The sequence below is a fragment of the Brienomyrus brachyistius genome, unplaced genomic scaffold (assembly GCF_023856365.1).
Source record: "Brienomyrus brachyistius isolate T26 unplaced genomic scaffold, BBRACH_0.4 scaffold60, whole genome shotgun sequence".
In the NCBI taxonomy this organism is placed as follows: Eukaryota; Metazoa; Chordata; class Actinopteri; order Osteoglossiformes; family Mormyridae; genus Brienomyrus; species Brienomyrus brachyistius.
In genome coordinates, this window is record NW_026042335.1 from 426794 (window position 1) to 498882 (window position 72089).

At 42.0% G+C, this 72089-nt stretch overlaps 3 protein-coding genes and 3 long non-coding RNA genes across 15 annotated transcripts in view; 3 read left to right on the forward strand and 3 right to left on the reverse strand.

Annotated features, from left to right (window-relative positions):
- The first annotated feature begins 18120 nt into the window (after positions 1-18120).
- Positions 18121-19135, forward strand: LOC125725092 (uncharacterized). The gene is made up of 3 exons (XR_007387324.1): positions 18121-18249; positions 18542-18646; positions 18870-19135. It is a non-coding gene; the product is annotated as an uncharacterized LOC125725092 (long non-coding RNA).
- Positions 19136-22911: 3776 nt separating this feature from the next.
- On the reverse strand, positions 22912-28097 carry LOC125725069 (uncharacterized). 7 transcript variants are annotated; one of them, XM_049001683.1, is made up of 10 exons: positions 27984-28097; positions 26896-27008; positions 26632-26794; positions 26350-26537; positions 26100-26180; positions 25573-25689; positions 24467-24598; positions 24318-24386; positions 24069-24134; positions 22912-23774 (listed from the first exon to the last, which is right to left on the reverse strand). In XM_049001683.1, the coding sequence occupies exons 3-10, from the start codon at positions 26693-26695 to the stop codon at positions 23691-23693; spliced, it is 801 nt and encodes a 266-aa protein (XP_048857640.1). In that variant the 5' UTR covers positions 26696-26794; positions 26896-27008; positions 27984-28097; the 3' UTR covers positions 22912-23690. The 7 variants fall into 7 exon arrangements, 5 of the variants coding, with proteins under 5 accessions (XP_048857640.1, XP_048857637.1, XP_048857635.1 ...); XR_007387292.1 differs by having other exon boundaries at positions 23057-23774; positions 24060-24134; positions 25508-25689; positions 26350-26542; XR_007387293.1 differs by having other exon boundaries at positions 23057-23774; positions 24060-24134; positions 26100-26214; positions 26350-26542.
- A 3690-nt stretch (positions 28098-31787) lies between these two features.
- LOC125725086 (uncharacterized) lies at positions 31788-33551 on the forward strand. The gene is made up of 3 exons (XR_007387319.1): positions 31788-31824; positions 32217-32242; positions 32753-33551. It is a non-coding gene; the product is annotated as an uncharacterized LOC125725086 (long non-coding RNA).
- A 22081-nt stretch (positions 33552-55632) lies between these two features.
- Positions 55633-59790, reverse strand: LOC125725065 (serine/threonine-protein kinase PLK3-like). 2 transcript variants are annotated; one of them, XM_049001673.1, is made up of 10 exons: positions 59070-59790; positions 58852-58947; positions 58638-58754; positions 58426-58555; positions 58166-58244; positions 57968-58063; positions 57530-57728; positions 57241-57349; positions 57016-57148; positions 55633-56833 (listed from the first exon to the last, which is right to left on the reverse strand). In XM_049001673.1, the coding sequence occupies exons 1-10, from the start codon at positions 59175-59177 to the stop codon at positions 56824-56826; spliced, it is 1077 nt and encodes a 358-aa protein (XP_048857630.1). In that variant the 5' UTR covers positions 59178-59790; the 3' UTR covers positions 55633-56823. The 2 variants fall into 2 exon arrangements, with proteins under 2 accessions (XP_048857630.1, XP_048857629.1); XM_049001672.1 differs by having other exon boundaries at positions 57241-57364.
- Positions 59791-60472: 682 nt separating this feature from the next.
- On the forward strand, positions 60473-64726 carry LOC125725066 (serine/threonine-protein kinase PLK3-like). Of its 3 annotated transcripts, none has more exons than XM_049001676.1 (10): positions 60473-61937; positions 62532-62627; positions 62725-62841; positions 62924-63053; positions 63235-63313; positions 63416-63511; positions 63751-63949; positions 64115-64238; positions 64331-64463; positions 64646-64726. In XM_049001676.1, exons 2-10 carry the CDS (start codon positions 62556-62558, stop codon positions 64653-64655), a joined length of 960 nt encoding a protein of 319 aa, XP_048857633.1. In that variant the 5' UTR covers positions 60473-61937; positions 62532-62555; the 3' UTR covers positions 64656-64726. The 3 variants fall into 3 exon arrangements, with proteins under 3 accessions (XP_048857633.1, XP_048857632.1, XP_048857631.1); XM_049001675.1 differs by having other exon boundaries at positions 60473-60996; XM_049001674.1 differs by lacking the exon at positions 60473-61937 and adding an exon at positions 62004-62409.
- A 7252-nt stretch (positions 64727-71978) lies between these two features.
- LOC125725090 (uncharacterized) overlaps positions 71979-72089 on the reverse strand; it is a 2306-nt gene continuing 2195 nt past the window's right edge. Inside the window, exon 2 of the long non-coding RNA XR_007387322.1 lies at positions 71979-72089. This exon is cut by the window's right edge and continues 1677 nt beyond it. This is a non-coding gene — a long non-coding RNA (uncharacterized LOC125725090).

The window sequence follows — 72089 nt, forward strand, 5'->3', positions numbered from 1 at the left end:
TTACTGTCTAAAATATACAGGACACTTTCTAAAATGGATAACTCATTGCCACATGGGAGGAAGATCTATCAGTCAGCTGGGACCACAATTTCTGGTCTAAGATATGTTTAAAAACCTGATTAGAAATTCCAGTTTACAGTTAATACAATACAAAATCCTGCATAGAGTGTGTAATATTCGTGCAGAATATATTGCATAATTTGGTAGACACAGAATTGATTATTTAAATGATGTGTACGTGTTAAATAGAAGCTTTATGTTGATTGGTTAATGCACACGTGATCTGTTTATGCATACTCGCTGAGAGTCAGTCGGAGTAGTTCTACCTGCCTGTACGGAGTACGACATATACTCCGTGTCATTCAATAAAGATTCTGCACAGCTATCCTGCCGTAATTCTTTATAAACAAGACAAAATATGGTGTCAGAGTAAAAGTGAATCACACGGACACAATGGACGTCGCTGGTGTTCCGTCGCCCCGCATGGACAAAACAGACAAACAAGACAAAACAGCATAAACGTCAAATTCTCAAAACGAATACTGGAAGAAATAATCAAGCTAAAATTGAGTATTATATTTGTGACCTTGAGCGAGTACCCCCCTAATCAAGCGGTATCCAAAGCGAGCACACAGGAGAGATTAAGGCTGGATCATAAAAGTATTTATTGGTTTTATTAACAATCACAACAAAAAGTGGAGGGTTCAATAACTCCCGGTGACCTGGTTGATGTTTCCACTGGTGAAGTATATCCCCCAGTAGGTAGTTTAAAACCCCGGCCCGCGCCACTGGGCAGCCAGAGATATCCTCACAGCAGGCTGGGACCCTATTGCTCGATTAGCACCCCTGGTTTAAACAAATCAAAATACCATATACTCAAAACAACAAAATAGTCCTCACTACAAAACAAAATAAAAACCAATACCGACAGCGCACAGCAAATCCACTCCAATACGCACACTGGGGTCGTCAGAGCACTGGTCCCAGGCTCCAACTAATAAGCCCAGGGACAGCCTGCTAGAGGGTACGGACAGAGTCACCCGAGAAAGTCCACGGTCTCAGCGGAGTTATACATGTGTATCGTTCGCAGATAATTTTACAAAGGCAGTATATACGTTGCGCCCTAAAAGAGGGGAAGAGAAACAGTGGCTACAACTTTCCCCAAAGGTTGCGGTTTCCTGCAAATGCCAAAACAGAAATTATAAAACCCACACTCCATTCCTCATAATAAACATAAAACCAACATGTACCCCACACAGCAAAAGCGTTTATCTACCTCCAGAGAACCCGCACTCACACCAGCCGATCAGCTCTTTTATATATTACCATCGCGTCAGTCAATAATTAAAACTATGTCCGACTCAATAGCAATTAACTATGTTAGGAAAAAGATAAAACCCATACCTTGTCTTTGCAAACAATCTTGTTCTGGATACACGACTTCACCCCCTTGTGCCTTTGGGCAAATGCGTTCGTCCCTCACCATCAATGCCCCAAAACTTCACGAAGAGTGGTCCGCCTTATCCAGAGGAAGACTAGGCTACTTGCCGCACTCCCTCTTCCCAAGAAACCTCCAAGACCAAACAGTACTTCGATTCGAATCGCGAGATTATGCGGGTATAAATCTGATGGAATACCGCGCCCCCATATCAGCATAAAAGTCCCCTCGGGGTATCAAAATAAAGGTCCCCTTTTCAGCTATATGGTCGTTACTCGTACCGGTTACATATTAATTGTTGTTTGTATTATGGTATAAAATTTAATCAAGAAATTGACTAAAACAACACCTGATGCACTGACAAATATAACACATTTTCATACCCGTAGTATCATATTTGATACACACATTTTCAGCACGTTTTTCTATAAAATATTTAATGATATATTAAGTTATTATTAGTTAGTTCACACTAATAAAGACTCATTTTGAAATATAATTAATTTTCGCTACATTGCGCTTACTGTAACTGGTCCCAAAATAGGACTTCTTATCCCATGAAAATCCTGCCGGCTACAACGTGTTTGCAGCCGTCAGTGATTCTTGAAAAAAAAAAAAAGACGTTTTCCATCTGAACTACATAGGTCATCCACCAGAGGCCAGAATACAGGTATATCATTATATACAACGGGTTTTTGAGGAAAGGGATAATCGTATTACTGACGTAGAGGTCTTAAATATGATACATGTGGCGTTATAGGGAGTTAATGTAATTTTCTATTCACTCATGCAAATAAATAATTGTTTGATAACAAAAAAATACATTTGTTTTAATTCTTTTTTCCTGCAAACATATCACTTGTCCCCCTGTGCTCCCACATTCAAAAATGAAACTTTGTCTTGCATCGCACTTTATTGCCATCGGTTCCACGGGAATGCAGACCTCTATTCTTTTCTTCTGCCTGGCAAATCCACCATTATAATAGCAATCCACCAAGGTGCAAGCGCATGTAGCTCTTAAAGAAATTGTTTGAAAAAATGAGTTTATAGCATGTTTACACCCTAAATACACCAGTGACTGAGTACAACCCCTGTGGACCAGGCGCCTGGCTTTGACTATTTTTCTGCCATTAAACTAGCAAACGTGGGTTGGCCATGACGTAAAATAACTTGTGCCTTTAAATTGTTAAAAAAAAGTCCTGTGTGTTGTAAAGTGAGGTATGACACAGATACCAGGCCGCTTCAGTGAGGGTCAGCGTAAGTTTTATTCATGTGATTTTGCGGTTTCAACTGTTTCATTGGAATCAATCCAAGCAGCAGCATGAAGACTGTAAACCAAAGAAGTGGGATGATGCCTGAGAAGAACAACTCAGTCAATCCTCACGTCTCCTCTCTCCTCAGGCGATTGATGGACACTGAGCATGAGACATGTACAAAAGATGAGGACTCTTCTCCACTATTCAAATGGAAATTGTTCTTAATCTTTTATTTATACCTTTTGCTTATACCGTAAGATTTAGGAACACACTGAAAAAGATCAACTTTAATACATTTGAAGGTTGAAGTTATTGGAATTTGTTACGGCTGATTTGGTGGAATATGTTTTTGGATCGAACTGTCAAAAAATGTGGAATGAAAATGCAGTTTAATGGTTGAATCTGTAGCTTGCCTAACTTGTTATAAATTGCACACACATGCAGCATTAAAGTAACAGGGAGCTATTAGAACAGAGTTGTTGTATTACATTAACACAGACCAGCAAAAAATATCATAACATTATTCTAACATTAATGTCATGTTGTTCTTAATAGATTTCTGTCTCAGGTCCTGATTTCAGATTGAGCCTTTAATCTAGAATATGGTCAGTTTTAAAAACACTTGACTTTGTTGCAACTCATTTTCATGTTAATGTCATCATTCCTGTTAATGTGAGTTTGTTCTGTGTGGGTCTCTGTCTCAGGCTGTCATTTTATTCTCATTTAAACCACTTAACAATATGCATAGATTGCATAGTTGCTAATGTAAAAAATAAAAATGAACTTGTAAAGAATTATACAACAACATACAGTATTGTGAAGTATTAATAGTATTTATTGCCAATTCCAGTTGAAAAGGTAACTTCTGTAATTTGAGTAAAATGCAAGATAATATTTTAAACCAGATTACAGTTAATTTTTATTTTTCTGTTTAAAAAGATAGTTGCTGTAATTTACATAGGACAAAACCTGTAAAAGACATTTTGTAATTATTTTCTAAATGAAATGAAGATGCTTTGTTACTCCCCTTGGGGAAATTCTCTTTTCACCTACCCCATCTTGCTCTACTTGACACACGGGCACAGACAAAGGTAACAGCAAACCTGGTAGCAAAGGGCAGCCACCTGTAGGGACACCCATGGAGCTGGGGGTTTTACAGTGATTAACAGCAATTTTGCAATACTTTTCTGGCAGCTTTTTTTTTTGCTAGGAATTTACAGTAAATTCCACAGTCAGTTCTACACTAGAAGAGACATCATTCCTAAGCGCAGCATGGACTGCTTCCGGACACAGTATCTAATGCGACTTCCAGAGTCACTTGAGTAAGCTGGAGATGATTCATCCCCGGGAAAGAGAGCCTGCAGTAGGCAGTCTACCAAAAGAGGGCCTTTCCTGTTCCCTTGGTGAATTAGAACACCAGTGGAGAGAGCTCTCCTGTTGCAGTTTCACAGAGATGAACAACATGGAGAACTTTGGATTGAGGTTTTGCAGTAAGAGGGTGCTGAAGGAAAAAGGAGTTTCAAAGACATTGGACTGCCTGTACTGCCGATATTGTCTCTGCCCATTTCAGATGTCCAGATGTTTACTAATGTGACATTCCTTAAATACAACCACCGAAACAGAACGGTTCTCAATTTGTTGCCAAGTTTGGTAGATGTACAATTTGGACTGCAAAGAGATGGACTGATGCAGAGGCGGAGCTGAGGATAGGCCTGGGTGGGATTGACAGCTTAATTGACAGATTAATGAAATGACATTTTTTATATATAAATTACCGGCTTCTAACTCTGTTCCTATACATCACTGTTGTTACTGTGGCAAGTACGACAGAATGTGTGAGCTCCCTCTAGTGGTGCTCTAGGTAGAACACCACGGTCGTGGGTGTATTATTGTTGCAGTCACCATGTTGTAAATATATAAGCCAATTTAAGAAAATGTAGGGTAATGAGCTTCACTCAGGCCCACCCGAATTTAATACAGGTCCATCCATCAGCCACTTTTCCATATTTAAATGCTGCAGGAGGATGCTCACATGAAAAAATAAAGTAAGACTAATTCACTTCTTTATCCAAAACTATTTCTTTCCTCATTCATTACAAAGAAAAGAGCTTTAACTTGTGCGTGCATTGCTTAATTTTAAGCAGCATTATGGAGAATTTTTGGAGATAGGAAAGTTTATGAAGGGTCTGATTTTGGGTATCTTTTACTTGTGGTTTGGGCTATAAAATTGGAAGGAGTTGCCAACCTTGACTGTGCAGGGTCTGCACTGTTCTCATCCATGGACAGTGTGTGGGTTTGTGGGTCAGTCATAAATATGGGGGGGGGGCTGTATTTATTCAAAATAATACAGATAAAATTAATATATCTCATCAATTAATTTAAAGTTTTTTTTCACCCCAAGCACACCTACCCTTCCTGAAAATGGTTTAGTCTACAGTCCTGCTCTGGGGTACGTTTCCTGTACCATGATGCATGTTAGCAAAACACAAAAATATGTCAGGAAAATAGCAAGAGATCAAAGAAAAAGATACATTCTGTGGGGCATGGCTGCTGCCGCATGGCAGAGGGTGTGACGGGAAAGTGCAGGGACGATGTCAGCATCACCAAAAGGAGGGCTGCAGCTCTCTGGAGGGAGCAGGAGAGGAGGGCTGGGGGAGCACCAGTTTACCTCCTCTCACTCCTGGGGAGGACAGAGTATGGGCTATCCTAGATCTGAGAGGCACTTGAGGGAATTCCGGGGTGCATAAATCTCTGTAGTCTACCCACCTCCAAGACATCTATGCTTTCTACTCCCAAGCCACTTCCTCTTGGCCCACCAACAATTGGCCCCCTGTAGTGTGATCACCAGGGTTCCTCAATATGTGGAACCTCCACACCTGGCTCCTCTACATCAGCCATCCCTTGTCTGGGCCCCTCTACATCAGGCCCCCTCTGACGTGGCCCTCAGTCCCTCAGGGCGACACTGTCCCCCGAGTCCCCAGAATCCCTTTCAGTCTGGGAGATCACCTAACCCACCCATCCTGCTGCCTAATGCCGGTGTCGTGCTGTAAACTGTCCCCCTGCCACGGAATGTAATCTCTCATTTTAAAGGCAATGTCGCTTCACTTCTCCTGCGCGGCAGCAGCGTCCGCTCGCTGTAACATCGGTTGTCTTGTTTAAGCAGACTAAAAACTCATATTTCTTGTTTATTATGATATTTTACAGTCAAAGTTAAGATAAACATCCTCCTGTAAAATATCGCAAATGTGACACTTACTACTATTTCATTTAAACACGACAGTAATGCATTTCTTTTTGACGAGGCTCGTTTGTGCAAATACAGGCGCCTATAGTCTCAAGAGGTGATTCATTTTCTTGAATAATATTTTTGATACTTCGTTGAATTAATTCTGCCGTAATATTTTTGCTATTCTGTCTTCTTTTCATACCTATAATGCGGCGATTAGCTTCATACTGGGCACCGACACACCTGGAAATGACGTAACATCGAACCAAATGCCAAAAGTAATCAGAAGTCAGCACCCTGCCCAGAATGCACAGATAACAAGCTACACTGCAAGTCGTCCAGCCACGACGTCACCCAGCACCTCATCTACCATCTAAAATACAGATAAATTACAAGTGCTCCGTATTTCTGCAGATGACATTATTTTGAATTGGGCCATAAAGAAAAAAACATTCTTGGCCTGGAGGGAGGGGGGCTTGAACAGGCTATTCTTATTTAATAACCCAATTTTTAATTCAGAATAATAAGATTAATAGGATGTTTGTGGCTGTCAGTCAATTACAAGTTGTGGTCGAGACTAAGTAAAAGATAAAAATTAGTGATAATATAGCAAAGCAGTGGCAATACTACATTGCCAAAGCAGGTTATATGCACTAAAATACAACTGCAGCTTCACTAAGCACATCACAGTGCAGTCTGACCAGACACACAGTTCTCAGTCAATTATCTTCATTGTGGGAAGATATGAAAGGATTTACAAACTACCATTACTAGTTACCACACTGCAAAATGCTGCTTTACGTGGAGTTATATTACGAAAGGCCGTCAAGGCCACGATGTCTTAAACTCTTTGCTTAGAGGCGGCATTATTTCATGCCTACAGTTATATTTTTACCTCTATAGACAGCCGTGTAACTGCGTTTACAGGCAGCATTTTGCAACGTGTCTTGATGTCAACAAATTATCTTTCAGAATAAAAGCATCATTAATATTGAATCACAAACACCATAACAAAACCAAATTCTGCACAGTTTGCCTATTATTCTGGGTGCGGGCTGCTAACATCCTGCCTTACGGTTTGGTTTGCGGGCTGCTGGTGGCCTCCTACCGCTCTGCCATAGAGAGCATCCTAACATACGGCCTTACGGTGTGGTATGCGGGCTGCTGGTGGCCTCCTATCGCTCTGCCATAGAGAGCATCCTAACATATGGCCTTACGGTGCGGTATGCGGGCTGCTGGTGGCCTCTATGACTTTTTTGTAGACAGTCCATCTGTGTGGTGCTGTTTGCACGAATTGTTTTGGGAAATGCACTTACAGTTTTGCAGATGTTAAGGGTGATTCCAGAAATGCATCAAAGCAACTGAGGAACTGCAATGTCGCTGTACAGTTCCTTATAATGGGCGCCAATGTAATTTGTAGAGTGGCAAATAAACTGATTCACCATTTACTCTCATGTACATCGCCTATCAAAATGTTGCTCTAAATGCAAATGTGTGAATGTAAATGTAAGCAGTAAAGCTACAATTTACGTTCGGTTTGCATGGTGGAAAGAACATTTAATCTGCCTTTTAAGTGTGATTAGAAGATCTAATGCCTGTGTGCTTGTAATCAGATGGTCGCTGGTTCAAACCCAGCCACAGCACGTCTCTGGGTCCTTGAGCGAGGCCCTTAACCCCCAGCTCACTGGGCATCACTACAGGTGGACAATTTCTCCACAGGGACCAGTAAAGTATCAATTATTATTACTGTATGAGAGACTGTCTAATATCAGATTGATAACAGACTCATACTGTGCTGCGCTTGTCTGAGAGAGATGATTAGCAAATGCTCTCCCACAGTGTCTCAGCACTCTGTACAAAGAACTTTATATGCTCAGTATCTGCTCCTGATTATCTAATTGTTCTCATTTTAACTGGATGTTAAGGAGTAAATTAATAAACGTCATGCAAGTGCACATTAGGACGCTTTTTCACTGTTACTTAAATTCCCATGTGAACAGCCAATCAGATCAGCCTGATGTGTGTCTGTGTTTCCTCTCTGTTTCCTGCCCTTTCATCCCGACCACGACCATGATCTCTCACTTAGCAGCAGAGCAGTTTATTCTAAACAGTGGAACCGCAAAGATATTCAGACTCTTTGGTCTTCTCATTTTCATTAGTAAGGCCCTAAAATATAAATTATTTTTGGATTTTAATATTTTCATTTCTGGTATGATGTTATCATTGGAATTTGGCCATTTAATCATCATAGTTAATAGTTATTTAGATTACTATTATATGTCTTATTTGATTATGATTTTTTTGTTTTTCTGTTTTTGCAGACACTGCACGGACTACAGATGTTGTTCAGCCCAGTCACCTGATGAGGGTTCAGTTTGTGACCCTGACATGCTTCTATCCAGAAGAAACAACATCTGTTGCTTGGTTTAAGCAAGCTGCTGGTCAGAAGCCCCAGCCCATGGCGAAAGCACTTCTCTACGTACCTGGTGAATTTTACAAGGAATATAAAAACATAAAACGTTACTCCTTACTGAATGCCGAGGGGAGTTTTAACCTCACTATTTCTAACGTGGAGCCGTCAGATTCTGCAGTGTATTATTGTGCTGCTGTGTTTCTTCATGAGGTCACCTTTGGGAATGGAACCTTTGTCATAATCACAGGTAAATGAGATTCCAGCTATTTTCATATTTGATTTATTATAATGTCAGTAAGATTATTCCCTGTAAAATATTTTTGACAGTTAAGTTGTTTCTCAATATAAAATTAGCAAAGATACCTTATTGTCTGCTTTGTTCCATAAATGTTTTTCTAAACAACAAACAAAAATGATTTATTATTATTTTTATTATTATTATTATACAATTTGTTGCATTTTGCTTGCTGTCAGTAATCTTCAGCCAAAAGCCTAACCTTCTCTTTATAGAGATGTTAATGTTACACATTGCAGCCTCTTTAAAACAAATGACATAAAAAAATGCATAGGACTGTGCAAATATCTTAAGCAACAAAAGAAAATTATTTTTGACGTTATTTATCTGAGCAGTCAGTGTGTATTCACTCTGAACAAACATGCATTATTTAAAATAAGAACTAGGGATGTGCACCATTCAGAACTGATTTGAGAATGAAATTCTCAAATATGTATCTTAAAATTCAGGATTTTGAAATACGCATATGAACTTGAATTTCAGTTCATTTTGTTAATCTGAATTAAATTTGAATTGTGGTTGAAAACAGGTTGTGGCATTGAAATTCATATTTGAATTTAAAGAAGAACGAAAAAGGGTTTGGATTCAAATTCAAGTTCATATACGTACTGTAGGTGTAGCTTTTAACTATACAGTCTATTATTTAAATATGAATTATACATAAACACATTAACATTGTTGTCATTTTGTGCACCATGGTGGATCTGCTCATAGGAAGAACTGAGTGTCTCTCCTTAAACGTCAGTGTTGGCTGCAGTGACTGCAGTTTCTAACCTAAGAAACGTCCCAAACACTTTTCCTGCATCAAAAGTCAAACTAGTGCCTATTCCTGCCATGAAAGCTTCACATAATGTCACTGATACCTGAGCCAATGTTTATCAAAGGATGCCAAACCTTTGGCTGCAGCTTTCTCTGCACAGGCTGAGAGAGTCTTCAGTGTAGCAGGAAAATATTTCAGGCCAGAAGATTGCAAATTAAATCCTAAATAAGATATTATTCTGACTAAATGTAATAATGAAAAATTGGACGACACACAATGTCGACACAATGAGATTTCATTCCCATTACTGCAACGTATGAAGAGGATTATGACTTATTACTTTAGGTTATCGGACTGAGTGAGTTTTGGAAATTTGCTCTTCGATAACTGAAGCAGTGCTGTGAATGCAGAGGTTATATGCGTCGCATATCAACAGAACTGTATGTTTATGTCTTGTCTTAATTATTTTGATTAAATGTCAGACTATTCCCAATATGTGTGAACATACTTGGCCAAATAAAGCTGATTCTGATTCAGTCATTTTGAAAAACAAATGATTTCTTGCCGAAATTGCAATACCTACTTTTGGCCACGAGATGGAAGCAAGAAAATAGAAAAAATATTTTCCCACGGTCTACTAGCAGCTTTGTGTGGTAATTGTTTGTATTAAAAATACATTGGACCAAGTCAAATTATTTTAATGAAGAATTAACATCTAAAAGCTGCTAGTAGACCGTGGGAAAATAATTTTTCTATTTTCTTGCTCCAATCTCGTGGCCAAAAATAGGTATTGCAATTTCCATCATGTGTAAGAGGGCCTGCCCATCAGAGTAATATACATCCTGTGACATGTATTGACTATCAAGACAAATTGAAACACGGTGTATTAGGCTGTCGATGAGTACTGGACTAGGGCGAAAATCTGTCTGATAATCTACCTATTATTTAGAAGTGTACAAACCAAGACAGATCCCCTAATACAGAGGGATTAACGTCTGTGCCACATCCAGAACCATTCAGTGTAGGAGTCTGGTGGTTCTACTGGATACTGACAAGTACCCAGCCCCTTTGTTCCCTCTGATAATCATCAGTCCTCCTCTGAATGCCTTCACCACTCTATTCCTGAATAGGTACACATTTAAATATGTTAGCAAGATCAAGGTATTGGGATAACCGTTAGGTTCGCTGTTCAGAGAGTTGCAGTGAAAACCATCATACACAGTGGCCCTTTCTGGATAAGATTACCTCCCTCTGATCTAACGGGTCAAGATCAAAGCAAGGTGCATTGCAATGTCTGACACCCAGCACACTACAGCATATAAAATACAGGTATCCATCGCATTTGGAACCAGGACCACTTGTTGCAAGTCAATTTGGGCGTATCTCAAGTTATACGAGAGAGGCAAGACATTAAGGACAGTATACACAGTACTAAAATAATAATGCACATATTAAACCACAGCACTTAATAAACAGATACTGCAGTTACATTTCACGAAAAAAATAAAGCACAAATTGCACTGCGAAGAAATCAAAAAGAGGCATGTGCTAGCAAACAGTGGGAGCTGAGGAAGAAGCAGTGGTGAAATACTTTATTGTACAGTACAGTAAGTTTCTTTTTATACAATGAAATAGCATACAGGGGGCGGCATGGTGGGGGCGGCATGGTGGTGCAGTGGTTAGCACTGTCGCCTCACACCTCTGGGACCCGGGTTCGAGTCTCCGCCTGGGTCACATGTGTGCGGAGTTTGCATGTTCTCCCCATGTCGTCGTGGGGTTTCCTCCGGGTACTCCGGTTTCCCCCCACGGTCCAAAAACATGCTGAGGCTAATTGGAGTTGCTAGATTGCCCATAGGTGTGCATGTGTGAGTGAATGGTGTGTGAGTGTGCCCTGCGATGGGCTGGCCCCCCATCCTGGGTTGTTCCCTGCCTCGTGCCCATTGCTTCCGGGATAGGCTCCGGACCCCCCGCGACCCAATAGGATAAGCGGTTTGGAAAATGGATGGATGGATGGATGGGGCGGCATGGTGGTGCAGTGGTTAGCACTGTTGCCTCACACGTCTGGGACCCAGGTTCGAGTCTCTGCCTGGGTCACATGGGTGTGGAGTTTGCATGTTCTCCCCATGTAGTCGTGGGGTTTCCTCCCGCAGTCCAAGAATATGCTGAGAATATGCTGAGGCTAACTGGAGTTACTAAATTGCCCGTAGGTATGCATGTGTGAGTGAATTTACATTTACAGTATTTGGCAGATGCCCTTAGCCAGAGCGACTTACATAAGTGCTTTGAGACTCTGCGATGAATTTCCGATGCTAGCTCAATAAGGACCCAGGCTATGAATACCATCTGTCTGAAAACTCCGTTAAGAAAGTGCAGAATTTATTTATTTTATTTTTTTTTATTTAAACACACACACCAGAAAAAGAGCCGAGTGTGAATGGTGAATGGTGTGTGAGTGTGCCCTGTGATGGGCTGGCTCCCCATCCTGGGTTGTTCCCTGCCTCGTGCCCATTGCTTCCGGGATAGGCTCCAGACCCCCCGCAACCCAGTAGGATAAGCGGCTAGGACAATGGATGGATGGATGGATGGAAATAGCATACAGATTAAGCACCTGTACTGTGCTATCTGCTCATAGTAGCTGTCCATTGTATATACATCACTGTATGCATACTGTATTAAGAGCTAGACAAGGGTCATTATATGGCTTGCAGTCCTCATTTTCCTGCACGCGTTACACTAAGTGATACACCCACTAATGTCCTCTTTTATTCACTTTCGGGCATCTCTTGATCAGTGTATATTATTTACTATGGACCTTGGACATACATGTGATTGAACACATACACACACACTTACACTAATTACCTAATCATCCATCTGTGCAAGCAGGTAAACATTTACCATCTATGTAAGTATTGCACATTGCATAGCGAGTGTCCAATCTATATTAAAGGTGACTCGAAAGAAGTCAGACTTCAGTAAAGACTGTAAATTGGCAGCCATAACATAAGCCGTAAATAATTACCAAATGAATCAGCCCCTTTCGGAAACATTTATTGATATTCTTTCATAACACATAGACATGAGTTTTTTTTCAACTGTCAGCATCCGATCCAAATGGGATTCCCATTTCCTTTCTGTGGGATCCCACAGAACACGGGCTGACCATCAGTCAACATGCCTTCAACCGTACAGGACAGGACCCAGTCCAGGCCAAACCTCACGGTGCTGGTGTTAATAAAAAAATGTAAGGAACATGCAGCTTGCAGCATGAACATGCATGTAACGATGAATCACAAATCAGTTAAAAATCGGTGCAAATGTATGACAATTTAAACCGGCTGATGTGGAAAATGAATCACTATTGTAGGAGTACTTCACAGTACTTTAACAGAAAAACTGGTGTAATATTACATGTGATTTCACAACGTGAGTTTGACGTCAGATGTCACTGCGTATCATGGCCCCCCATCCTGGGTTGTTCCCTGCCTCGTGCCCATTGCTTCCGGGATAGGCTCTGGACCCCCCGCGACCCAGTAGGATAAGCGGTTTGGAAAATGGATGGATATGGCCAATAAAGTTAAGTGGCAAGCAGAATACAGGCTCGGTATACAATAGGGATGTGCACGAGTACTCGATTAATCGATTACTCGAACCCATCAGCGACGATAGAGCATGAAAATGACGATCGATTGGCTCTAAAAATGCATTTTTAAAATTAAACTACTTTCATTCTTTCTGATTGGTTATGCTGGTATTTGGGCGGTAGTCTGATATTTGATTGGTTACAGCTGTGAGAAGTTGCGGTCTAGAGACAAGACCGGAGAACAGAGCAAAAATGGCTTCTAAAGTGCGCAGCGATGTCTGGCAACACTTTGAAAAACTTGGTGAAAAAACAGTCAAGTGCAAGATGTGCAGCGCCACACTCGTCTACAACTCCACAACGAGTTCGATGCGTTATCATCTTGCACATAAACACAAAAAGGCAGATGATACCGATGGCACTAGCAGCAGTCAGACGAGCATAAGAGATTTCACCATCAGACAGAAATGCGACAAAGGCAGGGCAGAGAAGATGACGCAGTTAATAGCAGAAATGACAGCAGAAGACTTGCTGCCTATTACTTTTGTTGAAGGTTTTAAACGTTTAATGAATTACGTTGAGCCCCACTATACTGTCCCATCGCGCAAAACGGTCACTGCAAGGATTGATGCTCTATACGAAAAATGCGCTTGTTCACTAAAAGACAGTCTGTCGAAGCCAGCGCGGGTGGCAATAACTACGGACTCGTGGACTTCGCTAACCACCGAATCGTATATGACGCTAACCTGTCATTACATAAATAAATGGAAAATTCACAGCACAGTATTAGAGAGGCGAGGTTTCGAGGAAAGACACACAGCTGTGAACATTGGCAACTACCTGAAATATGTAACAGAAAAGTGGCTGTTAAGCTCTGAAAAAGTAATGGCATGTGTGCACGACAACGCTGCTAACATGGTTCTGGCAAATCAAAGTCTTTGGGAATCAGTGCCCTGTTTCGCACACACCCTGCAGCTTGCAATCAATGAGGGCTTCAGTGTTGCAACTGTAAAAAATGTAATAGCTGCAAGTAGCCACTTGGTATCACATTTTCACCACAGCACAGTAGCTACAGCCGCGCTAAGGCAGAAACAACAAGAACAAAATATACCCGACCATAAGCTTATTCAGCATTGTCGCACGCGATGTAATTCGGTGTGTGACATGTTCGAACGCCTTTTGGAACAGAGGTGGTATGTGTGGGCTGTTCTGTCCGATCGCAATGTTACAAAACTTGCAGATGCGAGGACACTTGACCTAAAAGATGAGCACTGGGAGACTGTGGAAGAACTGACACCTGTTCTCAAGTCTCTTAAGTGTGCCACAACTACAATGTGCAGTGAGACCCATGTTTCCAGTTCAATGGTCTATACAATCACACACAGTCTCATCACTAGACATTTAAACACACAGAGGAGTGAGTCTCCAAGAGTGTCTGAATTTAAAAATGCCGTAGCCGAATTTCTGAAACGGCGCATAGTCGCAGTTGGTGAGGATGCTGAGAAAGTGTATCTGCCTCTGATTGCAGCGGCTTTGGATCCAAGACACAAATATCTCAAGTTTCCTGAGACAGAGCTTCGGGAGAGAGTAAAAGAGAATCTGAAGCAGCTTTGCGAGACAATCCCAAATCCCGTCAGACCCATACAAAGTAAGCCCGACTCAGCAACGGCCCTCGACACTCTTTTCGGCGAGAACTACGGCATGAGTGATGTTTCTCCGCATGACACCGAAATCGAAAGCTACTTCGGGGAGCCATGCATCTCTGTAAACCAGGATCCTTTATTGTGGTGGAAAGTAAATGAGTCTCGATTTGCGAAGCTAAGCACCCTTGCCCAGTGGTACCTGGCTGTTCCTGCAACTTCTGTGCCTGCTGAGTGCGTTTTTTCCACCGCTGGTCTAATTGTGAATATGAGCATGTAGACCAACTGATCTTTTTGAATAAAAATATGTCGTCCTTATGTTAATTTTTCTTAGCCATGCATGGTAAACTATTCAGGCTGTTTTTGTTTTAAGTTTAAGCAGCATAGTTAAATTATGCCGGCTTTATGGCGCCTATAAATTTAACTTTACCGAATGATCATTTTGAAAGAAAAGTTATGTTACCTAATCTTTAAGTTTTATAGCTGTGGTAAAAATATTCAAGCTATTTTTATTTTAAGTTTACACAGCCAAATTATGCTGGCTTCTAATTTTTGTTAGGCTATTAACTTAACAGTTGTTTGAAGTTATATTATACTTTATTTTTGCGAACCTTTAACAGAAAACTTTTTTGATCCACAGCTGTTGTGATGCTGCTGAAATAAAAATTGTTTTGTTAAAAATAACACTTGAATAAAATAACTGAAAAGCAGAGTATCATGTGTGTTTTATTTGTTTTATAAACATAGAAAAAGGTAACTGATCAGAGAGAGTGGGTCTGGGGGGGGGGGGGTCCACTGTTTTATGATTGGCACGTAGTTCAAGCTCGTATGCATTGTGTAGATAAATACAATTTGTAATATAACATTTACATATTTAGGTATCTAGGCTATGTGATTAATTTTATACACAATGTGTCATGTAGAAAAGGTGCTTCAGCTTCACCTCATGCTGTTATTTCTTTTAAATGTTTACTGTATACTGTGACGCAAACACCCCGCCCCTTGCTTAAACTCCACCCCGATTAATCGAGTACTCGTTTCTCAAACCTGTTTATTACTCAAAATGAAATATGATCAAAAATGCCCATCCCTAGTATACAATGAGTATATACAGATCCTCCCAGACATCATGTGAAACGTTAGAAACCGTACTTGCAAATGTTTTTAAACTATAGTTGGGCATTGGTTTGTCAGGGCACAGCACACAGTGACAGCCTTACCCAGCATTGTGGCTTATAATCCATGCATGCGAATATACACATACTGTACATGCACTGATTAACGTCTCATTACAGTTCTGCTGTTTACTTCTGTCTTTTAAAAGCATTCACTCTGTAACCCTAGTTTCACACAAACAGATGAACCCATTTCTGCTACCCTCTGTAGTGAGGTTGGCTTGCTAGTGTAGGTTAACCAATGTGAAAACACCAACTTTAGAATGCATATTCAGTAATACTACTTAAGAAACATCTTACTCGCATTTGTGAAAATGCCGAGAGCAAACACGCATTACGGGAGATATCGTGTTGAAAGTGATCTCCTTCCGTCTAGTTGCTGCGACCCAGGCCACCCGACGCCTCTTCGTTACCTTCTCTACCTGCTGTCCATATCCTCTTTTCCAAGTGGTAAACCAAAAAAAATCTCATGTTGTGGTCCACCTTTCTGCCATTTCTACCATGTGATTTAGTATGACAGCCTTTCACACAGCACGAGTGTCCCATCTTACCAAAAATAATGCCACACGCAAATGCAGATTCAAATATACAAAATTCATATTTAGGTTTTAGTGGCACAAATATCAGGCCATAAGTCAACACCGCTTACTTAACATCAAGTACTTAACTGTACTTAAGTAAGTGAAGAGTAACGACTGCATTTCTTAAAAAAAAAAAAAAACTTAAAGACAGCAATGCTCAACTCAAACCTGTGTAGCACATTCTACAAAGGCAGTATGGTGTCAACACAGAAACTATGGAGCGTTACAAATTCCAAAGACTAGCAAACATTAAACATTACGAATGGAACGCAAGCATAATTAAACAGAACCAGAATGTAACAAAACAGAACATAAGCAGGGAAAACCTAGGACAAGAAAAATAGTTTTCTATAGTAACACTGGGAAACAAAAACCCAAGAAATATGAATGAACAGATGAGGGTAGTCCAAGACCAGTGTGCCATGAGTGAACAAACAGCGCCAGACGATAAAAGAGCCTCGCAATCTACGTCGTTAAAGTTAATTGCCAGACGTGGTTCATTTGCGTTGGCGTGGTAGTGGTTTGGTTTTGAAAAGACCGATGTTGCTCAAAAGACAGCAATCTGCAGACTATGGGGTAAATCGATTGCCGTGAAAGCTCGACAACTAACCTGTTTCACCATTTGCGAACTAACCACCTCACAGAATACGAAGAATACGAAAAACCTAAGGAGCACGAGTCTGAATTACCCAAGGAACAAGCACAAAAATACACTCAGCAAACTTTAGCGGACTCATTCTGCAAGAAAAGTGCCTTAGGACAAGAAAAGCAGCAGATGGCGTGACGCCGTCACCAATTACATCGCAAAATATATGGTGCTATTTCAAGTGCTTGAGAGAGATGGTTTTAAACAACTTTTGGATACTTTAGGACCAAGGTGCACACTGCCTGGCCGAAAATATTTCAGTCAAACAGCTTTGCCTAAATTGTATGATTCGTGTCGTCAAACTCTGACGCATAAACTGCAAAAGGTTTCAGTTTGCCACAACAACAGATTTATGGTCAAGCCGAACATCCGAGCCATACCTCTCCCTGACGGTGCATTTCATTGACGAACACCGGCAACTGCAAAGCTTCTGTTCGCAAATATCCTACTTCCCAGAAGATCACACTGGCGATATCATTGCACAAGGACTGAAAGATGCGCTGGCATCATGGTCACTGCGAGAAGACAGCATGGTTTACACGACAACAGACATCGGGGCAAACATTATCACTGCCCTACGTAGGTACGGATTAGTAACCGGAAGACAGGAGTGTAACGAGTTCGCGTCACGAGATCTCGCGATATTACAGCATGACGAGTTTTCTTGTCGGAGTGAAAAGTGGTCTAGTAAAGGTGCTGTAAGCATGTCGGCGTCTGACAAAATTACCGCAGCAGACGGTCCAGACGCTTTGAAATCTTTTGCGCGGCAGCAGTTCGGCTACCCGACGAAATATGTAAACGCGAAAAGGCGACAGACAAAACACGAACCATCTGTAAGCATTGTAGGAAAATAATGCCGTACACAGCGGCTAACGCTACTACCGTGCAAAGCCATTTGCAGCACCATCATAGCTCATTACTTAAATCCACTGCACTGGTGAAGAAAACATAAAAAAATGTATGTTTGTTATTTATGTTGTTTTATTTATATTCTATTTTATGTTCAGTTGAGTAGTCATACGAGAGAAGCCTGTCATTTGAGTTTGTGGTGAAATATTTCTGGTTTCTAGTAATAATTTCCTCTTTGAAGTTTTCCTTAAAATATTGTTGAAATATAGTCTCGTCTCCTTCTCGTGAATCCAATATCGTGTCTCGCCTCGTCTCGTGAGCTGACTATATCGTTACACCCCTACTGGAAGAGGCCACCTTGTTTTGGGCATAGGCTTCATATTGCGATTGGTGAGTAATTTAGGGTTCCTCTATAAAATGCAGTGTATTTATCTTATTTATTATGACGTTTAAAAATACAAAAAGACCTGATAAGTAAAGCTGTAGATGACTAAAATATAATTTAATATATAAAATACATTACATTACACTATATATACTGTATATATATTATATATATAGAAACTCAAACTTCCAGTGTATAAACTTATCACCGAGTCATAAACAAGATGGGGGTCAAGACAGCACATGAGAGAGAGATTTATTGAACAAGAAAAAGCCATTCGTCGTCTTTTGACTGCAGACAAAAAGCACAGGCATCTTGTCCCAACATGGCAAGATGTTGAGGTGCTGGAAGCAGGAAGTAAAGCACTAGGCCCTCTTCTGGAGTTCACAGATGCTCTTTCAGGTGAGCAACTTGTTACAGTTTCTTACTTAAAACCTGTGCTGGCCTTGTTCAACTCTGATGTTCTGGTGCTGAAATCTGATGTTTTGGTGCTGAAATCTGATGACACAGACCTGACCAAAAAGATCAAACAAACTATTCTAGAGTATTTGAACTCCAAATACACAGAGGACTGTGTGGACGAGCTATTGGGTTTGATTAAAAATCGCTTTAATAACGACGACAGGATCAAAGCCATTACGCCGGCAGCTGCGAGAGAACTTATGGCTGTGGGGACAGAGGAAGACAGCCCTACCCCAGGACCCTCACCTGCTTCAGCCACCCGATGGCTGCAGAAACTGGATCAGGTGATGATGCAAGGGAGGGAGCAAAAAGAAAAAATGTCTTTTGGCAGCTATTTCAAAAATCACAGGAATTCAGGGAAGACGAGTATCTGCCCACTGCCACTGAAAAAGAGATCAAGAGCTACTTAATGATATCCGAGGTGGACAGTCGTCTCAGTGCACATGTGTGTGTACATCCTATAGGCCACTGTTCAATTATGTACTATAATGCAAACTGTAATAAGGTGACTGGTGAATTTAATGTTTTTGTTTTACCTCAAAGGCGGCATGGTGGTGCAGTGGTTAGCACTGTTGCCTCACACCTCTGGGACCCGGGTTAAAGTCTCCGCCTGGGTCCCATGTGTGTGGAGTTTGCATGTTCTCCCCATGTCGTCGTGGGGTTTCCTCCGGGTACTCCAGTTTCCCCCCACGGCCCAAAGACATGCTGAGGCTAATTGGAGTTACTAAATTGCCTGTAAGAGTGCATGTGTAAGTGAATGTTGTGTGAGTGTGCCCTGTGATGGGCTGGCCCCCCATCCTGGGTTGTTCCCTGCCTCATGCCCATTGCTTCTGGGATAGGCTCCGGACCCCCCGCGACCCAGTAGGATAAGCGGTTTGGAAAATGGATGGATGTCTCCCCTTAGTCTCCTTTGCTCAAGCTGAAAAGATTCAGCTCAGCTACCCTCTGCTTATAAGACCAGGAATCATTCTTGTAACCCTGCATTGAACCCTTTCTAAGGCATCAATGTCCTTTTTAAGGTGGCCAAACCTGCATGCAATATTCTAGGTGAGATCTTACCAAGGCACTGTATAATCTTAGCATCACCTCCCTTGACTTAAAATCCACACAACTAGAGAGATAACCATGCATCCTATTGGCCTTTTTAATTGCTGGAAGCATCAACATATTTTACCAACTATTAATGGTGAAAGGCGGCATGATGGCACACAGCTGAACGGTTGGGGGGGTTGAATTCTGCTTCTGCTCTGCCTGTGTGAGTGTACTGTTAGTTTTAGTTAGGCAGACCAGGCAGTGTCGTAAACAGGTAGTCAATTCTGCGCACACTTGGTGAAACGTAGTATGTATACTTGACTGTACTTGTGTGCTCATGTACCTGTTTTACCTCATCTTCCATTGCTGAAGACCAGTTCCAAGACTAAAAACACAAGTACATGAGGACGGTAAATGTTGGTCTTGCTTCACCCCAAACGTCAAGGATACATTGGATGCATCCTTGCCAAAGGAGAACAATCCCATTATTCATTGCGCCCCAATTTCGTTCTTGGAAGGCAAGTTAGCAGACCAGTAATGCCTAGATCACAAGTACAGTCTTTGCATTCCTGATACTGACTTTTGAACTTGTGCAGACCAGATCCTGCTTCTGGGTATGGAGTGGAGGTATGACTAATAGAAAGCGCAAGTCTGATGTCATTTTGTAGGTAATTTGCTAACATTTTAGATCATATGTTTCCCTAGGCAAAAGCCTAAGAGGAAAGTGAATGGGATTTCAGAAATTGGGCAAAAATAATATCAAACTAGTAACTGCAGGCAGTGACTGAAGGGTCCAAAGCGTAGGACGATAGGACAAGTAGTAGAGGTAGGATGGAAGAGAGCAGGAGGAATGACTGATAACAGCTTGTGTAGATAAGACAGGGTAGGAGATATAGGACAGAACAGGACTGGTTTGGGTGAGACGGTCAGAGTAGTTGGTAGGAACTGGGATGGAGATGGGTTTAGTGCAGGCATGATATGTCAGTAGATATCGGACAGAATGCAGAACCCTCCGGTGGAGTGGCTGAGCCCGTCTGAATGTCTGGTTCATTGATCCTCAATGCCTCCTTCGACTTGCTTTATGGAGAGTACGCTTTGCATGTTTGGCAGTCTAGCTCAAATACCCACCGAAGCTGGGTTCGAACCAGACATCCTCTGATTGCAAGCATACAAGGTTAGCCCACTGAGCCACACACAGCTTATGTCTAAGGTATAGCTCTACAGTAGTGACCGAAATTTGGTAATGATTGGCTGAAGCATGGCTGAGATATAGCTGTCTGATTGAAAGGGGCGTGGCACCAGTACAGTAAGGGTGTGTCTGCTGGCCGTATCTTAGCAAAACTTTCAGTTTTTTTTTTCTAAATATTTACAAGGACTGTCTCCTGATTGGAATGATACTAGATTTATGTAAGTTTGGTGAAAATCCAAGGAGGTTAACGAAAAGTCAAGTTTTTAGACTCCTACGAAACAGTCAAAAGGGGAAATAGGTAGGATGAACTTCTGTATGGCATTGAATTTGCCATGGGTCAGTGCATTGGACCTGTAACAAATTTCAATGTTATCCATAACAGTTCAGGTGAAATAAGCAGAAATGCAAAAGCTGTAGCTGTAGCGCCCCCATGTGGCCAATCGGGGTGTCCTTAGCAGGGTATACTAAGGGTCTGAAGACAAATATATCACCCTGTTTTCATTGAGATGGGCTATTGTTAAGCCTGTCAAAGGCCTGTCAGAATGCTGCTTGGTGTTGATTGGCTGATGGTGGCCAGGATTTTATGACTAATAACTGCCATGATAAAGGACTGACCTCAGGCTTCAAAGTAGTAGATGTATGCCAAATTTCAGTCGGATTGGTCAAGGCAGTCAGGAGATATTGGCAGTTTTTAGTTGTAGCGCCCCCTATTGACGAAATGCGGCCCGCCTTGGAGGGTGTCCTCAGAATGGGGTAGGGAGGTAGGATTTCAAGTTTGGTAGAGGTAGGACAAGGCAGGGCGAAGTTATAGCAGTCAGACCAAAACTGGACAAATTTGTACATTGTTTGGGCGTGGCTGATGGCTGCAGGATAGGCAAATGTCCGGATTTTTTTAATGATTATTGATCAGCTGAGAGTTCTGATTCGTTTGACACCTCATTTGTCTGATTTGGTAGGACAGGGTAGGACTTTAAGGAAAAAGTAGGATTTGCAAATTATGCAAATTAGCAAAAAATCTAAGTAGGCGGAGCTTCATAGTCCAAATGGTAAGTTGGTAGGGCAAGGCTGTAGGTATCTAGAAAAAAAAATTTCGACTGTAGGACTAACAGGACAGGAGATATCGACCGAAACGCGTTGGGGGCGCTACGGCGCCCCCCTCTGGCTGACAGGGTTGGGTCGGATTATCTGAGTAGTGGGTAGGAATTGACATCATCCTACCAAGTTTGGTCGGTCTAGTATTTACAGTTTGGGCTGCCCATTCAGTTTTAGGGCAGGAAAATAATAATACTAGTAACTGCAGGCAGTGACTGAAGGGTCCAAAACGTAGGACAATCGGACAGGTAGTAGAGGTAGGACGGCAGAGAGCAGGAGGACTGACTGACACCAGTAGCAAGGATAGTAAAGAGTCAGACAGAACTGACTAGTCCCATAACACGATGGAGATTGTCAATTGTAGATCTGACAGGTTAGTAAATGTAGGACATAACACGAATGTTTGAGTGAAATGGTCTTAGGTAGAAATTAGGATGGATTACCCCGGGACCCAGCTTGTATGGCTGCACGTTTAAAGTTAAATTGTTGATTACCAGCTAACATTTTTAGGTTCACACGTTTAGCCCCTTCCCTTTCCATTGCCTGGCCATTTGATTTCATGATTAGGATATTGTTTATGGTCATTAAAGGTGGGTTCCTCCCCTATTTCCATTATTTGAATGGGTGCTTAGGATCCAAATTTATCTAAATGGACCATTTTAGGGCATACAATCCCACCGTCATATGCTACAATCCTTATTTACCTGAAAGGAGTCATACAAGCTCAGCTGAATCCCCAAACTTTGCAAAATGCCTCAAATTTGGGGGGGGGGGGAGAGACTGGGTCCTTAGGACACAGTTGAACATAAGAGTTCTTAATCGCAAGCGTACAGAGCGATCTCTCCGGGCACACACCGGCATTGCCTCCCGCGAATCAACCAGATCCCATTTTAATACACATTTAAAAAAAAAATCACACCATAATCGGCTGTAAAGCCAACCTTTGCAATGGGGGCGGGGGGGAAATCCTGCCAAGTGAACTTCTGTAGAATGTGTAAGAGTAATTTGGTGTCGAGGGGGAAGAGGGTCTGCTTTGTTGGGGCAAAAATAGGGACAAAAACTTGTGACTAACAAGAACTTTTATTTATTGTTTTTTCCATCCTATATGTACATATGTAGGTATACATATATACACACAGGTATAAATTGGCATCTTTCATTAAACAAGACATAAGAATATACATTTCAAAATCATAAACAGTCATAACTTTTTTTAAAACTTTAAAAAATAGCTGCTGTTTGAAATATAAAGACGTGAGGGCTGAGTGAAAATATGAAGCTTCGTATAGCTCTCAACTCTACTGTTCTAAAAAAAATAAGACTGTATTATTATTTTTCAACCTTAACATAAACTCTTTTGTTCTTTGAATTACATCATACATTTTCTCTTTAATGCTGTTATTCTATTTTTTATGTAGAATTTAACCCCAGTCCATGTTCTGCTTTTAAGAACTTCAGGTTCTGCATTGAGACACTGAAGACACTCTTTCTTTCCAGGAACTCTACAAATTCTGATAAAGTTCATCATATGTCTCTCAACAGCTTTTACTTCCTCAACATTCCATGTTCGCTTGGATGATGCTTTGCCGCCACCACGACCAACATCCACACCTTCACTGTGAGACTGAGTAGAGTCAACAGACAAATTCTGTACATCACAAGATCTATAATCTACAGACAGACCATCATTCTGTTTGTCAGGTTCCTCTTCCCCAGAACTAGATGAGTCATCAATGGTTCTTGGGTCGATTTTTTCTTTGGGAAACAGGAAAATATTATCTGATGAATATTTTGAATTATAATCACAAACATTTCAGAAGCATATTAATGATAAGATATAAAATGAGCAAAACTATTGTGTGTAAATGACAAATAATCATAATCAAAGAATACAGTATATTATTTGTAAAAACTAGTATAACCTGACACTGACAATGCCAATAACAATAATTGTCCAGCATGCAGCAAAACTATGTTCTAAATTAGTTAGTAATGAAAACCCATTATTATTATTATTATTATTATTATTAATCTGATTACAATTTATACTTTTGACATCGTTGGAGAGTCCTCAATCTGTGAACTCGTTTCAGAGATGCTTCCTTTACTGTTACTCTAAAAGCAGAAAATATTAAATGCACATTATGAACATACTTTTAGACCCTAAATGAATTTATTTGGAATTTTCATGTTATAGACCTATGCATATATACTTTTATTTACTTTATATAAGGCTGACATTTTTACCAATGCAAAAACAGTGTAAAATGTCTACTTGAATGAGTCCTTAGAACATACCTCCACTTGATCAGCTGATAGGTGACCAAATTCATCAGAGGCAGAAGGTAATCCAGATCCAGATTCAAGCTTACGTAAGGAGAAAAGAAATTAACCTACAGCACCTAATATTAAAAAAAAATAAATAAAATTAAACGTGTTCTTTTTACCTTTTCATTAATCTGACTAACTTTACACAATAGCAAGGTCCGTTCTTTTTCAAGTCTCCTTCGTTCATTGTCTTCCATCACATAGTGTTCTAGACATTTGTTATGGTGCCTTTTCAGTTTCTGTAATCGTGCCTACAATGACAAAAGCAGAAAAAAATATGTAAACAGATTTCACACACGGAAATACCAAAACAAATACCTCTAAATTTCAAGATAAAACTGGGGACATGAGAAAACATGGCTAATTTTTATTTTTCCGGTAGGCTGATTCGATCTTCTATTTTCAAAACTTCTCACTCATTTTACACAACAGTAATACCTAACAATAGCTTTTCCTCTTCTTTGCCTAAAATATGCAAACAACTATGCTAAGAATTAAAATTAGTGTGAGATGACAATAGTGCCATTTGACACACCCCAAGTTGCACAGGTCTTCACCATTAGAATAAGAAGCCTTTTAGTGTTATTACACACAATGATTACATGTTCATTACACCATGCGTTTCTGAAACGACTAAATAAAAAAGTTAACTTGTTACTAAGACCTTAGTACTAATGTTTAACAAAGTGTGGTAATACAATTAATATGGTAACAATACAGAATTTTTAAGCAACAAATGCCAATAATATAAACATTGCACAGAGAATTACAAGCAATGTAAAATACTGCACATAGAGCAGATATTTGCACTTGGCTGTAATTATTACACAGAGAGAATTATTGCAAACCCAGCGAAGAGGTGTGGGTTGGGGAGAATGTATTATATGATAACTGACACATCAAAGAAAAGCTTATATTAATCCATATCATCAGCATGATACCACACAAGCAACTAATCAAGCAGAACTAGTTAGCAAGTCTTTGCTTTGCTTATACAGTACAGTAAACAGTATAAGACTAATTCTGAGAAGAACACAGTCAAGTATTGCATAAAAGAAACTCATACAGTACATTCTCCAAAAAACAAACTGGGATTCAAGAAATTAAACTATATTCAGAGAATTTGCACACTCAAGATAGTGAAAAATAAGGACCCTCACACTTGACAAATTCCAAAATGGGGACATAAGTCCGAAGTATATCCGATCTAAAACAGATATATTACCACAGAGGTCTTCCGTTTTCTCTCCGCAGTCATAACTTCACCAAAACTGTCACTAGTCTGGGTCATTTGTTTGTCCATTAGCGACTTATTTTTTTTGGCGTGCGAGTCATCCATTGCCTATAAAGGAAAAAAAACAGTAAAAGAATGACTATATCAGAAAGAAAGATACAAAATTCCAGTGTTAACAATTCAATACAACAATCCAGGACTGCATACTGCCTATATTCTTTACTGGAATTAAGCCATCAAGATTTTTAAAACACAAATTTTACACAGAGATGACAAACAGGGATTAATTGCCCACGATTGATAAAATTATACTTTGAGACAAGGAACAGAAACACACATGGGTCACTGATGTATAGAGGAGACACTGATAAATTAGGATTAAAGTGTGCACCTTATTCATATTATTATTCATGCTGGACAATGTGTTAAGTGTTTGTGTTAATCATTAATTATTAAGTGGTTTTACCAAATACTAAGGAACATTGGAAATATACAGCTGAACAAAATGTTATATTCACCTCTATGTAGCCAGACTCCAACTGGGGTATCTGGCTGTCATTCTGGACACTTTTCTCTTTTGGTGGGGATGATACAGCCACCTTTAAAATGGCATTACTGTGTTTTAATTTAGAGCTATTTAGAACAAAACAGTAAAATGAATTTGTTCCTATGCAACCCATTATCACACTGTGAGCACCTCTTGCAAACAGTAATATATGAAATGTTGTAAAAATGCCAAAATAAGCAAAAAAGAGGAAACCTAAATACCTGTCTTCTCCAAGGCCAATCTGAATCTCCATAATTATAATTAATCTCTTCTCCTGACAAAATGTCTCTAACAGCAAAGAGACAAAGATGTGGACTTCCTTCAACATCTACTACTTTCATTCGACAGTTTGGATTCCTGTGCTCATCATTGACAAGCCTCCCTAAAGACTTGTCCTCTTGAGATGCGTCTATACTGTGTAGAAGACGAAATACGGTGACTCACCTGAACCAAAATCAGCAAAAGTATTTTAACACTTTTAAAATTGTCAAGTTCCTGCTTACCACCAGTTCTTCCCTTTCCATTGGAAATCATAGAGAAAAACACTTTTAGCCTCACTATATCCATTCTTTCGTTCAAAACTCTCTTTCTCCGACAACAGTTCACCCCTATATTCTACTACAAAATCTCCTTTGCAAATGTCCACCGTGCTGAACACTCCTCTTCCTACAAGAAAACAATAATTCATCGATAAATGCAGTCTAAACAGACACAATATTACACATCCCAAGAATATTACATAAGCAGTCCACATTTGTGATACATACCTTTATAAACATTAATATAACGCTCTTCAATCACAGCCTTATCAGACTTTAATCTGATATGCAACTTGACATCCTGCAATGGATGACATCTTTTTCTCCTAATGGAGTTCATTCTGTAACACTGCAGATTACAGTTATCACTTAAATTATATTCATAAAAAACAAATATAATTCCATTATTTAATAGAAACATTAATTGTCACTCAATTAAACTCAAAATATTGTGCAGGACATGGTTTCCAGGGCTGGGCAATATAGTTGAAAAACAAAATCTTGATATCTTAGGTCACTGTATCGATATTCAATGTATTTAAATATCTTTTAAATATCTCTAAAATACTTTTGAAAAGTTAGGATAGAAAGTCAGAATAATTTTTTTTTATGAATGGTTTTATTTATTCAAAGTAGTGTTTCCTAACTGAAAAACATAAAAATGCATCTCTGCTGAACATCGCATGCGCACCACGGAACATTAATTACTACCTGCGCCATCATTGCGTTACTTATTCTTGCACTGCCTGCTCTGTTTGTCGTGCCATTTTAGAGCAAATCATATTGTGTATATTTACAATTAATAAATAAAATCGATATGACGATACACTATCAAGCCAAATCGTATGTAAAAAGTTATCGAATATAAGATAAAAATTCGATATATCGCCCAGTCCCGTTTTCCAAGACTAAAAATAATGGGAAACACCTTCATAATATTATAGATTATATATAATTATGTTTCCCATTATTTTATATATATACAGTATATAAGCGAGCAGCTCACGTACATGGACCGAGTGTTTCAAATTGGCTACATGTCATGTGCTACATATCCAGTATCTCATTTACACTTCATAATTTAGATAAGTTAATAAGAATAGCATAATTATGATATACTCTTTAAAACAGGTGTGTGCCTATAGTCTGTTCAAATTCTTATTTTCAAGACATTTAAAGAACTACAATTGTTACGCTTCTAATTCCCATACATTTTACTTACTAAGTTAATGCAGAAATTATTTCCAAAATGTATATTATTTTCGGTAAAAAAAAATCAAAAATTCTAATGTAGATAAGAAATGGAACAACTTTACCTGTTGGCGCGAAATCCTTCCTCCGATGTTTCCCCGCGAAAGTGACGTCTTTCCAAATTATAGCCGCAAAATCCACTTAGTCCACTTGTTAACTGCGCAGTGTGACATAAATATTCCTCCGCGTAATATGACGGCCGAAAGAACTATTTAAAATTATAGGACTTCCACTTAAAACAGGTAGTATTATAAATATTTGTGCTTTCAGAATGTTTAGTACGCATAATACATGCTAGCGTTATATATAGTGGCTTGCTACATGGAATTAGCATATTATTAGCCATATATTGCTCCTTATTTTATAATATATCAGAATGTAGTTTGCCAAGCACGCTACATGTTAGCGGTTCTAGCAACCTGATGTTTGGAATTAGCATAGTCGTATTTGTTATATGGTGCTCCTTATTTATCAATGTATGACAATATTTGCCACGCATACTTACTATGTATGCGTGGTGACGTGTTACATGGAATTATTAGAGTCATATTTGCTATATGTTGCTTTTACTTTTGTTTCAGCTGAATGTGTTTTGCTAAGAAGACTACATGGTAGTGATTGCTAACATTACAAATAAGTATAAAATCGGCGTAGGTAAATTTGCTATTACTGTTCCTTATTTTTGTACTTTCAGAATGTTTATGGTTGGCATGCTACAGTTATATTAAACTTATTTATTGATGCACTTTTACTGCGTGATAGAAATAATATTACCAGGGCATGATAGCAATGTGTAAACATACTGTATATATTTACGTTATGGTAAATATTAGCCTAAAGCTTCCTCCAGTATAAAAGTAGAACATCTTTGGTTTGTTTGGATCACCTGATCAAATGTGTGCGTAGAGTAAGGAAGTGCAGTTCACATGAATTCATGTTGGGGAACACACACACACACACACTAAATAAACCTCGAAGCCTAACGAACCCCAGTCAAGAGAAGAGCGTCGCAAATGCATTGTTTCGGTCACAAGCCAACATGCTATTTCTACAACACGCATAAATTTCACTTACCAGTACTACGCGCAAAAGACGAATAAGTGGATAGTGCCTTTTGAAACCTTTAAACCTGAGAACATTAAAAACCTTACCATAACTTGCAACAGAAAACCCGTCCGCAAACTGAAGAAACTCGTTAGTTGCACATTTTAGGAATAGCATATAAACTCAAATAACTTCAAAATGAAATGCAGTGAAAGTCGTAGTTTTTTTTTTTATTGCAAAACTCAAAGATCTCAAATGTTAAAACAAAAACGCTCAGTTCAATAAGGCCATGTACAAAAAGTTGACAGAACAGGTTTTTTTTGTTTTTTTGTTTTTTAAAAAAACGAACACGCAAATACCAAAACTTCAAACCTATGATTTAGTGTTGCTACTTCCAGGCGCGCTGAGTGGAATACCTATAGAGATGACATTACAGTCCTCGTCAAAACAAAAAGACAGACAGTCCTCACCAAGGAAGTGCTCCTCGACTGCCGTCAGGTGGCGTAACTGCAGATATTGCATCATACAGGAGTTTCCCACCGTTAAAGTATAATCCGTACCATCAATACTTTTTACCTTTAATACGCCCCGCAGTTCTTTCGTATATGACTCCGACTTCTGCAGCATCTTGCAGCCATTGCATCTCTGAAACCGGCTGTGTTTGTCTATCGCGTCTTGCCGGCTTCTACACAGGCAACACTTGAAGCCGGCTTTTATTTCCACGCCGGCGACTGAAGCGTCGACGGTGGTACCCAAGTCCTCCGTTGCGTCCTCTGCCTCCCCGACATTCAAGTCGGGGATCTTCTCCATCAGTCTCCCTCGTTGTCGTCAACTCGACCTTCCCTTCAAACAGGCGGTTTGTAAAAGTGTAAGATGACTGCAGCGCCACGGCATCAGCCTGTCGCTCCCAGATGTGAAGTACGATCTGGGCAGTGCCGTCCCACAGTGTGACACGCTTAACCTCCTTCTGAGCGCCCCTCACGACAGCAGTCTTTGCCGGTGACGCTGCCACCACTTTTGCCTTCAACAAATCTACCTATAGGAAAGAAAACCAAACATTGCGTTACCAAACTGCTTGTGCAGAAATTGCATAGTCTTAGAAAACGTCTACATTGCCATCAGAAGCTTATTCATGAACGCACCTTCCTGCCTGCAGGCAAAGCTGCCACGTCCGTAAGCATCTGCCTCGCAGGTGCTGGGGGCTTCCGTGACGGAAAAGGCAGAGTGGTGACAGACACCTCAGTTAAGTGATTCGCCATGACATCAAAGTCAGATGTCCCTTTGAAGCCTGCCAAAAAAAAAACCCATAACACGTTAACACATGCTCAGTAACATTTGCTCTACAATTATGGAATATTATTTAGCACTATATAACGTAGAATACAAGTATTATATTATTAAAGAGTATGCCAAATATCCATGATGTAATCACAATATAAACATTATAAAGTCCAACACAATGTAATCAACCGAGTATGTATTTGCACCTTGTTAGTCTGAGATTCTGTTGGCTACTTTGTTAGTCTTACATCTATAAATATTTAAGATTATTAACGTATATTTTATCACTATGTTAAAGGACAAATATATTATTAACCTTTTAGTTAGAAAATGTGTAAACAGACTGAAATTGCCTAGGTTTACTACTGAAGGAAGGGATTCGCCTGAGTTCACAGCTGAGCATTTTTAAAAACCCAAGTGGAGCTGCTCACGCCACCATTATGTTCAGCCGAGAGACCAAACGGTAAAAGAAATGGACACACTTATCACCTAGGGGTGTGGATTAAGGGGAAAAAAACAATTATTGTGAATGGCTGAAGGAATAATGATACTTAAGTGACGAGATATTGTTAAATAAGAACTTGTATAAAAATTGGTGTAAAACAGTACTGGACACACTTACGTGTCCAGCCTTGGTTGTAGCTTCATTGTTGCAATAAAGATTGCATTCTGGATACTGCACAAGCGGACCTCTGACTTCTGATTCGGCGGGGAAGGAGAAAAAAACCACGACACAATTGCGTTCTATAAAGAGATACTTACTGAGAGTCTTTCGGATGTTGCCTAATGTCACCGCAGTGCCATTATCAGCAGCTTGTATGAAGGTTGGCCTCTTCTTTTGACTGAACACGACGACATCATGGAACTCTTCCCTGCCGGTCTGGAGTACCGCGTTGAAGAATCCTTTATTTTTCACCGTGAATTTAAGCGCAGACACTAAGTGGATATAGCCACTGATCGCTTCAAAATCAATTCGCAACCTTTTAGCGGGGATCTCCGTCATGAAAAAAAGGTCTCATAAAAAAACACACCAACATTTATATTCCGTGGAGTGTAGTGGTTAATTGATTATTGATGAGCTGCATCTGGAATGGGTGGAAGGATGTTATTGACTTTGCCATCGTGTTAGGATCGGCACCGACCCGTTTGCAAGTTTAAAATGCATAAAAGCAGCCAATAAATTTGTATACTAAATCAAGGCTTTTTCACTTTGTCGAGAACCTCTAACAAAAAAAAAGAAAATTAAAAATCTCACTAAATGATAGTCATCCCCCGCTCTTCCGATCCTGTCGTGTGCCACGCCCCCTCGTGCGCAATCCCGATTTTTGACAATCAATGAGGTTAATGACCGGACTCGCAATAACATAATTAACAGACTTCAATAGATTGGACTATTCAACAGCAAGGAGAAACACACGAGATCTGTGGAATTTTAGCACAAGGAGTTGAATCCGGTGTGTTGAATGAGTAGAATCAGGTGTGTTAAATAACTTGAATCAGGTGTGTTAAATAACTGTGGCAACCCAAAAATGTATAGGCCTGACAGTTTCCTGTGTTGTGGGTTTTACATGGTATACTGTGGTAAGCTGTCATATCTGTTTCAGTTCGTTGTTAGATTTATAAAGGCAATAGTAGTTGACGCGCGGACGTGTCGACTTTAGTCTCCTTTTAGAACATCCGTATTTATTGAAGTGTGAAACAAATGTATGTGTGGTTGCATGACGTCCCAGCCATGTTTGTTCACTGCACTTTTGTCAATTTGACAGCTGTGGCTATATCTTATAGTAAGAACCTAATGTATCATTTTATTTTATTACTAGTTACGCAAGTTGATAAACTTCATATCAATCTCCCTGGTACGATTGGTATAGTGGAAATGTTTCTGGATGTTTTATCACGCTGCTGCGTATAGTAATGAAATGCTTGTACAATTAATGCGCCTCGGTCATTAACTGATGCACGTTGTCTTCGAGGACTTTGAAGCGCTGATCCATCAAAGGTGAATATTTTGAAGCCGATGTCTTTATCACCAATTATGTTTTAGCTTAGCTCAATCAACCGTTTGTAAGTTTAAAATGCATAAAAGCAGCACATAAATTTGTATACTGAATCGAGGCTTTTTCACTTTTATCAGGAACCTCTAACAAAAACAAAATAAAAATCTCACTAAATGATTGTCATCCCCCGCTCTTCTGATCCTGCCGTGTGCCACGCCCCCTCGTGCGGAATCCCGGTTGTTTAACGAGTAATGACGTCAATGACCGCACTCGGAATAACATAATTAACGCAGAATTCGATACATTAGATTAATCAACAACAAGGGTAAACACTCGGTAAATAATGACATTCCTCACGAGATGGCGAGGGGGCAGACGCCACAGCTTGGTCGGCAGGCAGGAAGCTTCGGCCATGAATAAGTTTTGTATTGGCAACGCACACCTTTTCTAAAATTTCGCAATTTCTGGACGAAGAGTTTAGGGAAAGCAATGACTGGTCTACTTTGCTGTAGGTGGCTTTGGTGAAGGCGAAGGTGGTGGCAGCAGCATCGCCTGCAAAAAACTGATCGTCAGAGGCACTGAGAAAGAGGCGAAGAGATGTACTGTGTCGGAAGGCACTTCCCAGAGGAATCTCTGCGTTTGGAAGAGACAGCTCGATGCCGCGGCGCTGCAGTCGTCCCATCTTTCGGGAAAGGTGGACCTGACGGTAACGACGGACACACAAATGGAAAAGCTCGGCAATTTGGCAATGCTGTGGAGCTGAAAGGTGTACCGGAGGAGGAATCGGGTGTCACCGTTAGGGCTTCAGTCACTGGAGTGGCGATCAAGGGGGGCGTCAAGTGTGCCCTGTGCCCCGTATATGACGACTTGCAGCGCCTTGGCATGGATCTGTCTCTCCCAGACGCAGATTGATCTGGGCAGTGCCATTGCATTACAGACTTATTCATGAACGAACCTTCCTGCCTGCCGGTACACAAATTTATGTGGTGCTTTTATGCGTTCTCCAGAACCTATTTATAAATAGTTTTATGTAAGCTGTCGCAAGTTTGTCTTGGTTCTCATGATGGTCCTTTATGGGGTGTGCTTTGGTGAATGCGTTTTTAGGATGCTATCTATTTTTTTCTTTTTCTTTTTTTTCCACACCATGCAGTGTTTGCCATGCGCGAAACTTTTAAATAATATAATTTATCCGTCTCTTTTTAGCCGAGGAAGATTAACATGTCCAAATTTGTGTATATAAAGTGTGTGTGTGTATATTATACGATTTTGGTAGAATATTTGCATCATTTGTGAATAACTGCGTAACTCCAGTGTGACCAGATTTCAATAAAATTGTCTTCAAAAGACAATAAAATTTGCTGTGATTGTTTTGCTCAGTAAGCTAATAATTATTAAAGGCAACTCAAACGTAAAATAGTGAACATTGCCAATTCTGAAAGGATTCATTTACGTTTAGAAAGCCAGCAAAATATATGGAAGAATGTATGCATGCTTAACCTAATATGTATTTTTAAAGACATGCGAAAAGTCTGTGCACATTTTACTCAAATATAACATAAAATTTACTTGAAGTATTTGCAAATAGCTGCCAATGTTTTTCATGTAAATCTTTCAAGTTATTTTTTACAGTCTTGTTTGCAGAGCTAAGTCTGGAATTCCCAGTAATCAACTGAATTTTTAAAGTAATAAATTGCTTTAGTATTACAGTTTTTGCCCGTTGCCTGAACACATTTTGCAAAACTGCGCTCATTGTGCCAAAACTATAAACACAAGTAAACATGACACAACACTGGGAAATATACCATTCACATCTGTGCCAAAGTGAAACTCTACTCTCAAAACCTAAACTCTGCTATCAAAACCTAACATTCCTTTGTCAAAATGTAACTCTGTTGACAAAATGACACATACTTGCATCATATGCAAACACTTTCAGATCAGGGGGAACACACTAGTCTGCTTTATATAAAACACTGCAGTCTTTGATTTTCATTGTTTACTCAGAAGGCATATTTTCAGGAGACACATTTTCAAACAACCAAAAAAGCAAATAGGCCTACTCAATATTGTACATTGCAGTACCATGAAGTCAGATCAAGAAAAAAAAAAAAAACATAATACAGTAATAGAAAAAACACTATACTGTAAACACAAAAAATCATGACAATTGTGCATACGTGGGCTCATGGATCCCGCCGTCTGTTGGGGTCTGGCCACAGGACCTCATCGACATCGCAAGCAGTGTCTTCTCCCGCTAGGCACCGGGGAAAATATCCCCTTGCATGTCGAAACCATCCATGGATTGCTGTCACCTGAATGTCGCCGCAGGCCTGTTCCATTGCCTGGAGAAGAGGCATGCGGGCATGTGGTTGGCGGTCATATACACGCCAACTCTAAGCCGAAAAAAATTCCTCTATAGGGTTTAAAAATGGTGAGTAAGGGGGCAAGTATACCACTTCAAGTTGATTGTGGTTGGAGAACCAGGCCTGGACCAGAGCAGCCCGATGGAAACTGACATTATCCCATATCACCACAAACCTGGGCTGATCTGGTCTGTTCTGTACAACTATATTATGGAGAGCATCTAGAAATGTGAGTATATGTTGGCTATTGTATGGACCTAGTTTTGCATGATGATGCAGAAGCCCTCGAAGGCTTATGGCGGCACACATTGTGATATTTCCCCCGCGCTGGCCTGGGACGTGCACAATTGCCCTTTGGCCAATTACATTACGACCCCGTCGTCTTGTTTCGCACAGGTCGAAGCCAGCTTCATCAATGAAAATGAATTCATGAGGCTGTGCAGCTCCATCCATGGCCAAGATTCTCTGTAAAAAAAAAAGAGAACATATTACTGTACTACAGTGCTACACATACAGAACCCTCACCCCATCACACAGGTACCTGTGTATCTCTCAGAATGGATCCATGTGGTACTGATATGGCACATATTCAGCTGCTACTGGATTTCACCAATACTGTATTGTAAATGTAAAGGACAGTTACACTTACCCGTACATATTCAGCTCGAAGTCCTTTGACCCTGTCACTGTTCCTCTCAAATGGGACTCTGTAGAGCTGCTTCATGGTGATGCTGTGTTTTCCCAAGATGCGTCTGATGGTGGTGATGCTCACATGGTTTATGTTGTTGAACACTTGCCTGTCTGCAAGTATTTTCTTTCGTAGCTGGTGGAGACGGATGGCAGTGTCTGCCCTCACTAGGTCCACAACGGCAAGTTCCTGCTGTTGTGTGAACAGGCGCTGGCGTCCTCCCCCAGAAGGTCTTCGAGTCATTCTAGAGCAATACAACCACATATTGTCATCGGTTTGCTTATTTTTCTTACAGTACTTTACTGTATATACTGTATCATCCACTGTACAACACTGTACTTCAATATAAGTAATCATGGTATGTTTCACAAAAACTACCACTTTGGCTGAAGAAGGAGCATTAGCACCCTGCAATATCCTGTACACTTGATATGGTAATGTGATATACTGTAGAACAGTGCTATAAAAACCATCTGAGTAGAGTAGAAGGTAGAGAGGTGACGACATACCTGTTTTCTAGTCGGAATGTTCTTATTACAGATGCCACTGTGAAGCGGCTTAGATGTGGGTGGATTCTCTGCCCAGCTTCCCTCATGGTCAGGCCATGGTTGATGACATGGTCCACCAAAGTTGCTCTTATATCATCAGAAATATGGGTCCGTGCATGGCCTCTTCGACCTCCTCCTCCTCCTCCTCCTCTTCCTCTTGCTCTCCCTCCATCCATGCTTGCAAAGTTCTTGAAATGGCTAAACTGGGGGCTTTTTGTAGCTGGCTAATTGGTGTTCAGTTTTGCAAGTGAGTGCCTTCAGGTGTGCATTTGAGTGGTTGCAATTGCCCGATGTGTTTTGTATTTTGGATACATGTGTTTTCCAAATGGCACCCTGACATTTCATTTTTGAACGAAGTGTCTTATGTATGAAACGGAGTGTAGTATGCAGGACCATGTGTGTTGCATAAAGGGGTAAGTGTGTTGCATAATTGCAACTGGAGTGCAAAGCAGCACTTTTGTTTAAGGTATGGGCACATGTGTTTGAGGTATGGTAACAAAAGCTTCAGGTTGTGTTACTTTAGTCTAAGCATGGGTTTATAGTGTTCAAGCAACGGGCAAAAACTGTATTACCCTATATTTATATATACATACATTTCTTTTACATTCATAATGATGTTGTTTGTTCTTTTGTGCCCCACTGCTCTTGTAACAAGCCTCAGTCTTGACTCTCCCTTTTAAGGTCTTGGCCTTAAATCACACTCGATATAGGTGGTGTCGTCCCCATCACCCTGACCAGGATACATGCTGTAAGATTAATGGATGGTGTTTATCTGTGTGATGAAAAAGAATGTGAATAAAACAAAAATGTACCATTATAAATGGGATCCCTAAGATGTGTGGTGGTTAGAGATGTGGACTGATGAGAATTTTGCTTTTCTAAAGTTCTGTTGTGAAAGCTGTACATTCTGTTCCATGTACAGGGTAGTGATATGTAGCAATCATGTGCTCCAGTCAAATGTCCAGCTGTATGAATAATAATGGTGGCTTGTTTGGATAAAATAACTTAGGCTGAATACTTGAAAGCGTGACCTGGGTGAGGTAGAGAGGAAACAGGGTCTTACAAGCAGCAGGTATTGTTCTCTCTGTGTGGTTTTTACTCTTTGCAAAGTGAGCCCAGCACAGTGCAGTCAGTGGGTCAGTCTTCCAGAGCTGCATCTAACCAGTGGAAACATCTGCAGCACTGCAGAGAAGCACTCAGCAGACAAACAAACCAAAACAGCTTACAGCTGTATGTCACTTTTGGACAGAGGTGGACAAAGTACACAACTTCACTACTTGAGTTAAGTATAGATACTCCTCGTCAAATAATACTCAAAGCTTTTCAGTTAATTTTTTACTTCAGTTAAAGTACTGGAGTATTTGGATCTAAAAATACTTAAGTATTCAAAAGTACATTATGTTTTAAATGCAAGACATTTTTCAGAACCTAATGACTCCTGAACACCCCACTGAATACACTGACTGGCTTGTACATCTTGTAGAATAAAAAGCTCGTGGAATATGATACAATGACTATAGAAACACAACTGACATAACAAAAGTACAGCCATTGTCATTTTCATCTTATTTAACACCCCCCACCCCACTCACACAAAAGAGCATGCTAGTGTTCTTACAGAGCCGTAGCAGTGTGTATGTGAGTGTGTGTGCATGTGTGTGTATATTTGTGTGTGTGTGTATGTGTGTGCATGTGTGTTTGTGTGTCTGTGTGTGTATGTTTGTGTGTGTGTGTGTGTATGTGTGTGTGTGTTTGTGTGTCTGTGTTTGTGTATGTTTGTGTGTGTGTCTATGTGTGTGTATGTGTGTGTGTGTGTGTGTGTGTGTTTGTGTGTGTGTCTATGTGTGTGTATGTTTGTGAGCCAAGTAACAGGACAGGGAGCAAGAAACAAAACTCCTCTTTCTTAATTATCCACATCGTTATTAACGACACAGGTATATATACAGGTACATATACAGGTACATGTATATACTCAAAAATACATACAGTACACAACATTAAATGAAAAACGTAATTTAAGAACACTTGAAATTTTCATTCAGTTTCTTTCATCTGTTTAATATAATCGATCAGTCCCTGTGCGTTTGCCCCAAACCATTCAGCATGGTACACAAGGGAGACAAGTAAGCATGTGTCACATCAAAGAACTGATTGCAGCAACTCAGCCTTTCCACAACATTAAAGCCGCTTATTCCCCCATTACATTATTAAAGCTACACCCTGAACACTCTGTGTGACTGACATGAATGAGAAGCATCTTTATTCATAATCTCTGTAGCGGAGGTCAGAATACAGAGTGTCATTATTCCCGTCTTTCTTCTGTCTCCTGGGTTTTGGCTTCTTAAGGTTCAGGGCAGCGTAATTCAGTGTGTCCTCGTCATGGCACTGTGGGGACAAAGATGGCAGAATTGGATTGAAAAAATCGGTTTGCTATTACTTATATGCACAAATTGCACTTAAAATTGGAAAGTTGGAGTTTTTTTTTTTTGCATACCTGCTTGCGTGACCATTCCATTCGTGATACATCACTGTTTTTCTGTTTAAAATATACAATAAATTAACATATCATATAATTTCACACAATATAACAATTCAGTCGTTGGATAATATTTCTAATTTTGGGGAGAATTTACACTTAGTAAAAATGATTTCTGTCTATTTCAGTGTATGTTTGGATATGTGTTGTTTAGTACTGTATGATATGTTATGTATAGTATAATTGCTATAAAAATATTTCAAGAGATTTGAAGTGTCACAGCAAGGAAAGTAACGACCTGTGGGCTGGTGTAAGGTGAACAGAGAGAGGCGTTATTAGGCAAAACTTTAACAGTTATGGGGAAAACAAAATGCGAGCACGAGGGATCCAATCAGGAGAACAGGGAAGAAGCAGGGGAAAGACCCAGGGGCAGAGAGAGATCCGGGAAGATGAGCACAGTGACAGGCACTGTGACAGGCACAGTGACAGACACAGTGACAAACACAGTGACAGGCACTGTGACAGGCATAGTGACAGGCACAGTGACAGACACAGTTACAGGCACAGTGACAGGCACAGTGACAGGCATAGTGACAGACACAGTGACAGAGACAGTGACAGGCACAGTTACAGGCACAGTGACAGGCACAGTTACAGGCACAGTGACAGGCACAGTTACAGACACAGTGACAGACACAGTGACAGGCATAGTGACAGACACAGTGACAGGCATAGTGACAGACACAGTGACAGGCACAGTTACAGGCACAGTGACAGGCATATACAACGACTGACGAGGGGACAACAAGCAACGGAGAGGCTCATTAAGGCCACACTGTGGAGGGGACAGGAGGGACAGGCAGACTAATAAATGTTATTGATATGCAGGACAGCGTACCTGCACAGTGCATACAGGTCAGTTTGTATCTCATACAAATGAGAGCAACGTTCAGAATAATGCTGCAAGATAAAACTATCAGCAAGCCAGAGTGAAGAGGGTCCAGCAGCTTCTGAAAACCTGTAACAAAGAGATAGATTTCAGCATAATGATATAGAGACACATTTCCTCTTTGGTTAGGTCATGTTAGTTAAAGATAAAATCTATAACAAATTAAAACAGGTTTCTTGTAAGTAGTCCATTTTTATCACACATTTTTTATATTTAGCATTTTAACATTTAATATTTTCAAGAATTATTACATTAACATTTGTGTAATTAAATGCAAGTTCATATGCACGTAAATGAAAGATTACATTAAATGAAATAAATTCATGTCCTAATAGCAATAAAAGCAAAACAGAAGCAGATATACTCCCCACACTGGGTGTTACCATCTATATCCAGCTTGGTCCCATTGCCAAACAGCATCTCCCCACACATGGCCACAGCGCAGTAGTAAGTCCCAGCATCAGAGAGGCTGAGGTTCCCCTTGGGGAGGCTGTAGACGCAGCTCCGTGTAGGAGATCCAGCCTCAGGGCTCTTCTCTCACTCATCACTCCTGTTCCTATGGCTGTAAATGACTCCTGGAAGGGATTCTCCTGATCCATGTCTGAACCAGTAAACTCTGTGTTCTCCTGCACAGCTCCCAGTCTCTATTGTACACTGCAGGCTCACAGAGTCTCCAGGCTGCACTGTGTCAGACACAGGCTGCTGTACCACAGTCCTGCTGTTGGAGTCTTTACCTGAAAAGCAAAATGTTCATGATGACAGCGCTTTGAGAGAAGCAATGGAAAATACAGATCCTCAAAGTTCATCAAATACAATTTTCCTCAAAGATTTTTATTGCTGATTTTCGAAAGATTTGTAAAATGAAGTGATGTTCCCGTAGCTGTCCAACAAATCAGTAACTTTTTGTTTACTTAAAAGCTGCACCTACAGTTGAAATTCTTGTCTCTTTATGATGTATTATTGTTTATTAGCAATTACAGTAATGACACCTACATAATACATTTATAATGCATTCATAAAACATTCAGAAGCAGCATGAAAGTATACCTTAATATCCTAACATTCATAATCAGGTTTATTATACATTAATAACAATCAAACAACAGGCAGGGTTAAATGAGGAACAGGTGAGGCTCGTTAGAACCACACGACAGGGAACACGGGGAAAAGGCATGCGGGGTGTGACAGTTTGTCTATTTTTAACATTAAAGAGAAAGTATACATAGTAAAAGGAATTATTTTGTTTCTTGTAGTTGCTTCTATTTATTTTCTTACACACAGAAAAGTAAGTTTTTCCATTCATCCATAGTACTACAACGAAAAGCAAATGATCATAACAAATGCAATTATTCCAATACACATTATTACAATCAATATTATTACATCTAGTCAGCATACAATTTTCAAAGGTTTCATGATTTAATCTGCAATATTCTAGCCTGAAATCTTTTCCTGCTACACTGAAGACTCTCTCAGCCTGTGCAGAGAAAGCTGCAGCCAAAGGGTTGGCATCCTCTGATAAACATGGTTGGTTCAGGTAACGGTGACATTATGTGAAGCTTTCATGACCGGAATAGGGACTAGTTTGACTTTTGACGCAGTATAAGAGTTTGGGACGTTTCTTGGGTTAGAAACTGCAGTCACTGCAGCCAGCAGTAACTTTGAAGAGACACACTCAGCTTTTCCCATGAGCAGATCCACCACGGTGCACAAAATGACAGTTTAATTATTGTTTTAGGTGACACTTCAAATTCTTTCATTCTGAATAAGATGACATTTTTATAACAATGATACATAACAATGTTAATGTGGTTATGTTTAATTCATATTTAAATATTAGGCTGTATAGTTAAAAGCTGCACCTACAGTACATAAAATATATGAATTTCTATTTCCTTAAATTCAATTATGAAATATAAAATGAAGAAATATGAATTCAGCATCCTGTTTTAAACCCAATTCAAAATTAATTCAGATTCACAAAAGTAACTGAAATTTAAAAGCCATTCTCAATTCAATTCTGTTGCACTGTCCTGATTGTTATGTCAAATTATTTTTTTCTGACTGCTCAGTTAAATAGAATTAAGCGCAATTTTCTTTTGTTGCCTAAAACTTTTGCACAGTACAGTACTAGATATAGCACCTCAACCCTGAGTTATTTTAATTTCTTTTAAAGAGGCTGCGATGTGTAACCTTTTCAAACATATCTAAAAAGAAAAGTTTAAGCTTTTGGCCTTTCTATATAATAATGTGATGCAGTGCAAGTTAATGTATAAATGTTTAAATGTAACAAACCGTATAATAATGTGATGCAGTGCATGTTCATGTATAAATGTTTAAATGTAACAAACTGTATAATAATGTGATGCAGTGCAAGTTAATGTATAAATGTTTAAATGTAACAAACCGTATAATGATGTGATGCAGTGCATGTTCATGTATAAATGTAACATCAGGAGGGGTCCAACACATAACTGTACACACATAACTAAATCCACTTCACATAAGTAAGATGATACTTAATGCCTCCTATTAATTTGTATTCTTGTATACTTATTTTTACATATTTCAGCTATTTCTGTGCGTAATAGCGATAAAAACTTTATAATTCTAATTGCAAAACTTTTAAAAATGCTTTTGTTTAGTTGCTGTTTTTAGAAAAACATTCATGGACCAAAGCACGCAATCTACATCAACTGTCTTTCTTAATTTTATATTGACACACAGCTAAACCGTCAAAAATGTTTGACAGGGAACAATCTTATCGACACCATAAAAAAGCAAATATGAAAATAGTTGGAATCTCATTTACCTGTGATTATGACAATGGTTCCATTTCCAAATGCGATTTCATTATAGAACACAGCAGCACAGTAATACACTGCAGAATCTTATGGTTCCGCGTTGGAAATAGTGAGGTTAAAACTCCCCTAAGGAGTAATTCTATAAGGAGTAACGTTTTATGTTTTTATATTCATCGTAAAATTCACTAGGTACGTAGCGAAGTGCTTTCGCCATGAGCTGGGGCTTCTGACCAGCAGCCTGCTTAAACCAAACAGCCAAAGGAACATCTTCTGGACGGAAGCATGTCAGGGTCACACTGTCTCCATGCTGGACCCTCATCAGGTGGCTGGGCTGAACAACATCCACAGCCAGTGAAGTGTCTGGATAAACAGAGAAACACAAATAAACAAACAAACAAATAAATAAATAAACAAATATCATAATAGTCATCAGAATAACTATTAAGTAGGATGAATATTAAATGGACAAATACTTATTACAATAATCACATCTTAAAGGATATATGAAAATATTAAAATCCCCCAAAATTATTATTTTATATTTTAGGACCTTACTAATGAAAATGAGAAGACCAAAGAGTCTGAACATCTTTGCAGTTCCACTGTTTAGAATAAACTGCTCTGCTGCTAAGTGAGAGATCATGGTCGTGGTCGGGATGAAAGGGCAGGAAACAGAGAGGAAACAGAGAGACACACATCAGGCTGATCTGATTGGCTGTTCACACAGGAATTTACATAATAGTGAAAGGGAATTCTAACCTGCACTTACCTGATATTTATTAATTTACTTCTTGACAGCCAGTTAAAATGATAACAATTAGATACCAAATTAGATAAATGGCACAATTAGATAAATAGGTACTGAGCAATGAAGTTCTTTGTACAGAGCGCTGAGACACTGAGAGAGCATTAGATAATCATCTCTCTCAGACAAGCTCAGCTCAGTCTCACTCTCAATATTATCAATCTGATAATAGACCAGTGTTTCTCAAACCAGTCCTCTGGCATATATCAATTTTAACAGTACAAAGTTACACATCACTGTATGTACTGAAAGTCATTGACAAACCATGTCATTGCGATACAAGAAAGCAAAAACAAAACTGGTTTACAGCACTGCATAGCATAAAGGGAAAAAAATTAGAAACTAGAAATGCAAATAGAGGAAACAGCACTAAAGCAGAACTATACATTAGGCGCTTTATAGAGGATTACAGTGCAGTCTTTTCACATGTATTGTCGGGCCACAGAGTCTCATCCAAATCACAATGGATATCTGCCCTTGCAATCTTTTGTAATGTCTCATGTGCCTCTGCAGGCGTCTGCTGTGATGTCCTTACATGCTGCATCCATATCAGCCAGCAGGGTCACCTGAGTATGTGGCTGGTGATTGTAAGCCTTCCGCCTCCATGCTGAGTAGAGCCCCTCAATCGGGTTAATGAATGGGGAGTATGGGTCATTCCATTGACAGATATTGTAAATCTTTGTTGTGCCCTGTCAATACATGCTTGACAAATCAAGGTTCATTAGATGCACCTATGAGCTATAATAGATAACTGGTTGGTCATTGGTTGATTTAACCCTTCAAACATTCCCATCCACTGGTGAAACACAAGATCCACCAGAACACAGAAAACAGAGTAAAGAAAAAAGCTTTCTGAGTGTTATGAACCGTGGGTTTGATGGGAAGACTGGTAGGCAGGAAGCAGGGAAGGATGAGGTAGGCAGGAAAAACACAGGGAAACACGAGGAAGACATGGACTGATATGCATGAGACAAGCCAAAATAACTGGGAACAGCTGGGCACAATCGGGGAAGCACACGTGGATGATGATGGGGCGTGGAACACACGAGGATCATACGAGCCGGGCGTGACACTGTACTGAAGGAGTTTCCACGAGTTCCACAGGTTGGCTACCTTGCTCCGGTACAGGGGAACACACTGGATGGGATGTCAGACCATCGAAAAACGTATCAATTTAACTATGTAAATATCCCTAACTGCTACTGCATTTCCAATCAGATTACTGTTTGATCTATACATTTAGAATCATATACTCCCAATATACTCTCCTCACTTTTTCTTTTACTGCATGTCTCTGCAAGGGTGCAGTAGGGGCATGAGTACCCTGGCATATTCGGGGGGGAGGAAGCATTTCTACAGAGGCCTGTTATTATGTAAAATCATATGTAAAATTGTGCAGAGGAGCCCAAGGTGACATTTAGTCAGGGGGCCCAGAATTTATAGCTACACCTCTCTGTTACTGTGTTTTTTTTGTTCTAGCCACCAACAACTCTGGGGTTGCTATATCGCCACCTGGTGGTGAAGACATCAGAACAACAAAATATGTTTACATGTAAAAGAACCAAGGGATTCTGAAATCTAAAACCATGTATGAATTTCAAAACTAAATACAACAATCCTCCCTGCATTTCACTTTCCCAGCATTGAACTAGAGCGGTGAAGGATTTAAATGTTACTACAGGCATGATAACAATCACCTTCTTTCATTAACACTGCCTGGGATCCTTCCCTAAGGCTGGCTAATTGTCCCAGGGCCTATCCCAGGTATCTAACGTTCCTCACACAGAGGTCTCTGCAATTACAGGGATCTGTCTGTTGGTGGGATGGACTCCGGGGTGGGTGGGCCAATGTGCTCAGAACAACTTCTGCCTGCTCAATGGCCGCCACCAGCATGGCTGGTTTCGACAGGCGCCCGTGCTGGCGCAGTCGTTCCGGGGAGAGCGCCAGCAGGAAAGCATGGAGGGTCAGTTCATCCTACGTTGCCCGGGGAAGTGAGGGCAGCCCTGCCGGGCACAGTCCTCCAGCTCTGGTGCAAACACCCCCAGACTTTCACCAGTGATCCGCTGTATCCCTGTGTCGTGCTGCTCCCAGTTGTGGCACTGTCGCTTGGGCAGGTGGGGGATGTTGGCTCCGTCAGGTCAATCCGGGGAGGCGAAGCGTTCAGGCTGCATCCCCATGTCATATGTATTCTGCTGTGTAAAGCTGGGACACAGTGTAGCATCGGGATCAACCGTGATGTTGGCAGAATAAATACAGGCAGGAGGCAGTAGAGCATGTCCACAAGGTGGCATTTATTACATCCAGGCCATTCATTCTGACAGCTGATACACAGCGCATGGGCCCAGCATGAGGTCGCCCCCATTACCCACCCCACACACAGCGCATGGACCCAGCATGAGGTCGCCCCCATTACCCACCCCACACACAGCGCATGGACCCAGCATGAGGTCTCCCCCATTACCCACCCCACACACAGCGCATGGACCCAGCATGAGGTCTCCCCCATTACCCACCCCACACACAGCGCATGGACCCAGCATGAGGTCTCCCCCATTACCCACCCGACACACAGGACATGGACCCAGCATGAGGTCTCCCCCATTACCCACCCCACACACAGCGCATGGACCCAGCATGAGGTCTCCCCCATTACCCACCCGACACACAGGACATGGACCCAGCATGAGGTCTCCCCCATTACCCACCCCACACACAGCACATGGACCCAGCATGAGGTTTCCCCCATTACCCACCCGACACACAGGACATGGACCCAGCATGAGGTCTCCCCCATTACCCACCCCACACACAGCACATGGACCCAGCATGAGGTCTCCCCCATTACCCACCCGACACACAGGACATGGACCCAGCATGAGGTCTCCCCCATTACCCACCCCACACACAGCGCATGGACCCAGCATGAGGTTTCCCCCATTACCCACCCGACACACAGGACATGGACCCAGCATGAGGTCTCCCCCATTACCCACCCCACACACAGCACATGGACCCAGCATGAGGTTTCCCCCATTACCCACCCGACACACAGGACATGGACCCAGCATGAGGTTTCCCCCATTACCCACCCTACACACAGCGCATGGGCCCAGCATGAGGACGCCCCCATTACCCACCCCACACACAGCGCATGGGCCCAGCATGAGGACGCCCCCATTACCCACCCCACACACAGCGCATGGGCCCAGCATGAGATCTCCCCCATTACCCACCCCACACACAGGACATGGACCCAGCATGAGGTCTCCCCCATTACCCACCCCACACACAGCGCATGGACCCAGCATGAGGTCTCCCCCATTACCCACCCCACACACAGCACATGGACCCAGCATGAGGTCTCCCCCATTACCCACCCCACACACAGCACATGGACCCAGCATGAGGTCTCCCCCATTACCCACCCCACACACAGCGCATGGACCCAGCATGAGGTCTCCCCCATTACCCACCCCACGCACAGCGCATGGGCCCAGCATGAGGTCTCCCCCATTACTCACCCCACACACAGCGCATGGGCCCAGCATGAGGTCTCCCCCATTACCCACCCCACACACAGCACATGGACCCAGCATGAGGTCTCCCCCATTACCCACCCCACACACAGCACATGGACCCAGCATGAGGTCTCCCCCATTACCCACCCCACACACAGCGCATGGACCCAGCATGAGGTCTCCCCCATTACCCACCCCACACACAGCACATGGACCCAGCATGAGGTCTCCCCCATTACCCACCCCACACACAGCGCATGGACCCAGCATGAGGTCTCCCCCATTACCCACCCCACACACAGCACATGGACCCAGCATGAGGTCTCCCCCATTACCCACCCCACACACAGCACATGGACCCAGCATGAGGTCTCCCCCATTACTCACCCCACACACAGCGCATGGGCCCAGCATGAGGACGCCCCCATTACCCACCCCACACACAGCGCATGGGCCCAGCATGAGGTCTCCCCCATTACCCACCCCACACACAGCACATGGGCCCAGCATGAGATCTCCCCCATTACCCACCCCACACACAGCGCATGGGCCCAGCATGAGGTCTCCCCCATTACTCACCCCACACACAGCGCATGGACCCAGCATGAGGTCTCCCCCATTACTCACCCCACACACAGCGCATGGACCCAGCATGAGGTCTCCCCCATTACCCACCCCACACACAGCGCATGGGCCCAGCATGAGGTCTCCCCCATTACTCACCCCACACACAGCACATGGACCCAGCATGAGGTCTCCCCCATTACCCACCCGACACACAGGACATGGACCCAGCATGAGGTCTCCCCCATTACCCACCCCACACACAGCGCATGGGCCCAGCATGAGGACGCCCCCATTACCCACCCCACACACAGCACATGGACCCAGCATGAGGTCTCCCCCATTACCCACCCGACACACAGGACATGGACCCAGCATGAGGTCTCCCCCATTACCCACCCCACACACAGCGCATGGGCCCAGCATGAGGACGCCCCCATTACCCACCCCACACACAGCGCATGGGCCCAGCATGAGGTCTCCCCCATTACCCACCCCACACACAGCACATGGACCCAACATGAGGTCTCCCCCATTACCCACCCCACACACAGCACATGGACCCAGCATGAGGTCTCCCCCATTACTCACCCCACACACAGCGCATGGACCCAGCATGAGGTCTCCCCCATTACCCACCCCACACACAGCGCATGGACCCAGCATGAGGTCTCCCCCATTACCCACCCCACACACAGCGCATGGGCCCAGCATGAGGTCTCCCCCATTACCCACCCCACACACAGCGCATGGGCCCAGCATGAGGTCTCCCCCATTACCCACCCCACACACAGCACATGGACCCAACATGAGGTCTCCCCCATTACCCACCCCACACACAGCACATGGACCCAGCATGAGGTCTCCCCCATTACCCACCCCACACACAGCGCATGGGCCCAGCATGAGGTCTCCCCCATTACCCACCCCACACACAGCACATGGACCCAGCATGAGGTCTCCCCCATTACTCACCCCACGCACAGCGCAAGGGCCCAGCATGAGGTCTCCCCCATTACCCACCCCACACACAGCGCATGGGCCCAGCATGAGGTCTCCCCCATTACCCACCCCACACACAGCACATGGACCCAGCATGAGGTCTCCCCCATTACTCACCCCATGCACAGCGCATGGACCCAGCATGAGGTCTCCCCCATTACCCACCCCACACACAGCGCATGGGCCCAGCATGAGGTCTCCCCCATTACTCACCCCACACACAGCACATGGACCCAGCATGAGGTCTCCCCCATTACTCACCCCACACACAGAGCATGGACCCAGCATGAGGTCTCCCCCATTACTCACCCCGCACACAGCGCATGGACCCAGCATGAGGTCTCCCCCATTACTCACCCCACACACAGCACATGGACCCAGCATGAGGTCTCCCCCATTACTCACCCCACACACAGCACATGGACCCAGCATGAGGTCTCCCCCATTACTCACCCCACACACAGCGCATGGACCCAGCATGAGGTCTCCCCCATTACTCACCCCACACACAGCACATGGACCCAGCATGAGGTCTCCCCCATTACCCACCCCACACACAGCACATGGACCCAGCATGAGGTCTCCCCCATTACCCACCCCACACACAGCACATGGACCCAGCATGAGGTCTCCCCCATTACCCACCCCACACACAGCACATGGACCCAGCATGAGGTCTCCCCCATTACTCACCCCACACACAGCGCATGGACCCAGCATGAGGTCTCCCCCATTACTCACCCCACACACAGCACATGGACCCAGCATGAGGTCTCCCCCATTACCCACCCCACACACAGCACATGGACCCAGCATGAGGTCTCCCCCATTACTCACCCCACACACAGAGCATGGGCCCAGCATGAGGTCTCCCCCATTACCCACCCCGCACACAGCGCATGGACCCAGCATGAGGTCTCCCCCATTACCCACCCCATGCACAGCGCAAGGGCCCAGCATGAGGTCTCCCCCATTACCCACCCCACACACAGCGCATGGACCCAGCATGAGGTCTCCCCCATTACCCACCCCATGCACAGCGCAAGGGCCCAGCATGAGGTCTCCCCCATTACCCACCCCACACACAGAGCATGGGCCCAGCATGAGGTCTCCCCCATTACCCACCCCACACACAGCGCATGGACCCAGCATGAGGTCTCCCCCATTACCCACCCCATGCACAGCGCAAGGGCCCAGCATGAGGTCTCCCCCATTACCCACCCCATGCACAGCGCAAGGGCCCAGCATGAGGTCTCCCCCATTACCCACCCCACACACAGCGCATGGACCCAGCATGAGGTCTCCCCCATTACTCACCCCACACACAGGACATGGACCCAGCATGAGGTCTCCCCCATTACCCACCCCACACACAGCGCATAGACCCAGCATGAGGTCTCCCCCATTACCCACCCCACACACAGCACATGGACCCAGCATGAGGTCTCCCCCATTACTCACCCCACACACAGCGCATGGACCCAGCATGAGGTATCCCCCATTACTCACCCCACACACAGCGCATAGACCCAGCATGAGGTCTCCCCGATTACCCACCCCACACACAGAGCATGGGCCCAGCATGAGGTCTCCCCCATTACCCACCCCACACACAGAGCATGGGCCCAGCATGAGGTCTCCCCCATTACCCACCCCGCACACAGCGCATGGACCCAGCATGAGGTCTCCCCCATTACTCACCCCACACACAGCGCATGAACCCAGCATGAGGTCTCCCCCATTACCCACCCCACACACAGCGCATGGGCCCAGCATGAGGTCTCCCCCATTACCCACCCCACACACAGAGCATGGGCCCAACATGAGGTCTCCTCCATTACCCACCCCACGCACAGCGCATGGGCCCAGCATGAGGTCTCCCCCATTACTCACCCCACACACAGCACATGGACCCAGCATGAGGTCTCCCCCATTACCCACACCACACACAGCGCATGGGCCCAGCATGAGGTCTCCCCCATTACTCACCCCACACACAGCGCATGGGCCCAGCATGAGGTCTCCCCCATTAGATAATCTATCAATTATTTTCGCACAACATTTTTGAGTGAAGAAAAATGGCTTGGAAGACGTTCATGTTTCAGGAAGCACAGAACAAGATTTTGGAAGTGAGGCATCCATCGCTGACTCCGTTGATTCGATGGAGGTGGACACTTTTTTGCACAGAGAGGATGCAACATTTTGCTCTTCAATTCTATAGATTTTTATAATTCTGTGATTCAGCAATTCATTATTAACATTTGCTTTGGTGATAATTGTATTGTGGTACATTGGGAAAAGTTACACATCGCCTTTGTCGAGCTTTGTCGACTCCAGGCTGAAGGCCACACAGGGCAGGAAGTACTGTGTGCACTGCCACTCCGAGAAGCTAAGCAACAAGACAATTTACAAATGCTTAGCATGCATTGTGCCACTCTACATAGTTGCAGACCGAATCTGTTTCACAGAGTGGCATTTGCAGAAAAACACATAGAGGTTGTGGCAGTGCAACTTGAAATTTCTTATGGTGTTTTGTGTGTGAATAATAGTTTTTTTCCCAGCATGTGTGGTGATGTTGTGTGACAAAATGTTTCTTATGACCCATGGGTGGTAATGCATTTATAAATAAAGAGGCTATCCCAAGAAAGTTTTTCTGAATTGCTAAAACACATTTCCTTAAATCTCCTCTCCTTTAATCAAACCACTAAGCACAAACGCTCAAATACAACTCACAAAACCTTACACTCGTCCTGCAAAATCAAACAATCTTCTCAAAACTACAGTATATTATCTTTGCCCAAAGACAAACACTGCTTTCAGATCATACATCAAGCCTATGGCTTAAATAAACACTACTGAACAGTCATTACACACTAAAGGACAAAGCCAAAAAGTAAACAAACGAGAGGCATATTACAGTAAAATGTTGTGCAACTGCCAAGCCAGAGTCACAGAAGAATATTCATTCTGCCTCATCACCATGTCTAAGGGCTGGGACTAGCGATGCTATCCCTTGTTGGGCGATGCAGAAGGTATCCTCTGTGTGACCCATTTGTACCTTGATGTCGAATTTCAACTCCAATTCACCTATGGCACGTATTCTATGTTCTAGTCACTGTTTGGCTTCTTCAAATGTTTAGAAGTGTGTGCGAACAATTTTAAGTCATTGTGTTTAAATGTTTAAATTAACCTTGGCATATTTTTAGACTGGGGGGGAAAGCAGAGGAAAGCCCTTGACAACACATGGAGAACATTCCAGGCTCGGCCCACTGTCAGGGTCCATGGCTGGCATAGTTCATGAACTACAAACACTCAGATTCAGATCCCACCTATAGTGGGATCGTCGTAAAGTAGTGGAGAGGATTGCCGTATAATGAACTCCCCTAGATAAATGGGGAGGTTAACTGTTAGGCTGAAGAAACTGTTATTAATCATTTTGTTATCACTCCTGTATGATCAGCAATGAATGTAAATATGTATATACATTATTTTGTTTTCCTCTACCCTCATTCTTTAGATTATATTAATAATAGCATTCCCACCTTAGCAAAACCAGAACTTTCTCTTCTTGTTCTCACCTCCCTATTCTGCGTGACTCTTGCGCCTCCCACTGACTATAAATAAAGGAGCCAAGGGGAACCACCCTTTGTAACACATTCTGCTGTAGTTTGCATTGCAGAGAGTGTGGGTACCCTTGCAAGTAAAACTATAAAGTGTGTGTCTCGTAAAGTGTGGAGTTGGCGTGGAAACGCCGGGCGCTTTCCCCAATATTAACTGATAGTGCTGCAGTCCAACATCCATAACATACACTTCTTCATGATTCTACTCTTTCCAGCTGTCGGATTAGGCCGTGGTGGCTTTATGGTTAGGGAAGTGCACTTGTAGTTGAAACACTGTAGGTTCGAATCCCCGACCAGCAAAGCCTCACTGAGATACTGACCCCCAAGTACTGCTCCCTGGGCGCTGAATTTGCTGCCCCCTGCTATGTCACATATGGGTTAAATACAGAGAATGCATTTTGTAGTTGTGCACCATGTGCTGTGGTATGTTGACAATTAATTGCTAAATTCTAATTCGAAATTAGGCAGTCAATCCCTGCAGTTCCTTCATGTTGCAATTTTGCAGGCAGGGCATTGTCAGCGATGTCTTTTCCTTTTCTGTGTTGGATCCAGGATCTCGTCGTTTCAGACGGTCCTCCCACCACCTTTGACATGGCAGCTGTTGTCACATGTTGAGACAGAGCTCTGCTCACTAGGGTGACGACTAAAGGATCTACACAGCAGAAGATTAGTATCAGAGTCAGAATAATCACAGCTCCTAAGAAAAGCCCTTTCATAACAGCTTGCTGCCAACCTCCCCACATATCATACCACCAATCCAAACATTCCTGTGTGTTGACCTGCATCTCTTGCCATTTCACCCTGAATCCCCTGTGATTTAACACGCGGAGGTGTACTCGGTCTGCTGGGGAGATGACTGGCTCCCCCTGGTCGGTGCTGTCTCTTGTCATCTGTGCTGCCTCCTTGTCCTGTTTGAATATAGCTTTATATATTTCGGTTAGACTCCTTATGTAATTCATCCATCCATCCATTTTCCAAACCGCTTATCCTATTGGGTCGCGGGGGGTCCGGAGCCTATCCCGGAATCAATGGGCACGAGGCAGGGAACAACCCAGGATGGGGGGCCAGCCCATCGCAGGGCACACTCACACACCATTCACTCACACATGCACACCTACGGGCAATTCAGCAACTCCAATTAGCCTCAGCATGTTTTTGGACTGTGGGGGGAAACCGGAGTACCCGGAGGAAACCCCACGACGACACGGGGAGAACATGCAAACTCCGCACACATGTGACCCAGGCGGAGACTCGAACCCGGGTCCCAGAAGTGTGAGGCGACAGTGCTAACCACTGCACCACCATGCCGCCCCCTTATGTACTTCAACTCATGCAAATCTGAAGACCATCCATTGTGAAAATGTCAACCAGTGACTGAGGTGCTTCAACAGTAAAGGAGAGATCGCATGCAGAGCTGATATTCTATAGCTTCTTAGTCTAAGTAAAAATAAAATTTTCTCGTCACATAAGAACCAAGTCTCTGGCTGGAAATTTCCACAAAAGAGCCATTTAGTTATTTCTAGAAAAATATACAGAGCCAATGAAGGAACCAGATGTCACAGTAACACAGGTCTGCCCTGGTGCCTTAGGATACGTCTGTCTAAACATGAGTGAGGAGATGGATGCACAGTTCTATAGAGGCCTCTGAAGAGAATAAATGATCCCAATATTATGTTGAGAGAGATGGTTAATTCCGTTTTAATCCAGACTGGGTTCAGAGCACCTGTTCTGCCGTTGATCTTTTGCATGCGTGTTACCATGTATTAGTTTACTCTGAATTTTGATTACTTGGCAAACTAAAACATTTTTGGTCGTATTTTTTTATTCCTAAATTTAAAGTAATTGTACAGTACAATAATATGTTTTCCCCGCCATGCTTTGTCTTGCTTCTGCAGGTTATGCTTGCATTGAACTTGCTTTGTAGAAAATAAGTGTCATGCCCGGCTCATACGCTCCTCGTGTGTGCCACGCCCCCTGATTACCCACGTGTGCTTCCCTGATCGTCTCCTGCTGTGTCCGATTACTTTGATTAGTCCCGTCCTATTTAAGTGCTGATCTTACCTGTTCCCCGTGTCCGTCATTGTAGTTTGTTGTGGATCTTGTGTGGTTTGATGTTCCCTGCTCCCGATTCCCTAATTAAACCCCGAGTTTACCCCGATCTCGACCTGTCTGCCTGCTCCTTTCACGCCTGCCCACACGATCGCCGCTTACCGCCGTCCTGCTCGCAACCGCTACGCCGTGATCGTGACAGGGGCCATTCGCGAATCAGTTCTGAATGGTGCACAACCTTAGTTCTTATGTTAAATCATGTTTTTTTTTCTGACAGCCCAGATAAATGAAATAAAAAAGAATTTTCTTTTGTTGCTTAAGAATTTTGCACAGTCCTATATACAGTATAGCAATTTTTAAAGCTTTTTTTTTTCATTTCTTTTAAAGAGGCTGCAATAAGTAGCATTAACATCTGTATAAAGAAAAGGCTAAGCAGAAATGTAACAAACTGCATAATGTGATGTAGTGCATGTTCATGTATAAATGTAACAAACTGTGTATGATGCAGTGCATGTTCATGTATAAATGTTTAAATGTAACAAACTGTATAATAATGTGATGCAGTGCATGTTCATGTATAAATGTAACAAACTGTATAATAATGTGATGCAGTGCATGTTCATGTATAAATGTAACAAACTGCACAATAATGTGATGCAGTGCATGTTCATGTATAAATGTAACAAACTGTATAATAATGAGATGCAGTGCATATTCATGTATAAATGTAACATCAGGAGGGGTCCATCACAGCCCCACCACCATCTCTTGTTCAAACCCTTTGGTCTTCTCATTTTCATTAGTAAGCTCCCGATCACCGTAACTGATCTGCATTTGAGACATTTTTCCCGCATCTCATTTTCACAATAAGCTGATAATACTAATAATACTACTGTAATGATAGTATTACAGTAGACTTACTCTTTAAAGCCAGATGGCAGTGGTCACATACTGATGAACGGTTGGGCAGCAAATGCATTTAATGTGGCTAGATAGCAAATAAACTGATTCACCATTTACTCTCATTTGCATCAATTAAAATGTTTGCTGGAAATGTAAATGTAAGCAGTAAAGCTACATTTTACGTTCTTTAAGAAAGTTTAAGAAAGAACAGTTAAACTGTATTTTGAGTGTGGTTAGAAGATCCAGTATTTCAGAAAACTTAAGAATTGTGTAATATGAGAGACTAGCGAGTCTAATATCAGACTGACTGCGCTGAGCTTGTCTGAGAGAGATGATTAGCGAATGGCCTCCCACAGTGTCTCAGCACTCCGTACAAAGAACTTCATATGCTCAGCATATGTTCCTGTTTATCTAATTGTTCTTATTTTAACTGGCTGTGAAGGAGTAAATGAATAAACTTTGCCTGTAGAGTGAACTGGTTACTATGGTTCGGGGCAGCTTTTATTAGACATTGTAGACACCACGTTAGTCTATCAAGAGAGTAAGACCGATCGCTAAGGGTGTCATCTGAGTAAAAACAAAGTTACCTCAAAATAGCCAACCAATCACGAGCCAGTACGCATCAAGGCCAACATCTGATTGGAATGCACCATTACTATGCGGTGAAAGGTTAATAGCTAATCACTGATAAACTCAAACACGAACAGCATGCCAAGCAGACTATCTGTTCCCTTCCCTCCATGTTGTCCTTCCAACTGATTGCTCAATGACAATATTTTAAAATGTGGACTTCCTAATTACTATAACATAATTTCTATTTGTTAGATTGTTGTTGCGATTACTTATTTATTTACTTACTTATTGTTATTGAATGTCATATTTATTTATTTATTTATATGTTATTCTTGTTATTTTATTTCTTATTGATTAAAAACAAAGTCATTGAGAAAGTTTATGAAATTCTGTATTTTTTCTATTTTTAGATATTCATTATCTTACAGTCGCATGAATGAATGAATATTCATTCATTACTTTACATCTTACAGTCCCAATAAGAGTTAAAACTGCAACCCCCCACCCACCCATCATTCTTTCTTTACTTTCCAGCCCAAAATAATTTATACAACATAAATAAGGCACAGGTTTGGTGCATGTAGGATTTTCACAGCCAGAGTTAGACAGGGGCCTGGTGTAAAAGCCCCACCCCACCCAGAAACTTTTCCATTTGGCCCAGCCCAAAATCATTTCTTCAGCACAAATAAATCTCAGTAACTGGCGCAAGTTTGGTGCATGTACTGTAGTATTCTCCGAGCCAGAGATAGACAGGGGGTGCATTCTGTGGCAAGGTGGTCTGCTATAAAATGCCCCTCTTCAACCTCGAATCTTTTCCTCATGACCCAGCCCAAAATAATTTCTACAACATAAGTAAAGGACAACTATCAGTAACACGTAGGTACATGTAGGATTTTCTGTTGTTAGTTGTCCTGTACATACGAAAGTAGTCTTCCAGCTCCTGTCAAGCGCTCATTTTCGGACACAAAATACATACTGTGTGACAAAATGCATTATTCAATGACAAAATCAAGTAATGCCTTGAATTTTGTCCAGAGAAAGACATACTAGAGTTACATTTTGTCCACAGAAGCATAAATACGTTACTGTCTTTGGTGCCCCGAAATCAACAGGAATGTTTCATTTTGTACACAGAACTGATATTAGCACCTAGCATATCATGTTCAGAAGGTTGAATGTATCTGCTTTCGTGAATGAAAAAGGGCATTTCATCCACAAAATGCATTTTGTCAAAGAAACAAGTTCATTGCGTGCAGGAAATGCACTTTGTGAGTGAAAGAAATGCATTTAGTAGAGGGGCGTAGTACCTTCCAATAACCAGGAGGTGGAGAGCCAACTTTGATTTTGGTAATCCCAATTGACTTTGGCACATATAGGAAAATATAATTTTCAAAATAACATGAGTCTTATGCAATTTACCCAAGTAATACAAGCTCTTTAGGTGACACACAAAGAATCAATTCCCATCAACATAGTGTCAGAACACATATACTCAGTAACCAAACAATTAAGCAGAACAGACTGAGTGGTGAAAATGAAATCTGCATGAGATTGTCTAGTGTGTTCTTGGTATGAATGTGGCCATAATCATACAAGAAAAAAACTGAATCCATGCCTGAATGCTTGAAACACAAAAGAACTTTTTTGAAACAGGAGTGGACAGGGAGCTGGGGGAGGCACTCAGGTGTGGGGCGTCACTGCACTTGCTGAGTACAGCCTGCCTACAGGTCCCTGTGTAGAAAAATAGAGGTTTTCAGTTAACATGGCATTCACTAGAGTTCAAGGATGACTACACTAATATTCAATATACCCCAGCTTTATCCATGCAAATCACCAAGACAAGCTTAAGCTACAGAATGGTAACAGAGATGGAACAGGACAAGGATTCACTATTGTGAACAGCATATCTTTACCTCAACCACTTTGACCAACTGGACCAGGTCAATTTGTTCATTGGTCTGTTGACATCCTCTAGAACACGGAGTGACTCCACAGGCTGGGGGATCTCAAGTCCACTCTGCTCGGCATCCTCCCGTAAAGGCTCAACTGCGAGAAAGCATGGATTTGCCAAGTCATGCATCTGAGCCTGAGGAACTGAGAGATGATCTACTAGTAGGATTTATGTCGATGGAATTTACCTCTGGATCGCTTTTTTCGTATCAGGCGCATGAAACGGTTGAAAATCTTTTTGAATGGGTTGACTGCTTTATGCTGTGGTGGTGTATTGCAGCTACTAGCTGGCAGTGTCTTTGGAGTGAAGCCCTAGGGTATTAGTTTAATATGCATCAGTTAAGCAAACCAATTCCATACATCCATCCATGCATCCATCCATCTTTTGTTACTGTAATTTTAAAGGAAGGGTAAGTACCAGTGACCTCAGCAGACCAGCTAATCATCCACATCCCACCAGTTTGCAAGTGGACCAACCTTTGTGAAGAACTTGTGGCGACGGACATTCGATAGTGACGGGCGATCCCGTGGGTCGATTCTAAATATCTTGCCCATCAGTTTCCCAGCTTCAATAGAGAGATTCTGCGGTAGAATAAATTTGGCTTCCTTTATATTCTTGAGCATCTCCCAGTAATCGTCAGCGTAGAATGCGATTTCCCCAACCAGAAGCTGGTACCTGTAGTAAGAAAGGCAGCAAAGGTGTTTGAGGTCTTTCACATTTGACATAAAAATGCTGTGCTTCCAAAAGAGCAATTCCTTTCAGCTGTGTGCCAGTATTCATTTTTCTTTTCTCTTTCAAGAAGAAAAAAAAAACATATTTATGTATGTTAGACACGTGTCTTCTTAAAATGTTAGACAGATTTTATTAGCCATGCCGATCTTTGGCCGGGAGGAGGGTTGATAGGGTATACGTACATGACACAGCCCAGTGCCCAGACGTCTGCTTCCCTTCCATGGCCCTCTCGTTTCCACACTTCTGGAGCCATGTAGACGGGAGTACCACACACTTCTCTACAACACACACAAATGGAAAACGTTAAGCGCACATGTGCTTTAGCTTGCTGTATAAACAAATTTGAAAGCTTAGCCAGGAATTCTGCAAAAAACACCTACTTCTCCCTCGGCTTCAGCTTGACCGCCAGTCCGAAATCCCCAATTTTCAGTTCCATTTGGTCATTGATAAATAAATTTTCTGAAAGACAAACAAATTTGCATTAAGGATAGACTCAAATACTTTGCCAAACTGCAGACTTTACCAAATTGATAAATTAACACTACACAGAAATCCAGACGACCTACACTCGCAATGCCATGTGAAATGCCAGCATTATTATACAGAAAATTGAGTAAAGCGTGAGTGCATGTACACATACCCAACTTGATGTCCCTGTGGACGTAACCTTGCCGGTGGATGTATGTTAACCCTGAAATCAGCTGGTTAATGTAGTATCGCACTTCGGGCTCAGTCAGAGTCCCCCGAGCTTTTAAAATGTCACCGAGTGTCTGGGCAGGGAGAAACAGGGGCAGCCTGATCTATCACAAAGTCTTTGCCTTAGTAAGACGTCTACAAAAGTCAGGGACTCACCTGCCCACTGCACAACTCCATGAAAATATACATGAATTTGTCATCTTCGAAAGAGTGGGAGAACCCCACCACATTCTTGTGCCGCAGTGTTTTTAAAATCTGTACTTCTTCACAGACCTGAGTGAAATGTCAAACACACCATCTCATAAAGTAAAAGGGAAATGCAGATAAACTGAAAAGAGGGATGACATCAAGCACAATCCATACCACATACCTCCTCCACTCCCCAGGAATATAGCCGGATGACCTTAACAGCATAGGTGTCGCCAGTTTCAAGATCGGTCATCTTATAGCATTTGCCACAAGCGCCCTAAAAAACATGTCCTCAATATGTTAACAATAAAGAACATTTCTGACTGACCCTGTTCAAGCATCTCCTCTCTGCAGAAAAATATCAACTGCGATCACTTTCTACAACATTGTGGTGCACACCTGTCCCAAAAGCTCATCCCTGCCGTAGGACCTTAATGTCTTGGGATCTACCAGAATCTCAGGCACTTCCGATGCCATCTGAGCGCGGGAAGGTTCACTGACAGACATGATTTCACCAGAAGAGAAGCGCGATCCGTAACTAACCCGTGGAATACTCGAAATGGGTAGTGAGCGCTCGCGTTCTAAATTACGTGTACACTGGCGTCATCAGTCTTAGAACGCGGCCAAGGCAGCCACGCGATTCGAACTTGTTAGATGGATTACGTCACCACATTGAAAATTACATGGACGGAAAAAGAAGTGAACTTGCTAAGACAATGCAACTAAACACGGATAAAAACTTTTATTACAATCAACTTTATTGAAGAAAAAAAATGTGTACACCAAACATTCAGTTTCGGTAATGCAGTAACACATGCTCGGGAGTAAAGCCTTAGAGCAGAGGCCAGGCGGACCGCGGTCCGGGTCCGTACCCAGAAGCTGTCCCATACGGAGCTGGACTGATATTCAAAACAAAAGGTTATGATTTAGAACCTGACTGGGCGCTTTTATTTTGTCGGCGCAGCTTTTATAGTCTTTTCGGTAGCGGTTTAGCACTAGAACCGCCGTTTCCCACGCCAACGAACGTTAACCGCCAAGCAAGACGCAACTCGCTGTATGCAGCCCTGTCTTTGCGCTAATGTGCCATTAGTGTTAATAGCACCAGCGAAGCTACTGATGTTCCTTGTTCCTAACAGAGTGGCTTTTCTGTCCTGAAATCGTAAAGCTTTCAAACACAGCATGTATTATATAACATGTTGTTTATTTGTGATTTCATGCTCGTCGAAGTTTCCGCTTTTTAACAACTGTATAAAGTAATGTTATTTATTATATAAATCAACTCAGGTGAAACAAATGTACGTTTCCAGGGTCGCCGAACCTCGTGTATCTGGCGTGAGACTCACGCTTTCAGACTCACGCAGGAAATCTTACCGCAAATCTATATTATTTCATTATAAACCAAAAATGTTATACGTCAAAAATGTAATTACACGATTAGATACCTGAAAAAGTCAGATATCGGTTACATGCAATGTTTATACAACTAATAGGCTACTAAAATATACCACATTAAATAGTTAGACATTTTGATCTTCTGAACCTTTGCTTCAAGAATTTTAAGTAAACGGCCAACAACCGCTTTATTTACTTCCGCCCTTCTTCCTTCTCTTTATTCCCTTTTCGTTTTTGAAATCCCGAATTGGGGCGGACATTGTTCACGTGTGGCAAATATCTAGCCCGCTAGCTAACAAGCATATCGTACTGTATAAGTAAGTAATGTCTAAGCCGTTAAGTTTGCTGCTGCAACATTCGGGCTTAATGAACTAGGTTCATATCTTGTCTTCCTGAAGAAAGGCCCCGAATCTGGACTAAACCGATTTTCACCACGTAAGAGGGTCTCCTACACTGAGATCATTCCCATATATGTACCATAGAGATAATTTATATATGGTTTCCAAAGGAGCGTAGTTTAGGTAACCTTGTCCTATCCACGTGTATAAAATGAGTTTTTACCTATCGTTTCTGGTGCGCATTTCACCTGTCTGTCAGGTGCCGCACTTTACATTCCGTTACAACAATGTGCATGGATGTAAATAAATGTAAACAGCTGAAAGTGGGACTGATCTCAATGTAGCCCTCCTGCGTGGTGAAAATCGGCGTCTTTCTTCAGGAAGACAAGATATCAACCTACTTCACCAAGCCCGAATGTTGGAGCAGCTTAGACTTTACCTACTTACAAAGTACGTTAGCTATCTGGCTAGATATATGCTACACGTGAACAGTGTGCGACACAAGTCGGGATTTCAAAAACGAAAAGGGAATAAAGAGAGGGAAGAGGGACGGAAGTAAAGAAAGCGGTTGTTGGACGTTTGCTTTCATACAAAAGGTCAGTTTTTTTTTGTTTCCTGGGCAATTGCTTAGAATGTACAATAGCCTATATTAACAGCACGACCGCGCAGAATAGTGCGATCTTTAGTGTAATATAGTTTGTTTCGATGCGTTAGGCTGCAGCACCTTGCAGCAAGAGCGTGTACGATCTTCCGTTTACTATTCTAAGAAAAAAAAGAAAAACTAAAATTGTATTAAGCCAACTGCCTTTGGCAGGGGTATTCAACTAAAATGTAAAGACATCCAGTTAGAGAAAATTCTTGAAGCAAAGGTTCAGAAGATCAAAATGTCTAACTATTTAATGTGGTATATTTTAGTAGCCTATTAGTTGTATAAACATTGCATGTAACCGATATCTGACTTTTTCAGGTATCTAATCGTGTAATTACATTTTTGACGTATAACATTTTTGGTTTATAATGAAATAATATAGATTTGCGGTAAGATTTCCTGCGTGAGTCTGAAAGCGTGAGTCTCACGCAAGATACACGAGGTTCGGCGACCCTGGAAACGTACATTTGTTTCACCTGAGTTGATTTATATAATAAATAACATTACTTTATACAGTTGTTAAAAAGCGGAAACTTCGACGAGCATGAAATCACCAATAAACAACATGTTATATAATACATGCTGTGTTTGAAAGCTTTACGATTTCAGGACAGAAAAGCCACTCTGTTAGGAACAAGGAACATCAGTAGCTTCGCTGGTGCTATTAACACTAATGGCACATTAGCGCAAAGACAGGGCTGCATACGGCGAGTTGCGTCTTGCTTGGCAGTTAACGTTCGTTGGCGTGGGAAACGGCGGTTCTAGTGCTAAACCGCTACCGAAAAGACTATAAAAGCTGCGCCGACAAAATAAAAGCGCCCAGTCAGGTTCTAAATCATAACCTTTTGTTTTGACTATCGGTCCAGCTCCGTATGGGACAGCTTCTGGGTACGGACCCGGACCGCGGTCCGCCTGGCCTCTGCTCTAAGGCTTTACTCCCGAGCATGTGTTACTGCATTACCGAAACTGAATGTTTGGTGTACACATTTTTTTTCTTCAATAAAGTTGATTGTAATAAAAGTTTTTATCCGTGTTTAGTTGCATTGTCTTAGCAAGTTCACTTCTTTTTCCATCCATGTAATTTTCAATGTGGTGACGTAATCCATCTAACAAGTTCGAATCGCGTGGCTGCCTTGGCGCGTTCTAAGACTGATGACGCCAGTGTACACGTAATTTAGAACGCGAGCGCTCACTACCCATTTCGAGTATTCCACGGGTTAGTTACGGATCGCGCTTCTCTTCTGGTGAAATCATGTCTGTCAGTGAACCTTCCCGCGCTCAGATGGCATCGGAAGTGCCTGAGATTCTGGTAGATCCCAAGACATTAAGGTCCTACAGCAGGGATGAGCTTTTGGGACAGGTGTGCACCACAATGTTGTAGAAAGTGATCGCAGTTGATATTTTTCTGCAGAGAGGAGATGCTTGAACAGGGTCAGTCAGAAATGTTCTTTATTGTTAACATATTGAGGACATGTTTTTTAGGGCGCTTGTGGCAAATGCTATAAGATGACCGATCTTGAAACTGGCGACACCTATGCTGTTAAGGTCATACGGCTATATTCCTGGGGAGTGGAGGAGGTATGTGGTATGGATTGTGCTTGATGTCATCCCTCTTTTCAGTTTATCTGCATTTCCCTTTTACTTTATGAGATGGTGTGTTTGACATTTCACTCAGGTCTGTGAAGAAGTACAGATTTTAAAAACACTGCGGCACAAGAATGTGGTCGGCTTCTCCCACTCTTTCGAAGATGACAAATTCATGTATATTTTCATGGAGTTGTGCAGTGGGCAGGTGAGTCCCTGACTTTTGTAGACATCTTACTAAGGCAAAGACTTTGTGATAGATCAGGCTGCCCCTGTTTCTCCCTGCCCAGACACTCGGTGACATTTTAAAAGCTCGGGGGACTCTGACTGAGCCCGAAGTGCGATACTACATTAACCAGCTGATTTCAGGGTTAACATACATCCACCGGCAAGGTTACGTCCACAGGGACATCAAGTTGGGTATGTGTACATGCACTCACGCTTTACTCAATTTTCTGTATAATAATGCTGGCATTTCACATGGCATTGCGAGTGTAGGTCGTCTGGATTTCTGTGTAGTGTTAATTTATCAATTTGGTAAAGTCTGCAGTTTGGCAAAGTATTTGAGTCTATCCTTTATGCAAATTTGTTTGTCTTTCAGAAAATTTATTTATCAATGACCAAATGGAACTGAAAATTGGGGATTTCGGACTGGCGGTCAAGCTGAAGCCGAGGGAGAAGTAGGTGTTTTTTGCAGAATTCCTGGCTAAGCTTTCAAATTTGTTTATACAGCAAGCTAAAGCACATGTGCGCTTAACGTTTTCCATTTGTGTGTGTTGTAGAGAAGTGTGTGGTACTCCCGTCTACATGGCTCCAGAAGTGTGGAAACGAGAGGGCCATGGAACGGAAGCGGACGTCTGGGCACTGGGCTGTGTCATGTACGTATACCCTGTCAACCCCCCTCCCGGCCAAAGATCAGCATGGCTAATAAAATCTGTCTAACATTTTAAGAAGACACGTGTCTAACATACATAAATATGTTTTTTTTTTCTTCTTGAAAGAGAAAAGAAAAATGAATACTGGCACACAGCTGAAAGGAATTGCTCTTTTGGAAGCACAGCATTTTTATGTCAAATGTGAAAGACCTCAAACACCTTTGCTGCCTTTCTTACTACAGGTACCAGCTTCTGGTTGGGGAAATCGCATTCTACGATGACGATTACTGGGAGATGCTCAAGAATATAAAGGAAGCCAAATTTATTCTACCGCAGAATCTCTCTATTGAAGCTGGGAAACTGATGGGCAAGATATTTAGAATCGACCCACGGGATCGCCCGTCACTATCGAATGTCCGTCGCCACAAGTTCTTCACAAAGGTTGGTCCACTTGCAAACTGGTGGGATGTGGATGATTAGCTGGTCTGCTGAGGTCACTGGTACTTACCCTTCCTTTAAAATTACAGTAACAAAAGATGGATGGATGCATGGATGGATGTATGGAATTGGTTTGCTTAACTGATGCATATTAAACTAATACCCTAGGGCTTCACTCCAAAGACACTGCCAGCTAGTAGCTGCAATACACCACCAAAGCATAAAGCAGTCAACCCATTCAAAAAGATTTTCAACCGTTTCATGCGCCTGATACGAAAAAAGCGATCCAGAGGTAAATTCCATCGACATAAATCCTACTAGTAGATCATCTCTCAGTTCCTCAGGCTCAGATGCATGACTTGGCAAATCCATGCTTTCTCGCAGTTGAGCCTTTACGGGAGGATGCCGAGCAGAGTGGACTTGAGATCCCCCAGCCTGTGGAGTCACTCCGTGTTCTAGAGGATGTCAACAGACCAATGAACAAATTGACCTGGTCCAGTTGGTCAAAGTGGTTGAGGTAAAGATATGCTGTTCACAATAGTGAATCCTTGTCCTGTTCCATCTCTGTTACCATTCTGTAGCTTAAGCTTGTCTTGGTGATTTGCATGGATAAAGCTGGGGTATATTGAATATTAGTGTAGTCGTCCTTGAACTCTAGTGAATGCCATGTTAACTGAAAACCTCTATTTTTCTACACAGGGACCTGTAGGCAGGCTGTACTCAGCAAGTGCAGTGACGCCCCACACCTGAGTGCCTCCCCCAGCTCCCTGTCCACTCCTGTTTCAATAAAGTTCTTTTGTGTTTCAAGCATTCAGGCATGGATTCAGTTTTTTTCTTGTATGATTATGGCCACATTCATACGAAGAACACACTAGACAATCTCATGCAGATTTCATTTTCACCACTCAGTCTGTTCTGCTTAATTGTTTGGTCACTGAGTATATGTGTTCTGACACTATGTTGATGGGAATTGATTCTTTGTGTGTCACCTAAAGAGCTTGTATTACTTGGGTAAATTGCATAAGACTCATGTTATTTTGAAAATTATATTTTCCTATATGTGCCAAAGTCAATTGGGATTACCAAAATCAAAGTTGGCTCTCCACCTCCTGGTTATTGGAAGGTACTACGCCCCTCTACTAAATGCATTTCTTTCACTCACAAAGTGCATTTCCTGCACGCAATGAACTTGTTTCTTTGACAAAATGCATTTTGTGGATGAAATGCCCTTTTTCATTCACGAAAGCAGATACATTCAACCTTCTGAACATGATATGCTAGGTGCTAATATCAGTTCTGTGTACAAAATGAAACATTCCTGTTGATTTCGGGGCACCAAAGACAGTAACGTATTTATGCTTCTGTGGACAAAATGTAACTCTAGTATGTCTTTCTCTGGACAAAATTCAAGGCATTACTTGATTTTGTCATTGAATAATGCATTTTGTCACACAGTATGTATTTTGTGTCCGAAAATGAGCGCTTGACAGGAGCTGGAAGACTACTTTCGTATGTACAGGACAACTAACAACAGAAAATCCTACATGTACCTACGTGTTACTGATAGTTGTCCTTTACTTATGTTGTAGAAATTATTTTGGGCTGGGTCATGAGGAAAAGATTCGAGGTTGAAGAGGGGCATTTTATAGCAGACCACCTTGCCACAGAATGCACCCCCTGTCTATCTCTGGCTCGGAGAATACTACAGTACATGCACCAAACTTGCGCCAGTTACTGAGATTTATTTGTGCTGAAGAAATGATTTTGGGCTGGGCCAAATGGAAAAGTTTCTGGGTGGGGTGGGGCTTTTACACCAGGCCCCTGTCTAACTCTGGCTGTGAAAATCCTACATGCACCAAACCTGTGCCTTATTTATGTTGTATAAATTATTTTGGGCTGGAAAGTAAAGAAAGAATGATGGGTGGGTGGGGGGTTGCAGTTTTAACTCTTATTGGGACTGTAAGATGTAAAGTAATGAATGAATATTCATTCATTCATGCGACTGTAAGATAATGAATATCTAAAAATAGAAAAAATACAGAATTTCATAAACTTTCTCAATGACTTTGTTTTTAATCAATAAGAAATAAAATAACAAGAATAACATATAAATAAATAAATAAATATGACATTCAATAACAATAAGTAAGTAAATAAATAAGTAATCGCAACAACAATCTAACAAATAGAAATTATGTTATAGTAATTAGGAAGTCCACATTTTAAAATATTGTCATTGAGCAATCAGTTGGAAGGACAACATGGAGGGAAGGGAACAGATAGTCTGCTTGGCATGCTGTTCGTGTTTGAGTTTATCAGTGATTAGCTATTAACCTTTCACCGCATAGTAATGGTGCATTCCAATCAGATGTTGGCCTTGATGCGTACTGGCTCGTGATTGGTTGGCTATTTTGAGGTAACTTTGTTTTTACTCAGATGACACCCTTAGCGATCGGTCTTACTCTCTTGATAGACTAATGTGGTGTCTACAATGTCTAATAAAAGCTGCCCCGAACCATAGTAACTAGTTCACTCTACAGGCAAAGTTTATTCATTTACTCCTTCACAGCCAGTTAAAATAAGAACAATTAGATAAACAGGAACATATGCTGAGCATATGAAGTTCTTTGTACGGAGTGCTGAGACACTGTGGGAGGCCATTCGCTAATCATCTCTCTCAGACAAGCTCAGCGCAGTCAGTCTGATATTAGACTCGCTAGTCTCTCATATTACACAATTCTTAAGTTTTCTGAAATACTGGATCTTCTAACCACACTCAAAATACAGTTTAACTGTTCTTTCTTAAACTTTCTTAAAGAACGTAAAATGTAGCTTTACTGCTTACATTTACATTTCCAGCAAACATTTTAATTGATGCAAATGAGAGTAAATGGTGAATCAGTTTATTTGCTATCTAGCCACATTAAATGCATTTGCTGCCCAACCGTTCATCAGTATGTGACCACTGCCATCTGGCTTTAAAGAGTAAGTCTACTGTAATACTATCATTACAGTAGTATTATTAGTATTATCAGCTTATTGTGAAAATGAGATGCGGGAAAAATGTCTCAAATGCAGATCAGTTACGGTGATCGGGAGCTTACTAATGAAAATGAGAAGACCAAAGGGTTTGAACAAGAGATGGTGGTGGGGCTGTGATGGACCCCTCCTGATGTTACATTTATACATGAATATGCACTGCATCTCATTATTATACAGTTTGTTACATTTATACATGAACATGCACTGCATCACATTATTGTGCAGTTTGTTACATTTATACATGAACATGCACTGCATCACATTATTGTGCAGTTTGTTACATTTATACATGAACATGCACTGCATCACATTATTATACAGTTTGTTACATTTATACATGAACATGCACTGCATCACATTATTATACAGTTTGTTACATTTAAACATTTATACATGAACATGCACTGCATCATATACAGTTTGTTACATTTATACATGAACATGCACTACATCACATTATGCAGTTTGTTACATTTCTGCTTAGCCTTTTCTTTATACAGATGTTAATGCTACTTATTGCAGCCTCTTTAAAAGAAATGAAAAAAAAAAGCTTTAAAAATTGCTATACTGTATATAGGACTGTGCAAAATTCTTAAGCAACAAAAGAAAATTCTTTTTTATTTCATTTATCTGGGCTGTCAGAAAAAAAAACATGATTTAACATAAGAACTAAGGTTGTGCACCATTCAGAACTGATTCGCGAATGGCCCCTGTCACGATCACGGCGTAGCGGTTGCGAGCAGGACGGCGGTAAGCGGCGATCGTGTGGGCAGGCGTGAAAGGAGCAGGCAGACAGGTCGAGATCGGGGTAAACTCGGGGTTTAATTAGGGAATCGGGAGCAGGGAGCAGGGAACATCAAACCACACAAGATCCACAACAAACTACAATGACGGACACGGGGAACAGGTAAGATCAGCACTTAAATAGGACGGGACTAATCAAAGTAATTGGACACAGCAGGAGACGATCAGGGAAGCACACGTGGGTAATCAGGGGGCGTGGCACACACGAGGAGCGTATGAGCCGGGCATGACACTTATTTTCTACAAAGCAAGTTCAATGCAAGCATAACCTGCAGAAGCAAGACAAAGCATGGCGGGGAAAACATATTATTGTACTGTACAATTACTTTAAATTTAGGAATAAAAAAATACGACCAAAAATGTTTTAGTTTGCCAAGTAATCAAAATTCAGAGTAAACTAATACATGGTAACACGCATGCAAAAGATCAACGGCAGAACAGGTGCTCTGAACCCAGTCTGGATTAAAACGGAATTAACCATCTCTCTCAACATAATATTGGGATCATTTATTCTCCTCAGAGGCCTCTATAGAACTGTGCATCCATCTCCTCACTCATGTTTAGACAGACGTATCCTAAGGCACCAGGGCAGACCTGTGTTACTGTGACATCTGGTTCCTTCATTGGCTCTGTATATTTTTCTAGAAATAACTAAATGGCTCTTTTGTGGAAATTTCCAGCCAGAGACTTGGTTCTTATATGACGAGAAAATTTTATTTTACTTAGACTAAGAAGCTATAGAATATCAGCTCTGCATGCGATCTCTCCTTTACTGTTGAAGCACCTCAGTCACCGGTTGACATTTTCACAATGGATGGTCTTCAGATTTGCATGAGTTGAAGTACATAAGGAGTCTAACCGAAATATATAAAGCTATATTCAAACAGGACAAGGAGGCAGCACAGATGACAAGAGACAGCACCGACCAGGGGGAGCCAGTCATCTCCCCAGCAGACCGAGTACACCTCCGCGTGTTAAATCACAGGGGATTCAGGGTGAAATGGCAAGAGGTGCAGGTCAACACACAGGAATGTTTGGATTGGTGGTATGATATGTGGGGAGGTTGGCAGCAAGCTGTTATGAAAGGGCTTTTCTTAGGAGCTGTGATTATTCTGACTCTGATACTAATCTTCTGCTGTGTAGATCCTTTAGTCGTCACCCTAGTGAGCAGAGCTCTGTCTCAACATGTGACAACAGCTGCCATGTCAAAGGTGGTGGGAGGACCGTCTGAAACGACGAGATCCTGGATCCAACACAGAAAAGGAAAAGACATCGCTGACAATGCCCTGCCTGCAAAATTGCAACATGAAGGAACTGCAGGGATTGACTGCCTAATTTCGAATTAGAATTTAGTAATTAATTGTCAACATACCACAGCACATGGTGCACACTACAAAATGCGTTCTCTGTATTTAACCCATATGTGACATGGCAGGGGGCAGCAAATTCAGCGCCCAGGGAGCAGTACTTGGGGGTCAGTATCTCAGTGAGGCTTTGCTGGTCGGGGATTCGAACCTACAGTGTTTCAACTACAAGTGCACTTCCCTAACCATAAAGCCACCACGGCCTAATCCGACAGCTGGAAAGAGTAGAATCATGAAGAAGTGTATGTTATGGATGTTGGACTGCAGCACTATCAGTTAATATTGGGGAAAGCGCCCGGCGTTTCCACGCCAACTCCACACTTTACGAGACACACACTTTATAGTTTTACTTGCAAGGGTACCCACACTCTCTGCAATGCAAACTACAGCAGAATGTGTTACAAAGGGTGGTTCCCCTTGGCTCCTTTATTTATAGTCAGTGGGAGGCGCAAGAGTCACGCAGAATAGGGAGGTGAGAACAAGAAGAGAAAGTTCTGGTTTTGCTAAGGTGGGAATGCTATTATTAATATAATCTAAAGAATGAGGGTAGAGGAAAACAAAATAATGTATATACATATTTACATTCATTGCTGATCATACAGGAGTGATAACAAAATGATTAATAACAGTTTCTTCAGCCTAACAGTTAACCTCCCCATTTATCTATGGGAGTTCATTATACGGCAATCCTCTCCACTACTTTACGACGATCCCACTATAGGTGGGATCTGAATCTGAGTGTTTCTAGTTCATGAACTATGCCAGCCATGGACCCTGACAGTGGGCCGAGCCTGGAATGTTCTCCATGTGTTGTCAAGGGCTTTCCTCTGCTTTCCCCCCCAGTCTAAAAATATGCCAAGGTTAATTTAAACATTTAAACACAATGACTTAAAATTGTTCGCACACACTTCTAAACATTTGAAGAAGCCAAACAGTGACTAGAACATAGAATACGTGCCATAGGTGAATTGGAGTTGAAATTCGACATCAAGGTACAAATGGGTCACACAGAGGATACCTTCTGCATCGCCCAACAAGGGATAGCATCGCTAGTCCCAGCCCTGAGACATGGTGATGAGGCAGAATGAATATTCTTCTGTGACTCTGGCTTGGCAGTTGCACAACATTTTACTGTAATATGCCTCTCGTTTGTTTACTTTTTGGCTTTGTCCTTTAGTGTGTAATGACTGTTCAGTAGTGTTTATTTAAGCCATAGGCTTGATGTATGATCTGAAAGCAGTGTTTGTCTTTGGGCAAAGATAATATACTGTAGGTTTGAGAAGATTGTTTGATTTTGCAGGACGAGTGTAAGGTTTTGTGAGTTGTATTTGAGCGTTTGTGCTTAGTGGTTTGATTAAAGGAGAGGAGATATAAGGAAATGTGTTTTAGCAATTCAGAAAAACTTTCTTGGGATAGCCTCTTTATTTATAAATGCATTACCACCCATGGGTCATAAGAAACATTTTGTCACACAACATCACCACACATGCTGGGAAAAAAACTATTATTCACACACAAAACACCATAAGAAATTTCAAGTTGCACTGCCACAACCTCTATGTGTTTTTCTGCAAATGCCACTCTGTGAAACAGATTCGGTCTGCAACTATGTAGAGTGGCACAATGCATGCTAAGCATTTGTAAATTGTCTTGTTGCTTAGCTTCTCGGAGTGGCAGTGCACACAGTACTTCCTGCCCTGTGTGGCCTTCAGCCTGGAGTCCACAACAGAAGTGTCAGTGATGGCCACTGGGACGCACATCTGCTTCTGTGGCTCAGGAAGCACTGCTGCTGTGTCCTGCTGCGCCCGAAAGCGTTTCTGTGTGAGAGGCCTCTGCCTCTTCTGGCGATGACTGTAAGGATGATGAAGCTTTGGGGGCTAAAACAAAGAAAAAGGAAAAATATTTAGGATCTAGGCAACAAAAATATGTACATTTTCTTTATGCAAACGAAGCCCGACAAATGCCCCACGTAACTTTGCCCAAACAAAGCCCGAGTAATGCCCCACGTAACTTTGCCCAAACAAAGCCTGAGTAATGCCCCACGTAACTTTGCCCAAACAAAGCCCGAGTAATGCCCCACATAACTTTGCCCAAACAAAGCCTGAGTAATGCCCCACGTAACTTTGCCCAAACAAAGCCTGAGTAATGCCCCACGTAACTTTGCCCAAACAAAGCCTGAGTAATGCCCCACGTAACTTTGCCCAAACAAAGCCTGAGTAATGCCCCACGTAACTTTGTCCAAACAAAGCCTGAGTAATGCCCCACGTAACTTTGCCCAAACAAAGCCTGAGTAATGCCCCACGCAACTTTGCCCAAACAAAGCCTGAGTAATGCCCCACGTAACTTTGCCCAAACAAAGCCTGACAAAGGCGATGTGTAACTTTTCCCAATGTACCACAATACAATTGTCACCAAAGCAAATGTTAATTATGAATTGCTGAATCACGGAATTATAAAAATCTATAGAATTAAAGAGCAAAATGTTGCATCCTCTCCGTGCAAAAAAGCGTCCACCTCCATCGAATCAACGGAGTCAGCGATGGATGCCTCACTTCCAAAATCATGTTCTGTGCTTCCTCAAACATGAACGTCTTCCGAGCCATTTTTCTTCACTCAAAAATGTTGTGCGAAAATAATTGGGAAAACTCACCGAGATTATCTGAGCAATGCGAACTGGAGACACTCCCACGGATACTGCGCCGGCAGAGAAGCATTTGCGCGTTTCTGTCCCCAGTGCGAAAAACAATGGCGAATCAGCACATCCCATACCATTTCTCAAACCTTAGACACACCTCTATTGGACAAAACAAGTGACACTGTAATTTGATGTTCATACAAAAAGTTTATTATAGTGAAACATAACCATGGGCAAAGGTTCAGTGCGTAAAAATTGGTATGCTTGCAGGGAAGCAGAGCGTATATTTTAAAAATAC

Coding starts and splice junctions, on each gene's coding strand:
- LOC125725069 (XM_049001680.1), bottom strand. CDS start 27,007: ATGAACTCCATTAGGAGAAAAAGATGTCATCCATTGCAGGATGTCAAG. Junction 24,599..25,572: donor GAAAACGGAAGACCTCTGTG/GTAATATATCTG, acceptor TTGTCATTGTAG/GCACGATTACAGAAACTGAA. Junction 23,775..24,068: donor ACTCTCCAACGATGTCAAAA/GTATAAATTGTA, acceptor TGTTTCCCAAAG/AAAAAATCGACCCAAGAACC.
- LOC125725065 (XM_049001672.1), bottom strand. CDS start 59,177: ATGTCTGTCAGTGAACCTTCCCGCGCTCAGATGGCATCGGAAGTGCCT. Junction 58,755..58,851: donor ATTCCTGGGGAGTGGAGGAG/GTATGTGGTATG, acceptor CATTTCACTCAG/GTCTGTGAAGAAGTACAGAT. Junction 57,149..57,240: donor ACGAAAAAAGCGATCCAGAG/GTAAATTCCATC, acceptor GCTTTCTCGCAG/TTGAGCCTTTACGGGAGGAT.
- LOC125725066 (XM_049001674.1), top strand. CDS start 62,302: ATGTCTGTCAGTGAACCTTCCCGCGCTCAGATGGCATCGGAAGTGCCT. Junction 62,628..62,724: donor ATTCCTGGGGAGTGGAGGAG/GTATGTGGTATG, acceptor CATTTCACTCAG/GTCTGTGAAGAAGTACAGAT. Junction 63,512..63,750: donor TGGGCACTGGGCTGTGTCAT/GTACGTATACCC, acceptor TTCTTACTACAG/GTACCAGCTTCTGGTTGGGG.